A 72,089-nucleotide genomic window follows, 5' to 3' on the forward strand; every position below is an offset into this window, starting at 1 on the left:
ATAGACCCAAAATCATTAACGGTATATATAAAACTGATTTGCTATATATTGTAAGTTCATTTATGTAAAAAAAACAAATGTATTTAAATATTATGACGAGTTCCCCATCACATGAATTTTATGTAGAAATTTCACTGGTTAATGCAAACATGTAAAATGTTAATACGAATATAATTCTTCTATCTGGTCCCCTCACTTCAAAATCCACTCTGACTCCATTGAAAAAATTCAGCATAAATTTCTAAGATTCATTAACTATAAACTCGGTCTACCAATTGAAACAATAAACTACAATCACTTGATGAAAGAACTAAACTTATTAAAACTCTCAGATAGAAGACTTGTTTCCGACTTGATTTTTATTTATAAAATTGTTAATGGTATTATAGACAGCCCTGATTTATTAAGTCTAATTACCTTTCATATACCTACAAGAGCTAGTCGATCTAAAATTCTTTTTAGTTTCAACAAAATAATCAGGACTGAGTCATTTAGATACTCACTTGTACCTAGATTACATGCAGTTGGCAATGTTTTCTCTGAAGTAGTAGATGTGTTCAACTGCACGGAATGTAGTTACAAGAAGGCTATAATAACATACCTCATAAATAAATATTAATGTTAGCTTTTGTTATATTAGTGCTAAATTATTATAATTATATCACATGTTTGTAAAAGCCACTATATAAAATCGTTGACAGCCCTGTTTTATTAAAGCCAAATTGCGATACTTGCCCAGCTATCCCAAGAAGAATTAATTTTGAAGGCAACAATAAACTCACTACTAATTACTCTATAATAATATTTTGCTAGATTTTACATGTGAAACAGTCACTTTTTTAAACAAATTAATATTCTGTTCAAATAAAATATTCTCTGATAGTATAACATTCTAGACCTTAATAGAATTTACTTTATATTAATTACTATTCATTATCATAAACACCTCATACCTCGATTTACGTCAGGTCTTATACAAACCTAGTATTCATTCAACTATTACTACACTAGTAGATATTTCTTTTAATTATGTATTGTTTAACTGCACTTCTATTAACAACTGCATCACTTGCAACAATGTTTTTGTGTACACATTACTTGTTCTGTAATCACTCCATTGTATCACTCTATTGTAAAAGCCATTTTATGGCGTTTAAATAAATAAATAAATAAAATTGTAAAACTGTTTCCTCAATGAACCAAAATTATAAATATATTAAAGCCAAATACCCAGTTTATTAATAACTTTAAAAAATAACACATAAATGTCGTAGCGTTTCACTGTCTAATAACTAATTAATATGAAAACATTAAATTTTGTACGGAGGTTCTTTGCCTTTGTGACTTTTCAAATGATATACTCGTATAGATCGTTTTGTCTGTGATGATCTCATGGCAGAGACAGCAGATTATTATGAGGATATAAAGCCAACGTATTAAAGATTGGGGAGACTAGCAATTATATTGAGTAGATATCATAACAGCTTATCTATGTATGTCACATGTCATCATAATTAAGCAGTTTTTGCTCATTCAACACAAGCGTAGCTTATAAAGAACGGCAACACTAACGATATTCGCAAACAAGAAATGAATTGGTTCAACCCTGTGTGATTACAGGTTGAACGATGCAGGGGATGGGGGGCGGTTAGGTTAAGGGTGCGCAGCGTCTCTCACCATGGTAACAGCGGCCTGTGTTCACGTGGATAACAATCTGGGATTATATCTGGGCTAATGATACCAAACTCTCCGTATAGTAGATGTCTGGAATGGGGAGGGGGTGTGGAAAGGAGGGAGGGAGGGAGGGGGAGAGGGTAGTGACAGCCTTATTCGTGATATGTTGTTCGATTCAAATCAAATTGTTTTATATATGAGCACCGAATCGAATGAGAGGTTTCTGTCATAGCAAATATATTAGTTTTACCTTATTATGCAATTCAATTCCATTGAAATAGCAAACTTTGTTAAAAGCAATTCATAATGGGACATTGATAAAGGTTGTTATGGCGTGGCACGGATATATGAATGGGCATGATAGTATTTGTGGCGTTCTCAGCCGGAAGCGGCATAATCAGAAGGGCCCGTGAACTTTATTACGAAAATCGTAATGCGCCAAAATTCTAAAAAAGGACCTAGAATTATGTTCATAGGCGCTTCTTGTATGCCACCCTCTGAAGGTAGGAGCGTGATTTTCTATTCGGGGCTTATGAGCACTGTTAAATTGCAATCCTTGATACAAGATGGTATGCTGAGTTCTAATAGTAAATAAATCAAACCAGCATATTGCTTTTAGTAGCCAAACAAACATGTATTTAGTATGACAGGGTACAAATTAAATATTACAAAAATAGTCAACAGTTCAAGACTCATCCCATTGTGACCGACCTAGGAGATAACTACACTAATGGGTGGCTGAACTGGCATATAACGCACCACGGATCGGGGCGATTGGTGACTGCAGCCGATGTACTGCCTGATGCTGACCCGGTGACGATGTTCGGCCCAAGGGATATTCGTACAATTAGAAATCGTTGTAGAACGATGCAGGAACAGCCTGCAGATGATGTCCGGCCCAAGGGGCATTCGTGGAAATAGAATTCGTTTAGGAATGATGCAGGAACTGCCTGCAGACAATGTCCGGCCAAAGGGACATTCGTAGAAGTAGAATTCGTTGAGGAACAGCCTGCATACAAAGCTCGGCCCAAAAGCAATTCGTTTCCTTAGGAGATGTTATGATATGATGCACGCGGAGAGTGAAAATAAAGATCTTAGCCATCCGGCTACGTCGGCGGAAACAGATTGACTACGTTTTAATGGCATCCTAGCCCACGATCGACTTGATAACACACATTACTTTTTGGATCCACATGGCAGCCGAAAGCAGCGCCAACATTCTTTTTCAACCCGTAACTTAAATCAAACACGCGTTCATCCTGTCTCGAATGGACCGCGAGTCTAGCCCATCGCAACCATGGTTTAGATTGCAACAATAACATTTGGCTGTCATCAGTTGTTTTGTTTTGCTCTATCTAAAATTAATTTTTTACCATTCTTTTTTGTTTTCTGGCAAAAAAAAAGTGTAGTGTGTTGTGCCTTGAGGTTTCTTCTCCCTCCTGATCTTCCAGGAGTCACTTTTCACTGCTGATTTCCAGATATTTATAAACTTTTTTACTTCTGTCATTTTTCATACTATTATTGTAGTTGTTTACTGTTGTGAATAATGGAGGAAGATTTCCCTCCTGGACCCCCTACAAAGCCCCCAGATCCCTCTCCAGACCCCCCAGACGGGGAAAATGTAGAAATTTCTGACATTGATTCTGTCATCTTGACTTCTAAAAAAAGTAAATTTACTCCTTCTTCCCCAATAAAACTTGACTTGCCTTCGACTTCACTGTCCCCACCAGCACTTTCTCAACTTCCTCCAACAAACTTTTATTCTCCTCATTCCCGTGGCCCATTCATAGCATACGCCCAAAAAACTGAGCAAGGAAAAACCATCCACCCTCTTGAATTTGGCAAATTCCTATCAAATAGCAAGAATCTTTCAATCAAACCTGGAGGTGTAAAAGCCGAGGGTCGCTTCCGAATCTCCGTCGAATTCCTCTCAGGGCCAGCGGCCAACAGTTTCATCAAAAATATCTTCATTTCATCTAATTTAAAGTTCAAGGCATATATCCCTACTTTTAATGTCACTCGCATGGGCCTGGTCAGAGGTATCTCGACCGATCTGTCCATCGAAGAAATTCTGTCTTCACTTTCAACCCCCCAACATATTGGCAATCCCATAAAAGCCAGGAGGCTAAATTACAAGGACTCCTCTGAGGGTATAATTACCTGGAAGCCCTCCCAATCTGTTGTTATCACCTTTGAAGGTCAATCTCTTCCCTCCCATATATATTTATTCTTCAACTCATTACCAGTTGAAATGTATACATATTCCACCACTCAATGTTTCAATTGCTGCCGTTTTGGTCATACCAAAGCTGCATGCAGATCTCAACCCAGATGTTTTAAATGTGGAGAAAACCACGCAGCTGACCAATGTCCTTCTTCCTCCTCACCTAAATGTTTTAACTGCTCAGGCTCACATACAGCTATCAACACATCTTGCCCAGAACAATCTCGCCAAAAAAATATTAAAATTTCAATGGCCTCTCAGAACTTGTCTTTTCTGCAGGCTTCTAAATTATTCCCGCCTGTCAAAAAATCATTTGCTGAGGCTTTATCCAGCAACTCCTCATCCAACCCTCTTCCCTCCACTACAACAACTTCTTCTCGTTCAACTAAATTCACATACAAAAACGCTATCTCTAAACCGGCTCCTGGATACGATCAGCAACAACACAACTCACTGCTCTTAAATCCCAATGGTTCACCTCTTTCAAATGCCACAAATGGGTGTGCAAATAATTATAATCCGTCCTCAATGAACTCTCTTAAACTTTCTGAAAAACTCTCCCAAGACAATTCTTCATTTATCCAAACTCTTATTATGCTTCTAATTGACCTTATTTCTTCTCAAACTAATCTACCGTCCAACGCTGCTACTATTATTTCCACATTAAAATCATTTATTCAAAATGGCTCTTCAGGATGTCAGAATACTTCAGTGGAATAGCCGAAGTGCTATTTCTAACAAATCTGATCTCCTTAACCTATTAAATTCCAACTTTATTTCTTTGGCTGCTATCTCGGAGACTTGGTTTACTCCATCCACCCACTTTAATGTGGGAGGGTATTCCTGTCTCCGCGACGATCGCCCGGAAGGTTCGGGCGGCGGTGCTGCCCTTTTTATTAAAAAATCCATATAATTTTCCCCAATAAATAATATCAAACCCCCCAATGCTGACTTCTAAATGGTTTCAGCTAAAATAAAGGACACATCCTTTATTTCAGTCTATCTTCCCCCAACAGCCCACTTCAATAAACAAACTTGGTTGCAAATTGTAAGTCAACTAAGCCCTCCTTTTTTTATATTAGGCGATTTTAATGCCCATTCCCCCGTCTGGGGTTCTGCTTTCTCCGACCGAGATGGTCGAAGTGTGATGGATTTCCTAGATCAATCCAACCTTTTCCTTTTGAATGACGGATCTCCTACTAGGATCTCACGCCCCAGCACAAACCCCAGTGCAGTGGATCTCTCGATATGTTCTACTAGTCTGGCTTCTCTCTCCTCGTGGGTGGTGTCCCCCGACCCTTGCTCCAGTGATCATTTCCCGATCATCATTACTTATCAAACTTCTTTCCAATCGGACAAGTCTCATATTTCGACAAAGATTAAAACGAAACACACCAAATGGGATGAATTTAACTCTCATATGGACAAGTTCCTACTAAATTCACCCGCCACCGATATATTTTCCGTCAAAGATGATTATAATAACTTCAAATCAATGCTCATAACTGCAATAAATAAATCAAATCCTCCCCCTAAAACTAAATCTCTCAAAAAACTCCCTCCAACTCCCTGGTGGGATGAGGAATGTTCCAAAGTAGTAAGAATTCGGAAAGCTAAATCTCTTTCCTATCGTTACAATATGACTATGGAGAACTATCTTATATACAAAAACGCTGAATCCAATGCCAAAAGGGTATTGAGGTCAAAAAAAAGATCCGGGTGGTACAACTTTTGCAGTTCAGTATCTCCGAACACTCCAATTTCGGAAGTTTGGTCTATGATCCGAAGATTTCGATCCTCCTTCAGTTCACCATCTCCTCGAGCGTCCCATTCTAAATGGATAGATGAATTCTTGGACAAAATTGCCCCCCCTTCTGTTCCTAACTTAGATGAAATAACGCCCATCTATAATACTCCTATGTCTAATCATTGGCTAGACTCTCCGTTTACCTTAATTGAGCTAAAAAATTGTTTATCAACAGTCAAGGACTCATCTCCAGGCAGAGATGGTATACCTTACAGCATAATCAAAAATAGTAATGATAATGTTCTAAACCACTTCTTAAGCATCTTAAATAAAATCTTCCAGACTGGTATAATGCCTGATGAATGGAGTTCTCAAATAATCATCCCTATTTTAAAAACAAACAAATCTCCAAATTTTAGATCCAACTACAGGCCAATCGCTCTTTCATCCACCCTCAGTAAACTTTATGAAAAATTAATTAAAAACCGATTAGAATTTTTTGTCGAGAGTAAACAGCTTCTCTCTCCATCTCAATTTGGATTTAGGAAAACAAATCCACTCAGGATAACCTTGCCATCATCAGCACTGATATTAATTTATCAATTTCTAAACAGGAAGTTTGTCTTGCCGTCTTTATAGATATAGAAGGCGCCTTTGACAATGTTTCCATCCCAATCCTGAAAAAAAAACTTCTAGGCCTTGGCCTTCCCCCCATGTTTGTCCAATCAATTATTAATCTATTTCTAGATAGAAAAATTTTCATTGAACTTCCAGATATTTCTCCTCAAAGTAGGTCTATTTGGAAGGGTTTACCACAAGGCGATGTATTGTCCCCCTTACTGTATAATATATACACATATGATATGCATGTCACTATTCCCCCACAAATAAAAATTATCGAGTTCGCAGATGACATAGCTTTCTTCTTATCATCCAAAATCATCCCTCTTGCCGTCAAATATCTTAACGAAGCCATGAATGCCCTTTGCACATGGCTCACGTTACATGGTCTTGAACTTTCAATCCAAAAGACTCAGTATGTCACCTTCTCAAACCGCCATAAAAACCCCCCCGTTCAAATTTTATTTAAAAATTCTCCAATCTCCAACGCTTCTGAAGTAAAATTTTTGGGAGTAACATTTGATAGGAAACTTAAATGGTCTTCCCATATTAATAATTTAGTTACTTAATGCGAAAAAAATTTAAATATCATCAGATCATTATCTGGCGTTTGGTGGGGAGCTCACCCTACTTGCATTAAGTTGCTTTACAATGCACTTATTCGAAGCCATCTTGACTATGCCTGCCCACTTTTTAGTACCGCCTCAAAAAATGTACTTAATAAATTAGACAAAATTCAATCTAAATCTTTGCGAATAATAACTGGAGCGATGCAATCGTCACCCATCAATTCCCTTCAAGTAGAATGTTCTGATCCTCCTCTTTATTTAAGGCGTCAACTATTTGCTGACAAATTTTTTCTGAAATGTTTAAATTCTAAATGTCATCAGGTTATCCCCAGCGTCTCGTTGTTCATTGACTCAAACCATTCATCTACAATCAGAGCTTCAACTAAACCTATTCCTGACATCTGTAAAAATTTTAAGTCTCTCTCAGAGCTCCACATCATCCAAAATGATCTACTTCCCTTATACAAACTAAAATATAGTCACGTCACCCTATCCCCAACAATATTAGAAGGGGTCGGAATCTTTAAAAGTCATTCCAATCTCCCGGCCCGAACTGTCAATAATATGTTCAATGACATTATTTCATCTAAATGGCCCAACTTTTCTCTTTTATTTACTGATGGATCCAAATCTCCCGACTCTCCTAACTGTGGTATAGGTATTAACGTTTACCACAATAATTCTAATGATAGAATATTTCATTCAATTTCAAATCAATTTTCAATATTTTCAGCTGAGTGCATTGCAATAATAGAATCTCTCAAATATGTAATCAAAAATAATTTTGAACATTCCCTCGTTCTCTCTGACTCTCTCAGTTCCCTCCAAAAACTTAAATCCAGTCCTCTTCTTCATCCTGATGATCATTTTGTATGCCTTATTCGAGAGATGATAGCATCCATTCAAAGCTCTGGTAAATCTGTAACTCTGATTTGGATTCCTGGACATGTTGGTATCATGGGTAATGATATTGCGGATGCCTTGGCAAAACAAGGAGCGTCCAACCCTGTTGTTACCCTCGTAAACCACATTCCCTTATCTGACATTTTTTCCATCATCAAAGAAAGATCCCGCAATGTTTGGTCAGAGTATTGGCACATTGCTAGTCAATCCAAGGGAGCCTGCTATGCCTCAATACAAAGTACTATACCATCAAAACCGTGGTTTCAGCAATTCCCTCATTTTTCCAAAAAAGAAATTTCTTCACTCATTCGAATGAGGATCGGTCATTGTTCCGTTCCTTCCCATCTTTTTAAAATTCACGTCCTTGACTCCCCAGATTGTACATTCTGTGGTCTAGAAGTGGGAACTTTAGATCACATATTTTTTGGTTGTCCCTCTCTAAACAAATATCCTCTCTTCTATCAAGCCTTAACTAAAATTGCCTCCCCTCCATTCAACATTTCATCTCTTTTAAGTCTGAACTCGACTCCAATTTTCATTATAATTTTGAAATTTGCCTATTTAAATAAAATTAATTTTTAAATTCAACTTTCAATACACCTTTCTCAATAATTTTAAATGATGGCCAAGAACACCCTTGAAGGGTGAAAGCCAGAAATAATGGAAAAAAAAACCATGGTTTACCGCCCAATCCGCGTTAAGTAAAATAATTCAACCAACTAGGTTTTCAAACTTCCACCATTATAAAAAGAATGCGACTGTTTTTAGGAAGCAGCCCGCTTCGCCGCTTTCTAGTGAGAGTGACCGGAATTTCCTCTCTCGGCGGGAGTGTTGCTTGCTCCAAAAAAACATAGACAATTACGCGGAATAGAAAAATAAATAAGTACTTGATTATCAGTGTATCAATCAAGCACTTTACGCAACTGCATCATAACAAGGTAATTTATAAAAAAAACTTTATCTTCAAAGACTGCATCTTTTCAGGGTCACAACAATTTTATTTCATTTTAAATAGAAAATTCACGCAAAAATTGATGTATTTTAAACACATGGAAAGGGGCAGATAGCATAAAAATTAAATTTTCGGCCACTATATAAAATCATTTGCTACCGAATTGTACATTTTAAAAAGGCCTACAGAAAAGTCCGCGATAGTATATGTCTATCTCCTAAGGATAACCCCCAGCAACGCCAGGGAACAAATCATCTAGTATTCAATAACTAGCTGATTTGTACCCGGAGTTTCTCGACTTTGCTCTGCTTTCAATAAATATAATGTCCATGTATTATATTTATTAACCTTCCGGGAGAAATTCGGAGTGAACAGTAAATAAATGTTTTATAGGAACTCATTTGTTATAAATATTTGTACGTCATAGACAGTGTATTAATTAATTTAGCTCAAAATACTGCCTCAATATAGGTTCGCTGAGTGAGGCAGGTTAGGTCCAACTGAAATATGCGTCTTTTTATAATTTTATTTATAAAATAGATGTTTTTTTTAATAGACATTTACAAGTCATTGATACATCGAATCACCATACTAGGCAACTGCCAGATTCATGGTGACTAATCACTTTATTACTCTATCTTTAAACATTTTTTCTATTACTGTTCTGTATGTATGTTTATATTCCTGTTTTGTTTTTAATGTTAAATAAATAAAACATAATAAACTGAACATGAAAGATATACATACAATATATCATATAGCTACAACTCAAGTAGGTATATAGTTTCATTATAATAGAAAGTTGTAAAATCAGTTCAATAAGTGTGTATAATAAAGAGGGTACACAAGAGTTCTATAAGTGTAAATAATAACGAGGGTACAAAATAGTTCAATGAGTGTGCATAATAACGAGGGTACAAAAAAGTTTTATAAGTGTGTATAATAACGAGGGTACAAAAGAGTTCTATGAGTGTAAATAATAACGAGGGTACAAAATAGTTCAATGAGTGTGCATAATAACGAGGGTACAAAAAAGTTTTATAAGTGTGTATAATAACGAGGTTACAAATGAGTTCAATAAGTGTGAATAATAACGAGGGAATAAAAGAGTTCAATAAGTTTGTATAATAACGAGGGTACAAAAGAGTTCAATAAGTGTGAATAATAACGAGGGAATAAAAGAGTTCAATAAGTGTGTATAATAACGAGTTTACAAAAAGAGTTCTATAAGTGTGTATAATAACGAGGGTACAAAAGAGTTCAATAAGTGTGTATAATAACGAGTTTACAAAAAGAGTTCTATAAGTGTGTATAATAACGAGGTTACAAAGGAGTTCAATAAGTGTGAATAATAACGAGGGAATAAAAGAGTTCAATAAGTGTGTATAATAACGAGGGTACAAAAGAGTTCAATAAGTGTGTATAATAACGAGGTTACAAAGGAGTTCAATAAGTGTGAATAATAACGAGGGAATAAAAGAGTTCAATAAGTGTGTATAATAACGAGTTTACAAAAAGAGTTCTATAAGTGTGTATAATAACGAGGGTACAAAAGAGTTCAATAAGTGTGTATAATAACGAGGTTACAAAGGAGTTCAATAAGTGTGAATAATAACGAGGGAATAAAAGAGTTCAATAAGTGTGTATAATAACGAGTTTACAAAAAGAGTTCTATAAGTGTGTATAATAACGAGGTTACAAAGGAGTTCAATAAGTGTGAATAATAACGAGGGAATAAAAGAGTTCAATAAGTGTGTATAATAACGAGGGTACAAAAGAGTTCAATAAGTGTGTATAATAACGAGGTTACAAAGGAGTTCAATAAGTGTGAATAATAACGAGGGAATAAAAGAGTTCAATAAGTGTGTATAATAACGAGTTTACAAAAAGAGTTCTATAAGTGTGTATAATAACGAGGGTACAAAAGAGTTCAATAAGTGTGTATAATAACGAGTTTACAAAAAGAGTTCTATAAGTGTGTATAATAACGAGGTTACAAAGGAGTTCAATAAGTGTGAATAATAACGAGGGAATAAAAGAGTTCAATAAGTGTGTATAATAACGAGGGTACAAAAGAGTTCAATAAGTGTGTATAATAACGAGGTTACAAAGGAGTTCAATAAGTGTGAATAATAACGAGGGAATAAAAGAGTTCAATAAGTGTGTATAATAACGAGTTTACAAAAAGAGTTCTATAAGTGTGTATAATAACGAGGGTACAAAAGAAGCAAATATGTTCTAAGAAATTAGTTACAGAACAATGTGTAGAAAGCTTGTCGTTATTATTATAAAAAATAAACATGAACAGTTTGTTGTAAAGCTTGTTTGTATTTTTATTGGTATATATATATTTTTATTTTAAATATTGAAGACAATATTAGTGATTTTTAAACGAAAATCTGAAACAGAAAAATCAGAAAAGGAAACGGTCACATCTGGGACTCGAACCCAGGACCCTTGTCTTTCCGGGACAATGCTCTACCAACTGCGCTAATGGGACCCTATCCTACTCGGTCACTTTTAACTGTATCATACTTCGAATAAGAACTACCAACATTGTCTTCATTTTTTCACCGCACATTTTTATTGGCAACTATCTTTATGTATGATCGCAAGATTCAACCCGAACTAAATGCAATCCAGACAGCGTCTTTTTAGATAAACCTATCTTATTTTTTATTTTTAATGTGCGACATCTGTTGACTTTTCTGCAAGTCTAGAATGAATATTAAGTTTTTCGGAATAACTTTATTGAGTAAAACCACAAATTGTAATATTTAAATATTGAAGACAATATTAGTGATTTTTAAACGAAAATCTGAAACAGAAAAACCAGAAAAGGAAACGGTCACATCGGGGACTCGAACCCAGGACCCTTGTCTTTCCGGGACAATGCTCTACCAACTGCGCTAATGGGACCCTATCCTACTCGGTCACTTTTAACTGTATCATACTTCGAATAAGAACTACCAACATTGTCTTCATTTTTTCACCGCACATTTTTATTGGCAACTATCTTTATGTATGATCGCAAGATTCAACCCGAACTAAATGCAATCCAGACAGCGTCTTTTTAGATAAACCTATCTTATTTTTTATTTTTAATGTGCGACATCTGTTGACTTTTCTGCAAGTCTAGAATGAATATTAAGTTTTTCGGAATAACTTTATTGAGTAAAACCACAAATTGTAATATTTAAATATTGAAGACAATATTAGTGATTTTTAAACGAAAATCTGAAACAGAAAAACCAGAAAAGGAAACGGTCACATCGGGGACTCGAACCCAGGACCCTTGTCTTTCCGGGACAATGCTCTACCAACTGCGCTAATGGGACCCTATCCTACTCGGTCACTTTTAACTGTATCATACTTCGAATAAGAACTACCAACATTGTCTTCATTTTTTCACCGCACATTTTTATTGGCAACTATCTTTATGTATGATCGCAAGATTCAACCCGAACTAAATGCAATCCAGACAGCGTCTTTTTAGATAAACCTATCTTATTTTTTATTTTTAATGTGCGACATCTGTTGACTTTTCTGCAAGTCTAGAATGAATATTAAGTTTTTCGGAATAACTTTATTGAGTAAAACCACAAATTGTAATATTTAAATATTGAAGACAATATTAGTGATTTTTAAACGAAAATCTGAAACAGAAAAACCAGAAAAGGAAACGGTCACATCGGGGACTCGAACCCAGGACCCTTGTCTTTCCGGGACAATGCTCTACCAACTGCGCTAATGGGACCCTATCCTACTCGGTCACTTTTAACTGTATCATACTTCGAATAAGAACTACCAACATTGTCTTCATTTTTTCACCGCACATTTTTATTGGCAACTATCTTTATGTATGATCGCAAGATTCAACCCGAACTAAATGCAATCCAGACAGCGTCTTTTTAGATAAACCTATCTTATTTTTTATTTTTAATGTGCGACATCTGTTGACTTTTCTGCAAGTCTAGAATGAATATTAAGTTTTTCGGAATAACTTTATTGAGTAAAACCACAAATTGTAATATTTAAATATTGAAGACAATATTAGTGATTTTTAAACGAAAATCTGAAACAGAAAAACCAGAAAAGGAAACGGTCACATCGGGGACTCGAACCCAGGACCCTTGTCTTTCCGGGACAATGCTCTACCAACTGCGCTAATAGGACCCTATCCTACTCGGTCACTTTTAACTGTATCATACTTCGAATAAGAACTACCAACATTGTCTTCATTCCTGGGTTCGAGTCCCAGATGTGACCGTTTCCTTTTCTGATTTTTCTGTTTCAGATTTTCGTTTAAAAATCACTAATATTGTCTTCAATATTTAAATATTACAATTTGAGGTTTTACTCAATAAAGTTATTCCGAAAAACTTAATATTCATTCTAGACTTGCAGAAAAGTCAACAGATGTCGCACATTAAAAATAAAAAATAAGATAGGTTTATCTAAAAAGACGCTGTCTGGATTGCATTTAGTTCGGGTTGAATCTTGCGATCATACATAAAGATAGTTGCCAATAAAAATGTGCGGTGAAAAAATGAAGACAATGTTGGTAGTTCTTATTCGAAGTATGATACAGTTAAAAGTGACCGAGTAGGATAGGGTCCCATTAGCGCAGTTGGTAGAGCATTGTCCCGGAAAGACAAGGGTCCTGGGTTCGAGTCCCAGATGTGACCGTTTCCTTTTCTGATTTTTCTGTTTCAGATTTTCGTTTAAAAATCACTAATATTGTCTTCAATATTTAAATATTACAATTTGAGGTTTTACTCAATAAAGTTATTCCGAAAAACTTAATATTCATTCTAGACTTGCAGAAAAGTCAACAGATGTCGCACATTAAAAATAAAAAATAAGATAGGTTTAACTAAAAAGACGCTGTCTGGATTGCATTTAGTTCGGGTTGAATCTTGCGATCATACATAAAGATAGTTGCCAATAAAAATGTGCGGTGAAAAAATGAAGACAATGTTGGTAGTTCTTATTCGAAGTATGATACAGTTAAAAGTGACCGAGTAGGATAGGGTCCCATTAGCGCAGTTGGTAGAGCATTGTCCCGGAAAGACAAGGGTCCTGGGTTCGAGTCCCCGATGTGACCGTTTCCTTTTCTGGTTTTTCTGTTTCAGATTTTCGTTTAAAAATCACTAATATTGTCTTCAATATTTAAATATTACAATTTGAGGTTTTACTCAATAAAGTTATTCCGAAAAACTTAATATTCATTCTAGACTTGCAGAAAAGTCAACAGATGTCGCACATTAAAAATAAAAAATAAGATAGGTTTATCTAAAAAGACGCTGTCTGGATTGCATTTAGTTCGGGTTGAATCTTGCGATCATACATAAAGATAGTTGCCAATAAAAATGTGCGGTGAAAAAATGAAGACAATGTTGGTAGTTCTTATTCGAAGTATGATACAGTTAAAAGTGACCGAGTATGATAGGGTCCCATTAGCGCAGTTGGTAGAGCATTGTCCCGGAAAGACAAGGGTCCTGGGTTCGAGTCCCAGATGTGACCGTTTCCTTTTCTGATTTTTCTGTTTCAGATTTTCGTTTAAAAATCACTAATATTGTCTTCAATATTTAAATATTACAATTTGAGGTTTTACTCAATAAAGTTATTCCGAAAAACTTAATATTTTTATTTTATTTTTATTATATATATATGTTTTTTCATTAGCTCCACACACTCACTATTGAAAAAAAATTCTCTCAGGGATTATTTAAGCGTTGGTGACGCCGTGTGAATGCCTTGTGAATGAACATGAATTAGAGGAGTTTGTGTGAAAGAAAAGGGTGTGAAGGGTGGTTAGGAATCTAGGGGGCAGTCTGTCATGTGAATCCTTCTCAGATGCATCCACCGCCAAGACCTGGACAAACCTCACCCAAAGGACCCAGGCATCCCTTCTACCAAATATAGCTTGCCATTTGTGGTGATCTATGGCAGAAATATTGGTTGTCCAATGTGTGGTTCACGGGGCGCTGATACCCGTACACGCATTCCAAAATGATTATTTAATAGTTGTTTTAAAAACAAGGCTGCACCAAGACAGGGCTACCAGCTGAATCTCTCTTAGTCTGAAACCTCGTCTTGGGGCTATCTGGTCAGAAAACATTCCCGAGAGATAAAATGGACGAGAGAATAGATGAAGCCCAAAGAGTCATCGGATTTCGAAAGCCCCCTCACCGCGACAAGGTGGAGATTCGCGAAGGGGAAAATGATACGAACCAAAACAAATAAATGAAATAAGTTAAAAATCGTTAAAAGGAAAAAAAAACCTTCTTGATTATCGATTCGAAACCTTGTTGATTATGCGAAATTATTTGATGAATAACCAGTTAAGCATGGACTAAAAATTATTGTAGTGGTGGTTCCTGTCGAAATGCCTTTTGTAATGTCGCCACTATATTTAGATAATACACACCTTCGATCATTGTCTCCCAGAACAATGCGCAAATCAATATTGCCAACCACGGTTGTTTTCATTTGATAATCATCGCACTGACCAAAGTTTGCTGCCCATAAATGTAAAGTTCATTAATGAATTCGATTAGATATTTTGATCGTTGGTCCTATGCACTTCTATTTTGAGATTTTCGCAATCGTGCTTACTCTATCCTCATCATTTGTCCACGTATTTGAAATGTTCGTTCCTCGTTTTTAGGATGAAGAAACGAACACCCTTTAGATGAGATTTACGATTAAAATAATCTCAGATTTATAATCTAGTTCGAAAATATCAACACTTTCACCACTTAAAAATAATAATAGTCAATTTATCAATATTCTCTTATAATTTGGGCACGTAATACTACAGAGACACCATCTAGGTGGGAAATATATACTGGTAAGAATTTTGCAATCATTCCAAAGATTGCAGCCGAAAAAATAATTGATTTTGTAAGTTGAAATACGAGATCGATAAAAAATGAACGAATTTAGGTCTCAGTAGTTCAAAAAAGAACTTAAGTGAAACATATAATGGCTTAAAACATATATTCGTATAGATCAATAAATGACGATTCGGAATAAATAAGTTTTATTTTATATAATTATTCGTATAACTAATAAATAGTCATTAAAACCAAAACACAAACTTATGACATAAACGCCCTGTGATAGGTTGGCGAGTTCTTTTTGGGACAATTTTGTGCTAAGTTGCACTGCGTAGACTCGCACACAGGGTACCATTGTGGTAAACAAAATTATTTTAAAAGAATTTATACTTTTTGGAAATCTTGTTAAATATTTAAATTGACAATTTTTGATTTCATACCCTTATATGACTTTACTAACCGACAAAAGCAAGGTACGTATGACGTCACCCCGTCAGATTTCGATCGTTTTAGCGGGCTTTGAAAAATACAAAGTTCGAAAATTATTTTAACTATTAAATCGACATTTGTAAAAAAAAACATACTGGTATTTAAGTGAGGAGGTGAACTTTAAAAAATCCTTATTGGTAGAGTGTTGGTCCCGGTCAATCTATCGTTATTCCGTATTTGTTGGTTCTTTTTGTCTCTTCCTTAATTCATCCTCTTCGTTGCTATTTTGGTAAATTTCTGTCATGTTTGTATCTACAACGTCATTCATTTCCTTTTTTCGTGGTGCTCTAAGTTGATAAGATATTTTCACAATTTCACTGAGAATTGTTAATATTATTTTCAATGATTAAATATATAATTTAATTAGGTTTAAACTTCAATAAGTTAATCCTAATAATATCATAATAAATAATCTTCTTGCGTTTAAGCTTCCTCGACGGTATTCCACTTGATTTTTGTCCTATCAAATCCTTTCTCTTGCCTTCCCAAGACGGGCATCATGTAAACCACAAAGCTTTCTCTTAGACTCCTTAATGTAATGGTACCAGATAGCTTGATTTTCATCACTACGCTATGTTTTGTATTGTTCCACTTGACATGTACAACTCTTGCCTTCCCAAGTTGGCTATAATGTAAACCATGAATCACTCTGTTTGACTTCTTAATAGTATGGTACCAGATGGCTTTATTTCCATCACTACGCTATAGTTGTATTGTTCCACATGACATGTACAATAAGGTGGAGCGGTCTAGTATGGAGAATTTTTTTTTCGTAATATAGAATTCGGCATACGCGGGATTGGTGCTTCGTTATGTACTTATCTTAAATAAAAAATATAAAAAAATATTTATTTATAAATACGATATCGCCACTACTTTGAATTTTTGATAAAAACACTGAAAACACCAATAATGTTCTCCCGATTCTTAGAAATGCTTATAACTATGTAAAAAAATGAGTGTTTATTTATTACCTATGATATAATTACATTATTATTTTATAATATAATTATTAAGTAGGACTGTAGGAACAGTTAAACTATTCCCACACAGCAACGAATCCTTCTACCCAAAACGCGTATCAAACAGAGTGAAATGTATCGCGTATCATCTTGGCCAAGTTTCCGATCCGCTAGAAAAAACCCCGTTTCTTTTTTATATGGCGACATGCAGATGCACATCTTTTGACTTATGTTCGTGTAAAAAGAAGCTAAAAATTCATATCAAAGAACAAAAAATCCTACTGGATCAGCGAATGGATCGAAAAATGATGATAGGAGGTCTTGACCGAGATGCTACAAAATAAACATGAATTTATTGACAAGGAAACGTCACCATGATGACGCTATTCATTCTTGTAGTTTAAACTTTAGACTCTCAAAAAAATGTGCTTCGTCTTCAATTCCTCAAGAAATAATGCAAAATGAAGCACAACCAAATAATTCTCACCATGACGTGAAAGACTTCCCTGTTGTGGCCAAAACATTACACAGATATTGTATTTCAGATCGAGCAGGAGTTGCAATTGTTTCCGCTATATTACAAGATGTTGGCTTAATTTCACAGAACGATACATCTCGCGTTGTGGATAGGAGTAAAATTCGACGAGCTCAAATGAAGAAAAGAACTGCCCTTACTAGTAAGCCGTTAGTAATCGATTCCAATCAATTTGGTTTATACTTCGACGAGCGGAAGGACAAAACTTTAAGCATGGAGGTCAACCGGCGAAAAATAATAACTGAAGAACACGTTAGTTTAGTAAAAGAACCAGGTGGCAAGTATATGGGACACATTTAATTAAAAACCGGAAAATCTGAAGCAATAAGTAATGGAATTATTTCATTACTGTCTTCGAAAGATATTGATTTGGAAAAAATTGTTGCAATTGGATGCGACGGAGCTGCAGTTAATACGGGGTGCAAAGGAGGTGTTATTCGGCGCCTTGAATCACATCTCAAACGGCCTTTACAGTGGACTGTCAATTACATGCAAACGAATTCATTTTGCGACCGCAAAGTTTCACTGAAATTATAGGTAAATCTTTAGAACAACTACCTGTCGTGAAATTTAAAATCATTCAATGTTTATTACCAAGTATGACAAATACACAGGATTTAAGTACAGATTAGCTGTATCTATTGAAAATGTGTAAAACTATTGACTTCGGATTCTGCAATGAAAATTTATCAAAAACAAATCCCGGTAAAATTGTACAATCCAGGTGGCTCACTACAGCGAATCGGATTCTTCGGCTTTACATTTCTACCCTAAAACCATAAAAAATATGGTAACTTTAACGAAATTTGTATTAACAGTTTACGCACCTATGTTGTTCAACATTAAGACCAAACCATTATGTATTTCCGGTGCCAGGCATTTACACGAAACAATAGTGCTTTCACGATATTTGCCCAGTGTTTTAAAAAATATTATTGATCCAGTAATCCAGCGTAATGGCTTTTTTGGGCATCACGAAAATATATTGTTAGCCATGTTAAACGATAACCGAAAATACGTAAGAGAGTTGGCGTTGAGAAGAATATTGAAAGCTCGGCAAATGAAAATGAAATCAGACTTTATTTGTACCTTCAAAGTGCCTGTTTTTGATTTTTCAGCAGATGATTATATTGATGTTATAAAGTGGGAAAATATAACCGAGCCACCACTAACCAAATTTGTAAGTGACGAGACAATTTTACAAGCCATTACCGATCACACGATAATTGACGATGTCATACTACCAATGATAAAAAATTTTCCTTGCCACACTCAAGCTACAGAGAGATGTGTGAAAATTGTAACAGAAGCCTCAGCCGTTGTATGTGGACCCTTGAGGCGAGATGGATTAATAAAAACAAGGCTAGAGTCACGTCACCTAATGCCGATTTTTAACACCAAAATGCAGTACCGTTTATACTAACTTTTGTAATGTTCAAGTTTTTCAATGCGGTAAATAATATATTTACATTTTTTATTTCCACTATTTGTTCCATTCTAACAATCTACGAATGTATTATCTGTAAAATAAATGGTAAAATACAAATTTTTTGTGTGTTTTATTTCGCGTATATGAGTTATAAATACTTAGGTAAAATCGTGAAAATGATAAAATTTAAAGTTTTGGCGATGTCCAGCTATTGTGAGTTGTGAATAATAATATCGGAAGACACACGTTGTCTTTGCTCCGTGTTAAATTTGTACTAAACCCGGTAAAAAGTCCGCTTAAAGCATATATTTAAATCGAAAGTAGTCCCTTGAGGGACAACTAATAAACAAGATTAATAGTTGGTTAAAACCGAACAATATTTAAATATTTTAAAGTGAAATTAAAATCTTCAGTGACAGTGACAGAACAAGTGATAATAACATTTCATTTTGGACGCATACAATCACAGTTCACAGTACCTACCTCGCATGTATCGGTGTAACGGTGCGCACAACATGATGCAAATATACTACCGCATCAAATAAATTACATTGTGTACTCAAACAGGGCTGTCACACACAACAACATGAATACTAACGACAACGCCCTCATATCTATTAATGAAGCAAAAGAACTCATTGACGGCATCCATAATGCCATTACGGATCCATCTCTCAAAATTACTAAAGACCAAATGGCTAAACTTTTGACAAAATTATCTACTCTTTCAAGCAAAATGATTGACGTTGGTACCAAGGTTGGAATAATTGAGGGTAAATTAATGACATATGAAAAAATTGTCTCTCAACCCCCGCAACAATCAACGGCGGACGACAAAAAAACGTACGCTAGCGTAATTGAAAAAGGAAAATCAAACTTGCCAAAAGAAGAGCTGCATACAATTAAGATAATTTCGAATAATAATGAAAACACTGACCAAATAAAAATAAACATACAAAAACAAATTAGAGTCGGGAAATTGGGAGTTGAAGTTTCTGGAATAAAAAAAACAATTAATAACAATGTTATCATCACTTGCCCCAAAAAAGAAGACGCTGATAAAATTATGAAAGAAATAAACAAAAAAGAAAATAACAGCATATCTGCATCAGAAATAAAAAAAACGTAAACCGAACGTTATCATCAAAGGAATACATAAAGACTACAACATTCAAGATTTTAACGAAGATTTTATAGAACAAAATGAAGACATTTATCAACTTACCAAAGAAGACAGCAAACATATGCCCAAAATAATGGCAAAAATAAAAAACAAAAGAAGCGATCAACTATCCAACTACATCCTAGAAACAACCGGTCAAATGAGAAAACTATTAATCGAAAAAGGAAGAATAAACCTGGGATTTATGCGGGTTCACGTAGAGGACTCCAACCCATTGTCCCAATGCTACCACTGCCTGTGGTTCGAACATACTGCCAACAAGTGCCGAAAGAAAACAGAAAAACCCAAATGTCTCCACTGCGCAGAAGAACACATTCTAGCGAACTGCCCAAATAAAAATCAAACACCAAAGTGCTACAATTGTCTAGCCTTTAATAAAAAAAGAAATGGGAAAATAAATTCTAACCATCGAGCGAATGACAGCAAGTGCCACTACGTCAAGAAAATGACAGAATCTGCTTACCAGAAAATTGACTATAATTAAAATGCTATATTCATTAAAAAAAACAAGTAAGAAATTAATATCTCAACTATACTTTGTTTACAGCATATCAATGTCGACACCCTGTTTAATAGCGCCTGTTCAAATTTGCAGTATCTACTTAAGTACTAACAACTCACAGTCGAGTTACATTATTATTTATAAGTATATGATTATTATTGTTCCGCCCAATTATGACGTTATTAATAGAAACGAGTTCTTAATTACTAACAAAATATACTTCCGAACATATTTATTTGCACACTCATTCATCTGTAACACAATATTTCATGATGATTTCAGATGATTTCATAAATAATGAATTAGAAAAAAATATTAAAATTCAAGAATATGAATGCATATCCACTGATTCATGTAACAAAATTATTTCTAAAAACAACAGTGATATAATTATTATGCACCTAAATATTCGTAGTGTTCAAAAAAATTTTGAAGAGCTAACTCTAAAAATAAATAATTTAATAAAAAAACCGGACTTCATAGTATTATCCGAAACATTTACAAATGCTGAGTCACCTTCTTATTGCTTACCCGAATACAATTATATTTCTACCAAAATAGATATCAATAAAAATAGTGGAATAGTAATATTTGCAAGTAATAAATTTAGTATAATTAAAATAATTGAACACCCAATACATTTAGTTAACTGCATCGAAATACATTTTAAACTCGGCAAATCAATGTACCATCTAATAGCTATCTATAGAACGCACGGCTCGAATATAATTACGTTTATTAATGACCTTAAATGCATATTATCGAAATTTAAAAATAAGCTTTGTTTCATTGTAGGTGATTTTAACTTAAACATTAATGACAAAATTGAAAATGGTTGCAAAAATGAATACATTAACTGTATGACTGAACAAAACTTCATATCTTGCATAAATAAAAACACAAGAGAAATAAAAGAACATACTCCATCCTGCTTAGATCATATCTGGACAAACGTAAATATTAAAAATCTTCACAAATTAAAATCAATTGTTTGGAAAACTAACATAACTGACCATCATTCATGCTTACTTCTATATAATAACAATATTAAACAAAAAAAACATAATATAATAACTAAAAAATCCACCATTAATATGACCATTCTCACTGAAAAGCTAAAAAAAGAGGATTGGAACAATGTTTTAAACAGTAATGACACTGAAACATGTTCGACTAACTTTGAAAATACCCTGTCGCAACACATTAAAAATTCAACAAATGAAACAACAACACACATAAAATCTAAATTAAGATGTTTAAAGCCTTGGATTACACAAGGACTTATAATATCTATTAGAAACAAAGAAAAACTTTACAAGACAACTTTAAAAAATCCCCAAAATGAAAATGCATATATTTTATATAAAAAATATAAAAATAAATTAACAGCCTATATTAAAAAAAGTAAAGAAGATTTTTTTTAAAATAAAATATTATCCTCAGAAAATAACCAAAAACAAATGTGGAAAACAGTTAATTTGGCTATTGACAATACAAAAAAAACACAAAACGTAAAATATATTGAGCATGATAACAAAATTATAAATGCCAATATGCAACCTAAACAATGTGCAAACATATTTAACTCTTTTTTTGCTAATGTCGGAAAAAATCTTGCGAAAAATATCCAAAAATCTTTTATCCCGGAAAATCATAATAATGAAAACTTACAGGAACGTAATATACTCTCAACGTTTGAAACGACAACAGAATGTGAAATCATAAAAATAATAGATAATATGAAAGTAGGTTCGTCTCCCGGTTTTGATTCTATTACGGCACATATGTTAAAATCTATGAAACCTTATTTAATAAAACCAATCACTCATTTAATAAACCTAAGTTTAACAAAAGGAATATTTCCAACGAACTACAAAAATACAATAATCTCACCTATTTACAAATCTGGAGATCCACATCAAGTAACAAATTATCGACCAATCTGTTTAATTTCAAATACAGGAAAAATCTTTGAAAAAATAGTAAAAAAACAATTAGTCAATTTCCTAGATAATAATAAAATACTACACAAAAACCAGTTTGGATTTATAAAATCTCTCAGCACACAAGATGCTATTGCTAACGTAACTTCATACATTTACGAATCTTTAGATAAAAGTAAAAAATGTGCAGGTATATTTATTGATCTAAGGAAAGCCTTTGATAGCATATCGCATAAGATTCTACTAAAAAAAATGAATAATATAGGCATAAAAGACAATGCGATTAAATGGATTTCAAACTACCTAAAAAATCGACCACAAGTCGTAAAAATAAATAATGTCAATAGCGATAAAGAACATTCTGACTTTGGAATCCCGCAAGGTACAGTGCTTGGACCAATTCTTTTCACCATATATGTTAACGACATTTTCTTTCAACCACTACATGGCCAAATTACTTCGTATGCCGACGACACAGTTCTAATAATAAGCGAAAAAACTTGGGAAAACGTAATACTTAAAGCCACTGAAGACATAAATACTCTTAAGAATTTCTTCGACATTAATTTGTTATCACTAAATAGCGATAAAACATATGTAATTCCATTTGCAATACACACAAAAGACATCCCTAAAAATTTTAACATTATCATTCATGACAATTCCAAAATACATAATAAAAATTACTGTCTCCAAAACTGCACAATACTAAAAAACACAAACACAATCAAATATCTAGGAGTAATTATCGATAAAAATTTGAATTGGAAGGAACAAATATGTCAAATTGTAAAAAAAATCAGAAAACTGATATATGTATTTTTAAGAATCAGAAATTTTTTGTCTTTAAAAAACCTATATTTAATATATTATGCCTTGGTCCAATCAACGCTACAATATGGTATCATTAGTTGGGGATCCACATACAAAACTAACCTTACTCCAATAGAAGTGGTACAAAGGTTAATAATTAAAATAATATTACGAAAACCTTCCGATTACCCAACGGATCGATTATTCGAAGAATTTCAAGTGCCTTCATTTAAAGATCTTTATATTAAAAATGCACTAATTCAAATCATAAAAGAAAAAGACAAGTATCAATTTCTAACTGAAAACCGTACTAGACTTAAATATATTTTTCCATGCCCAAAATTAAACACTTCCTTTGCACAAAATTATTACACTTACGGGGCAAGAATTTTTTTCAATCGACTACCTGAAGAAATTAGAAACATTAATGATAACATCAAAATAATAAACACTGTAAAAAAATATTTTAAAGACAAACTCACAAAAAATAAAAATGTTTCCAATTGAATTAATCTTTAGAATAACTCAATTCATGAAAAATAACTCACTTCATTTAAATAAGTTTAAAATCATTTAATTTTTAATTACTTACTTATTGCAATAAAACAATGTACACTCCTCTTCCAGCCACAAGCTAATGCTTCTATGGAAGAGGGGTCCTGAAATATTTTATCTTATATTGTAACAAACAAACAAAAATGTACTTATATAATAAATGTAATAAATAAAAAAAAAAAATATAAAAAAAAAAAATATATATATATTTTTTACTATTTTTGTTGTAATTGTTAATATATGGAGCATTTTTCCCAACTATGCCGATTTCGAAATTCTCAAAAAAAAAATTTCACTCCACCTTAATGTACAACTCTTGCCTTCCCAAGTCGGCCATCATGTAAACCTTGAATCACTCTGTTTGACTTCTTAATGGTATGGTACAAGATGACTTTATTTCCATCACTACGCTATAGTTGTATTGTTCCACATGACATATACAATTATTGCCTTCCCAAGTCGGCCATCATGTAAACCATGAATCACTCTGTTTGACTTCTTAATGGTATGGTACCAGATGACTTTATTTCCATCACTACGCTATAGTTGTATTGTTCCACATGACATATACAACTCTTGCCTTCCCAAGTCGGCCATCATGTAAACCATGAAGCACTCTGTTTGACTTCTTAATGGTATGGTACCAGATGACTTGACTTCCATCACTACGCTATGTTTGTATTGCTTGTAATGATATGCCCTTTCTACTTCAAACTTTTCCTTCTCTTCTTTCTACGATAAATTTTCTTTAAGTCCCATAGGTGACTTTTCCATAAGGCTTTGGTTATGTATATATCCGGGGTAGGAATGTCCTCCCTGCTGTCTCTCAAGCCTTTGACCCTCTCTTTAATACACACCCCTTCAAGTGTGTACATCCTAGTTTGTCTACGTGACGTACGACCTTGAACGTACTCATTTCACGTGACGGTTCAGCATAAAAAGGCTTCACCGAACGTTGTGTTGGTTTTTTTTGTTTCTCGGTATAGAAACCTAGTTATCTATGTATGTGTGGTATCCCTCGGTCCTTTTGAGATAGAGTGAGTTGAATCCATTACCGCTGTGTTTTAAAGCTATTTCATAAACCTTATCTTCTAAGTCGCCTGCTCCCCAACTAGCTACGCGATTCTATCTATCGTAGGGTAATGTGAATATGATAAAATGTTAGATTCTATATATGTGATATACATACGATAAATTTATGGTGTTAGTTGTCGGCGCCATCCCTGTATATATTTTGGGAGGGGAAGGAGAGGAAAGGAAATGAATTTTTTTCAAGCTAAGATTGGCTCCTCCTCTTTACCAAACAAAACCGATGGATGATAATTTGAACAAGGCGATTGATATCTGCGTGTCTGGATATCACAACCGGCCGGGTCTCCCCTTGTTCCAAATCGGCAACCGTCACGCCAGAATAAAGAAAACCAGGTCTCATCACCAATTTCAGAATTGCCCCAACCTCATGCACCTCCAGGAAAATCTACTTTACTGAGTGTAGAAGGGGAAAACCATGACATCCCTTGTCACGAATCTAGTCGCGAAAATGTGACACGTAAGGTCCTAAGTTACGTGCCACCTCTAGAAAACGTTGTAACTCCCTCGTCGTCGGGGATTTACATCCCTTTCTAGGTCAATAACATAGATAAAACACGACGATCTTGTCGACATTTAGCCTGCTTTTAGCGATAGGTTGTGTGCCTACCCATTCAGCCAATTATCATGTGAGATATATGTAAGGTCTACTCGAAATGCCAAATTTAGGATGAGGACTGTCTGTATTTTAATATTTGGTTCCAGTATTTATTTTATGAGGTTACTAGCACCCTCGTGTATTAGGTATGGGTAACTTCTATTGAATACCTATCCTCTCAGGTAGGTATAAACGGATAATTGGTTTGATTTTTGCATTTAATTCAAAGAGGCTGCCTACCTCTCGAAAGGTACCTGTTGAGAAAAGTTGTTCGGTTGGTAGTTTTATTTCGGAGATTACCATCTCCCTCTTTTGACTCTAGATTTGTTTTGTGCATCCCAATTCGTAGCTTAGAAAGTCAAACAATAGATGAAAAGTATTAAATTAGAAAGTCAAATAACAGAAGAAAAGTATTCATTTTTGTTCTGTCTGGTTGCATCCGATCGCTTTCTATTCGGGCGGTCATACGCTAGCAAAACTTCCCCTTTGACTGACTGTACCTGCGTCTCGTCCTATATATGAAAAGGTCATTGGCCCGTCTCTTGCTCACAGCTGTTTGACAGTTCGACTAGCACAATCCTTTCAATGACAACATTATTTGGGCGGCAGGTGTCGTAAACTTAGTTCCTGTACCTCGGTTGTATCCGTCTTTTAAAAGGGTCCTCTGGAATTTAATAAATAATATTAATAAAACTCACCCAGTTAGTCATCTCTCGTTCTCAGCGTGAAGCTTACCTGGTTACACTATATAGCTAAATCAGTTTAATTTTCGATCTCCTCCCTATCGGCTTCTTTCCTCCTTTTAGCGAAATCCTTGCAATTTGTTCAAATTTTGGTCCCCTCCCTACGCCTATAAAAGGGTAATTAAGTAATTCTGTAAATACAATTGTACTTCCCTAATCTCTGTCAGGATTCGAACCCGAGTTTATGATTTGTTTGATTCTCTGGTTTTCGGTCTCCGTGGATAGATCTCGCCAAATCAATTCCTCCCTAGCCCGATTAAAAAAACTTCCTGACTTTATATGCGTTCACTCTGTTTTAAAACGCAATCATTATTATTATTATTTTCATCTTTTTAAGAGAAGTAATTCAGTTTGAACTACACATTTACGAAATCACGTTTAATTTAACACATTTTATATTATAATCGCGATCGCCCAACCTTTAGCGCCCCTGGGGTGATTTTTCACAAAACGGCGCTCTACAAATTATCCAATTATTATTATTGTCATTATTATTAATTGTATTCTCACTGAGTCCAACCACTTTCACTTCACACAAAAAATAACACTTGAAATATTATTGAACCGGTGTCAATAATATTTCACTTTAATTCAAAAACCAACAAAGCTTTCTAACACCATCTGAATTCTCTAATTAACTGTAATCTCACACATCACTTCTGATTTGTATCGATTTCTCGGAGCTGTCAACGTACCCAAGTTCAAGACTCGACTGCCCGTATTTTATCCCTTCCTGTGGGAATGTGTTTACTTAAAGCCTGTAATCTATCCCATGTTGCTAGTCTAGACAAAAATTTTTGGAGCACGTTCGTTTATTATTTATCGTTTATTTATGTGGGTATTCAAAACATCACATGCTCCACGTGACATGTAAAACTCTTGCCTTCCCAAGTCGGTCATCATGTAAACCATGAAGCACTCTGTTTGACTTCTTAATGGTATGGTACCAGATGACTTGACTTCACCATCACTAGGCTATGTTTGTATAGCTCCACGTGACATGTACAACTCACACATCCGTCGGTGAGAAGTGGCTTTTTTTGTTCAATTTTTAATAAAAAAATTTACGTTTTAAAACTTTAAATGGTTTGTTGGCCCCAGGATTACTGAGTCAAGAGATTTAAGAAATGATTAAGCTGAAGGAAACTTACAGAATTTGAAACGAAATGAATATTAAAGATCGCTAAACCCTCAAACACGTGTTAGTGATTTTACTGAATCATAGAAATCATATTTATAATATACGTAATCTTTAAAATCACTTATCAACTACATGACCATATGTTTTTTCCACTTTGCAATGACTTTTTGTATTATTACGCACTTTTTAGACACAAGGGTGGATTCCTAAATCTAGATTATTGTTAACTGTTCATATTTTATATGGATCCACAGTATGAAAAATGCTTTCTGGAGACAAAATTCAGTGCTGAAGTTGAATTAATTCATACGAAATCATCGGCTCTCTTTTAATGCCCAAGGTTCCCCAGAATGTATGAGTCGAGGATTGGCCTCGAAAGGGCCAAAGACAACGATTATGACTTGAAAACACTTTAGTTTTCTGATGTGTCTTTAGCTGCATCCTTCGTCAGGCGTGAGGACGAGCGTTTTCTTCCTTGTCTTCGTGGAACATTGCCCATGAGCACCATTTTCTTAGGGTCCTCCTCGTCGTGCGATGTGCCAGAAAAAACGGAGAATCACAGAACCCAATCACCACTGCACTGGTGACAGTAATGATTAGTCCAAAGGGATTTTGAAGATTCCTGATTGAATTTATTAAAAAATATTCTTTAACAGAGATGATAGAAAGCCGCACACATTTTTCTTTACGTATACTCCTCAAACGCTGGTGTGAGTTTTTGCGCATTACCATTAGCAAGATATAATGCCAGCTTAAACACACAGATAGCATTTAGGAGGGTGTTTCGTCAGCACTATTTCACTACTTTCGTCAGTGTTGATGACCAGTATAGATCGGTGTTTATGATTTGTTATTTTATTTTTTTATTGATACCTACATTGGAAGGATTTTTTATCAAATATAATTTTAGTCTCACTGGGTGCTTTACACGTGCTGAGGCACCCATTTTACAATTTTATGTGACAAATTATGTATGTAAATGAAATAGACAATTTTATTTATGTTTATTAAACAAATTTAAATGTAATATGAGGATATCAAATAATAAGACAGTTATAAAAACTAAGAAATATGTATGTAATTATTTGTCCGGTTAATAAGTGTACCACGTTGGTATATTTTTTATTCTTAAGAATAAATTTATTTTACGATAAAGCCTTTTTTGTTTTTTAATTCACGTTATGATTTTGTTGTGTAATGTTTTTTGTTTCCCTCATATTGTGTGTCGAGTGTAAGATTGTTGAATGCTTTTGTGCTTTTATTTGTAGTGTCTTTGTCCAAAGTTTGTGTTTATCGACGGTCTAACTGATCAATTTATTTATTATATTATCTGCACTAATAACACATTTTAACGCCACTTATTTTAATGAGGTCACTACATAACTGGTTAATGTTATTGCTTCTTTCCTTACTGTTATTTTATTTGTTATGTTTTAACTTAATTTAAATATTTAATTTTTCTCATCAAAATGTGTAAAAAAATAAAAACTTTTGTATGTAAATGGCACTTGTGTCGTAAATTCTAAATAGATAAATATTTGTTTCACTGAAATGCTTCCAATTAATAATAATAATTACGTTTTGTTCATTTCCAAATTCCTAAACGGCAGCGTAATATATTTTACGGTCACCCTAGTGAAAAACTACCGTTACCGTGATTTTAAACGTGGCTTGCAATGACTAACTTTGTTATGCAAATTATTTTTAATCGCTTCCCGTTTCCTGTCACTGCACAAAATTTCCACATATTGAAATAGGTTGCAAATTGTTCTTCTGGCACCTGACATTTGAAACTCTAAACTTATTTATCAAGTCACTGTCAAAACATTAAAATAATAATTCATTTGGGAAGCGGGCATTTCTTGGATAACCAACACCTCTGTCAAGTCACCCCAAGTGGTTCACTACTTATGGCAGGGGTGCCGGGATGCGTCTGCCCACCAACTGTATGGTGTGCCAGATCGGGAGAGGCTTGTTTGGATTGACCCTTTGACATCTTTATGTTCAAAATTGTAAATGGTAGTATAGACAGTCCTGATTTAATTAACCTCATTGAATTTCATATACCCACGAGAGCTACTCGTTCTAAAATTTTGTTTAAATGCAATAATATCAGGACTGAGTATTCCAAACACTCGCTTGTACCTAGGTTGCATGAAGTTAGTAATAGATACGCAGATGTGGCAGATCTATTTAACTGCACGCAAGGTAGGTACAAGAGGGCTATGCTATCAAATCTTTTCAATCAATATTAATTTAATCTAATTCTGCCTTATTTGCACTATAGAAACTTATGTACTGGTATCTCTTGTTTACTTACTTACTTACTCTCTAATGTCATTTCACAATGAAATGCCACATATATTTGTAATTCTTTTTTTAAAATATTTCTACGATTTTAACTGTGACTTGTTATCATTGTTTATGGTATATTTATACCGTTGATATTAAATAAATAAATAAATCTTTAACTGGTCTTGTATCGCCTTGTACCGCAGTGAGAGGGATATATTCATATGTCCGTCACTCCTGGACACACTGATCCCTAGATTCCTACCCAACCTCACATAAGTAAGAAATTTCCAACAGAACGCACGTCAAAAAACTGCTCTTCAAAAATCACCCGAATTCAGATACCACAATACATAATAATTAATCAATTTATCGGTAAATGATTTCCTGCAGAACAGTAATGGTTAGTACACACGCAAAGCTCACATCAAAAGTTAATGTACAGCGCATCATCTTTTCTACCGACACACGACGCTATCAAATATTTGTACCTATGGTAGGAGAGGGGGTCAGTTGAATTCGAGAGCGGCCGAGGAACATAATTTCATCTGTCAAAGTGACAACTTTACTAAGGGAACACGGAACTTAGTTGGTAGCTCCGTAATTAAAATGACCCCCTCTCCTTTTTGCGGCGGAGAGGGGGACGCATAACTTTTCAAATATCGCGTCGGGAGCGGTTACGTAAAATAAATTCGGTTAGCGAAGTTCAGAACCACACTTATAGCGCGTTATCTTTTTACGTGTGTCGGGTCTGTATGGGATTGTATGGCGAGCGCTATTGTGCTTTATATTATCTGTTGATGTGAGCTTTGCGTGTGTACTAACCATAAAGCGAACAAGCTACGTTAGCTAAGTCTAAACGGTCGCACTTATTCTTATTTGAAGTGATTAGTTCAAGTTCTGTGAAGTGACAGTTTAGTGTTGTCACCGAAATAAACATTCACTTAACAAAAATAAAAACATACCTGTGCTAAGTCGATTAATATACAAATATTTCACAGAATCTCACAGTCGGAGTTTGGCCCAGTGGTTAGAGCGCCCGCTAAATCCGCACCGAGATTGGAAGAACATCAGTTCGAATCCCACACAGATTTCAAAAAATAACTTTTTTTTTTTTTTTCTCTACGCCATTCTAAATAATCCTAGTGCTAACGCTATTATTACTAAAATATTTCACCTCAATACAAATTGAGCTCGCCATTTCTTTGTTGAGTTTCAGAGAACCTCAGTTCGAATCCTACTGGCATTAAAAAAAAATATATTTTTTTTTATTTTTTTATTTGCACATTTTGGCTTTAGAAAAACATTAACTAACCAAAATGTCTAAATCTCGCAGCAAGGTTTGCAGTTTGAAGAAAACACCATCATCACCTCTATTGACTGAATCTGGCCCCATGGACTCACCGTCGGCAACGCACCAGTCAATAATAAACATTGACACAGACTCCCTTATCAACTTCTTTGAGTCGAAACTCGAAACGATGCGTACTGAAAGTAAACTCGCAGTTGAGGCCATTCATCAAAAATTGGACGCGCTGTCAAATGAGTGGAAGGACCAGTACACCAAAATTATGGGATGTGTAACTGTTCTCCAGGAAGAAAATGCCAGCCTAAGACAGGAAATGGAATCAATCAGAGACGCTCAGGATGAAATGGAGCAGCGTAGCAGAGTGTGTAACCTAGACATTCACGGCATTCCCGAGGCAAAAGGTGAAAATCTTTTAACATTACTGGAGAGAATGGGGTCCATTATTAACGTCCCGCTTCCAAGTGGCGCTGTGGTGGCGGTGCACCGCGTCGCTCGCGGTCACTCGTCGCCTTCCAACCGTCCACGCAACATAGTCGTCCAGCTTACGACAAAGCGTCTCCGTGATGACGTCATCGCTGCGGTAAGGACTCGCCGCGGCCTCACAACAGACCTACTAGGACTTGGCGCTCCCACCACTAACTTTTATGTTAACGAGCACCTGACAATAAAAAATAAAATACTTTTTGGAAAAACACGTGCCGCCGGAAAAGAAAATGGCTACAAATACGTATGGGTGCGGAATGGCAGTATCCTGGCAAAAAGGAATGATCTCTCTCGAGTGATCACCATTCGTCGTGAGGGAGACCTTAACAGAATTAGGACTCATGATCAACAGAATATGTGACTTCTACAACACACTCGTTACTGCTGCTATCGATGCCAACTCTCTCTCACTATCCTGTACCCTTGTTCACTCGTTTGTTTCATAGAAATTTACTTAATATTTTTGTTTACAGCGCAATACCTCCATTATTATATAGCACTATCATGTCTCTTTTATATTCATTCACATTTTACAATTTTAACATATTTTACACTAAGTAATCTTTGTTTCATAAATAATTTTGATGTTTCATATGTCCTACTCAATGTACCGCTCTCGCGAATGTGGAATAAGTCGAAGGGCACACTTACACTAATAAAATGACCTCATCATCTTTATCTGTTTATTACCAGAACTGCGGTGGTATTAAGACCAAAACTCAGGAGCTACTTATTAACATTTCATCGAATAACTATGATGTTATAGTTCTAGTTGAAACGTGGCTAGTAGCAAGTGTTAATACGGCCGAATTCATAGATTCACGGTACACGGTGTTCCGACGAGATAGGGACCGTATACTTACTGGTAAGATGGACGGAGGCGGTGTGCTAGTAGCAGTGCGCAAGGAGCTCTCAGCTTCCCGTCTCGATGACTGGGAAAAAAATCAAATTGAACAAATCTTCGTATCTATTCCGGTAAGGTCTCTCAATCTCATCATATGTGCTGTATACATACCTCCTGTCTCGCCAACAACGTTTTATGATATTTTCTCCAAAAACCTAGAATCCGTTTTTTCATCAGAACCAAATAATATGTTTTGTGTTCTAGGAGATCTGAATCTACCTACTCTAACATGGTCATTTTCTGAAGGCTACAACCATGGTCTTGCCTCCTCGAACACGGCTACATCGCATACCTTGCTTCAAACAATGGCATTGATGAGCTTACTACAATATAATAGTATACCAAACCACAACGATAAATTTTTAGATCTTATATTTTATAGTTGCGAAACAAAAGTTACACATAGCGACGACCCTCTCCTTTCAGAGGATAGACACCATCCAGCCCTGAAATTCGAAATATCCTCCGCGATTCAATCAAAAATTAAAAACAACAAAGAGCGTAGGCGAAATTTCAGGAAAGCTGATTACACGCAAATTAATAATGACATTGACTGTATTGATTGGAAGTCTGGAATCGAAAATTTATCAGCAGAAGAAGCAGTAGACCAATTCTATGTAATAATAAACAATGTAATTGATAAGTTTATTCCATTACTGGCACAACGAAATGAAAAATTTCCCATATGGTTTACCCCCGAACGAATTAGGCTATCACGGAAAAAGGACAAATTCTGGCTCAAATGGAAGACATACAAAGGTCTTTCTGACTATCGTGAATTTTCCTTCTTACGTGCAACATACAAGAAGTTGTCTAATGAATCTCGAAAGATATTTTTCGACAACGTCGAAAGTTCATTGCAAAACAATCAAAAGTTTTTGGTCATACATATCCTCATTAAAGTCGTCCGACGGATATCCTGCTGCTATGTCCTTTAACGGACGTGAATCTAATAATGCCCAGGAAATCTGTAATATGTTCTCTGAATTCTTCAAGTCAACATTTGAACCTTCCTCCGTCAATGACACAATAGACATTGATCAACTTGAATCAGTTCACGACTCACGACTTGCACATATTCACACGATTAAACTAACGAAACAAGAAGTGAAATCAAGTTTAAAGTCGCTAGACATAAACAAAGGTGCGGGTCACGATGGAATTCCGGCGTTTTTCCTTAGATCTGCTGCGTCGTCACTGTGTGTGCCGCTTACCATAATATTCAATAAATGTCTGAGTGATGGGGTTTTCCCTGGCAGGTGGAAGCTGGCCTACATCATACCGGTCCACAAAGGTGATTCGCGTCAACGAGTGGAAAACTACAGGCCAATATCCATTCTCTCAGCGATCCCTAAACTGTTGGAAAGACTTGTCCATACTAATATATATCCTCAGCTTGCTGCCAAAATTACAGACCAACAACACGGGTTTGTCAAAGGCAAATCTACCGTGAGTAATCTACTTATTTACTCTAATTTTTTGTTTACTAGCATGGATCGAGGCCATCAGGTAGATGCAATTTACTGCGATTTCAAAAAGGCTTTTGACAAGGTTGATCACCTTATTCTTATCAAAAAAATTATGTATAACGGAATTAGGGGAAACTTATTACGTTGGTTCATCTCATATTTAACAAAAAGACAGCAAGCTGTATCGTTACGAGGACATACCTCCGTATGGGAACCAGTTACTTCTGGCGTACCACAGGGATCAATCCTAGGACCGCTTTTATTTATACTTTTTATTAATACAGTTTCTGAATGTTTCATGCATTGTTTATTTCTCTTGTACGCCGATGACATATAAATATTTGCTATTGTTAGAAATTTAAATGATTGTCTGCTCATCCAACGAGACTTAGTAAGGTTCGAAGCGTTTTGCAATGAAAACAAAATTTACCTAAGTTACAATAAATGTAAACAAATAAGCTTCACTAAAAATCATAACGCTATTATACACAATTATTATATAGGCAACTATTCACTAGATCGTGTATACTGTATAAGGGATCTTGGCGTACTTTTTGATTCCAAACTTCATTTCGATGCGCACATTAAAAACATTGTGAATAAAGCTTACTGCATGCTAGGCTTTGTTATCAGAAACAGCCGCGTATTTCGAAAGCCTGAAACCTACCTTCTGCTTTACTATACGCTGGTCCGTTCTCAACTTGAATATTGCACCTCCATATGGACTCCACTTTACGATATCTATAAAGAAAATATTGAAAGTATCCAGAAGAAATTTCTGCGTTACCTCAACCACAGAATGAGCGCACCTAAACGGGGATACACAAATATGCTCTCGAAATATAACGTCTCCACTCTTACTAACCGGCGAACTTACCTTGACCTAATGACCTTGTTCAAAATCTGTAATAACTTTATCGACTGTCCTGGCTTACTCAATCTAATAAACTTTAAAATACCACTCAGAACGACGAGGCTTAACGACTTATTCCATATTAGCCGGACGCGCACAAATGCTGGTGTCAGAGATCCAATCAGAAGAATGTGCGAATTGTATAATAAAAACCAAAACCTGAAGGATTCCGACATATTTTTTGATACATATAGTACTTTTGGCAGGAAATTGAAGTCTGTTTTACTATAAAAAAAAGAAAATGTGTACTTACTTCATTCACTATACTCTTTAAGTACTTTTTATGATCTATCTCTAAACTTGTTTACAAAATATGTGTACACCTTTATTTGATACTGAGCATTATCTATATACAAAATTTTTACCTTATTTACATGTAAAAAAATATTTAAAATTGTTATCTACCAGTCAATCAGTGAGAAATAGTTAGGATGCAGGCGAATTCTCAAGTTATTGTTTTAGAAAATTATCTTTTAATTACTGTCTGTATCTGTGTTTTCTCCTTAAATAAAAAAAAAATAAATAAATAAAAACCTTCACACCCTTTACTTTCCTAGAACTTTCTCTCCTTACTTTCCTTTAAAAAAGTCCCTCTACACAGCATCCCAAAATATGACATAGGCCCTGAGAGAAATTGTTTTTCTCAGGACATCCTGTATGGGGTTAATGTAATAAAAAAGTTTTACTGCAGTTCAAAAGTGTTAAAATTTTGTTTGAATGCTCGCTTGAAACTTTTTCATAACCTTCCTAAGTGTAATACTAATTTTGTCTATTCTCGATAGCTCCAATACAAACAGGCATCTGCCGAAGGCACCGCACTTTACAACAAAACTTTGTAGTTGTTACCACAATTTTGCAAAAGAGAACATTGCTTAAATCGTCATTATACTCGTAATATCGTAAAGGACAACCCAGAAGAGCTTCGTAACGCAGTATAATTTTAGCCAACCGCGCTCAGTATGAAAAAAAAATTCTCAATATTTTCAAAGGAAGCTCTCTTACCTTGACCAACTGCTGTGGTTTGTCATTTGAATTTTTTTGTCTGAATTTTGATTAAGTTGAACTGTTAACAGCTTCTTTAGAAAAATAAAATATTTTGAGCATACTTCGGTTCTAAAACAATTTTAATCTTTTATATATATATTTATTTATTTTTAAATTTTTAACCTTTACCAGTTTCAGCCAATCACGGCCGTCAAGACTGGTACAATTTTTCCATAAACTATCCTATATTGGGTGTGAAAAATATTTTTATTTAAATGTATACCTGCTAGAAGGTAGAACTACTAGAAGTTTTGATATAAGAGTTAAATAACATAAGAGAGCAGTGCTTGCATCATTGAGAAGTGCTGTTATAATGTACCTTTGGTATACTATACGGTTAAAAATACTTGATACAGGATTTTTTTTTTTTTTATAGTGAATACCTCACAAGAGTCCCACAACTGCTCCCGTCTGGAGCCAGTGAGACTTTGGCATCCCCAATCGGGGGATGTTGTGAGGCTGAAGGTAAGTGGGGAAAGGAAAGAGGAAGGTGGGGAAGTACCTGGCTATTCAGATCTAGTCACTAAACACGGCTAAAGCTATTTGGAGCAACGTTTCAATTCTGAATGGTGGTCTTACACCAGGGCGATACTAGTAGTATCTTCCACTCTGGAATGTGCCGCAAATATACTTTATATTATTTTAATTTATTAATTGTGAAATAACACAAATCAATCAAATAAAATTTATTTGCGCACGCCGGGTTCGAACCCGCGACCTTCGGAATGGCAGTCCAATGCGTTACCACTGGACTATGCCGGCCGTCAACTGTTATGCTAGGAATGGCAGATTAGTCATTTTGCAAATCTTAGAAGTACGAAAAAATGTTGTTCTCAATGCAGATATAGTTAATAAGCACAAAAATATTTTATTCGACTTTTAAATATTTTTCCACTTCACCGGTCTTTTCCTTCTAATGACATTGTAATTCCAGATTCTAATAAAATTTCCACATTCTTACCCCCCATCCTCCTCCCGCCCTCTTCCAACCAAAGGTGTACATTTACTCCTGATGAAGCGAACATTGTTCGCGAAACATGAAAATTATGAATAGAAACATAAGCTGATTTAAACTAATCTTATTTTTTTAGTTTATTTTTTTTATACATATATTTTTTTAAATATATTTTTTTTATATCCTCCCCTCCCTCCACCCCAAATCACCCCTTCCACTATCCTCACTTCATAGAATCTTTCTGTACTTGTAAAATGTTTTAGTTAATTTTAAGATTGCTAGTTAATGACACGGTTATGTCGAAACCGGTAACAAAATAAATAAAAAAATTGAGTAAAAATACAACTCTATAAAACATTATTTATTTGTCTTTTTAATAAAATAAATAATTTCATCACAACGTGTTAGATGGTTAGAAGAACAGTACAGCGAAAAATTGATGATAAATAGTTTCTCAAATATTCCACGTAAGTCTTCCGAGTGTTTTTAGTCGCTCAGGGAAATCATGAGATTTATAAGGAACCTTTTTAATTTTCAAGTGTGTTTTCTGTTTTACTTGACGGTGCTGGGGGAGGAGGGGGATCATCGTCAGGTTCTATGATTTCCTGTAGATCCGCAATGACGTAGAACAGGTAAACATGCTTGTCTCAAACCCTTCGACATCATTGCCCAGATCTTCAACTTCCGACTCATCATCATCAATTTTAGAGCATCACTCTATAAGTGATGCTGATAAGTAGGATCTTTATCCTTATTTACGGATAGTCACGAAATCAACCAAAATATGGATTATAGGGCTGATAAAAATTTTAAACATTAGTATATTTTTTAACTTTTAGAATAACTTGATCAGTAAAACCTATTTTTTTTTTAAGTATTTAAATACTCGTATAAGTAGATATGACACCTCAGCAAGTGACCGTCTTCCTGCATGTTACGATCGTGCAGTTAGAGATTCAAAGAATATCCCTGAATGTTATTATCGTGCTGTTAGAGATTCAAAGAATATCCCTGAATGTTACGATCGTGCTGTTAGAGATTCAAAGGATATGTGGCGATAGGAGAACATCCAGAATTGTCTCATTAATAATAAGCAGATCGACCTACTTACAAATTGCCACCAAGAATTGATCGTAAACAACACGGCCTACCTACGACAATACGTCGCAGTCGGTCTGGCACATTACGACAACTCGCCAGGAGGTTCGAGCCTTTTGCCTATGCATAATTGCCACGCCGCCGAAAGTTCCCGAAAGACCCAGACTGAGCGAGTGTCTCCAATTTAGTTGCAATTCCACCAACCTACTGTTGCCGCCGGCCGTACAGTATAAATAAGCCCGACGCAGCGAGCAGTCAGTCAGTCATCTATCTGCCGCCAAGTTTACAAGTCTCACGAAGTGATAATCCGCGCACCTTTGCGCGAAGGACAATACTCCCGGCTTCGTTCGTACACATCATGGACTCCATCGGGACATCATCTTAGCGCCTTGGCCCCCGTCCCTGGCCAGCGCTACACGGATTACAGCGCCCTGGTTCCAGCGCCTCTGACCAGCACTTCATCCACGCACCATGACCACCACAAGGACACGCAGCATCCTCACTGGTCTACGCAGCTCCCGCTCAACCGCCCACAAGGTCCACCGCACCTTCGGCCTTCTCGTCAGCACTAGAGTGCCTGAAGACCCACGTTCTTCGCCAGTGCCTGACCGTCATCGAGTCCCGGTCACCAGCGCCCGGCGTCGACTCACTGACCCGCGCTTGACCAACCATCACAGCCAGCATCCAGAGAGTACAAAATCTGTTCTACGTACACTCTCATCACGGCAAAACTGACTCAATAAACACTGTGACCTTCACGACCGTCTTTTCATTTCGTGCCTCTCACCAGATCCCCAAAGATATTACTGAATGTTACTATCATGCTGTTGTGCTGTTAAAAAGGAGAATAAGTATTAAATTATAATAAGTAGGTATATAAAATTACAAAAAATGCTTTTATACTGTTGCTCAGTTCACTATGTTGGGCTCTAAAATAATACAAAATATTGCAAATGTATCAACAAAATATATTTTTTTTACGTATCTGTCAGCAGCTAGGTGAAAAGGGTCGACAATTTTTCTGGGTGTTTTTCCAGCGACTGACTAGTTCAAACGCGTCTATGTATATTGCATGTTCACCCTGTTAGGGCAGTCCCCCTGTTCGATCGACACCGGGTCCATTCCCAAAACAAATTCAATTTTCGTCGAACTCAAGCTTTCAACCTCACCCTCGTATGAATCCGGGGTTAAATAGGGGTATTGTTATATCATGAATCAATATTTTCTAGGATTTATGATATTTTGAGTTTATTAAAATTATAATAACTTTATAAATATAAATATATATTTTCAAAATTATGAAAGATGGGTTTTGATACAGCATTGGAATAGTTTCTAACCTAACCTAACCTAACCACAGTAGATTTAAAATGTGCATCTCTCTGAAACTAAAGTATCCAACCGCAATTTGAGAAAAAATATGAAACTTCGTCAATTTTTAATTAATTATTTTTACATGAAAAGAGAAAAAAGTGAGGTTACAGTAATGTTTATAATACATTTGTCTAATAAAATGCGAGTGTTTTTTATCTTTTTTTAGTTTTCAGAAAGTTTAGTTAGAACAAAGGTGTAAGTCATGTTGAAAACTTTTTCTGTTTGGATTCCAAATTTTAAAATTTGGAAAGTTATATGTTTATTAAGGTAACGCAGTTGCTTGCGTCCCTCACGGCTCAGAAGAAAGGAAATGGTTCATTTCTCTGCCGAATGAAAACACCTGTCCAACACTAAACACTGAGTATCGCACGATATGCGTCGCATAGATATTATGTTAATACAACTATTACCTAGTATGTACATATAAACTTAACATTTTTATAAACAATTTTCGTCTTTATACCTTAGAAGTAGGCATATTCTTATTTTCTTACAACAGGCTTATACCTACAACCTATCATGTTTACATTTTGCTTTTTGCTTGGTTTTATGTCAAATGGTGAAGGTTATATTATTGCTTTACTATTCTTTATTTATAATCTTCACAATATTTTTTAAATAAACTATGTAAAATATGTATGTAAAATGGCAGACCGAACGCCCTCGATTTAACAGGCCACGACAACCAGTCAAACGCTCTATATTTGTTAACAATACTGCCAATAATTATTTCGTTAACTTTCTAACTCAAAGGCCTCATACACTATATTATGTCGTATGGTATCATGTTACTGCTGCCACATATAATTTTTTACATTTCTTTTTAACTTAAGTCTGTGTAACTTAGGAGTTGGCATATTCTTATTCTTATTTTTGTACAACAGGTTTATACCTACAAATAATTATTGTATGCATTTAATATTTACTTGCTGTTATAATATGTCAAATGGATATGGTTTAATGTATTTTTACTGTTACTATTGTGAACTCACAATCTTCAGAATATTATTTTTTTATGAATTATGTATGTAAAAGCCCAATGGTCGTATAAATAAAAAAAATAAAAAATATATATATACATATTGTATTGACTAGCATCTATGGTAATCTTGATTGGTTGATTTTAATGGGGACCGCACTGAAATTTGAAGATAGATTTTGATAACAAGGCACATTACAAATACTAATCACGGAAATACGTACACACTGTGATTGACACTTGCGATATTTATATTTTCCATGGCGTTCCAGCAATCAATATATACATATTGAATGACTACATCTGGCTAGATTAGGAAGTATTTGAAGACTTACGCAGGTGGCGATTCAAACAATAATAGTGCGGATTCAAAATTAATGTTTTAATCCTAGCTCTGCGATTGGCGAGAACAGAAAAAAACCCACCGGAACCAATGGCATGACGAAATATTCCGCCCACAAAAAAACAGTAAAGTGTATTTAAATAACTTTATACCTTAACCAAAGTATGCAATGCTATGAAACATATGAATGAGGAAAAATTAAAATAACTAAACTAGATAATATATTAACCGAGCTCAAGAAATCGCTACAAAAATCATCCGTAGTTATGCCTGTCGATCCAATATTGTTAAGTTATCGATATCACTGTGCTAGACCCCCGGTGGTAAAAAGATCAGGCAATGCAAGTAACACGATCTACAACAAAGCATTACAATCTCGTATTTAATTCAATTATCAACTTGTTATCGAACTCGAACCAATAAAGGCGTAAGCCCGTCAGTATCTACCGTAGACATACATATTAACAATTAGTGTCTGGAACAAAGCGCTTGCACTTGTGTATTCCTAAAATTCTTTAGTTGGCTTAATTGTAAAGTGGAGCCCCTTATTGGCAAACTCGCCCTTACTGGAAAATAGGAAGTTCAATTATTATTATAGAGTTACCTATATGAATTCTATATTTACAAAGCGCTTTGCAAGTTACGGGAAGTTTCGCTTTTAAACTTGCCTCGTGTGTGGAGGGGTATTTTCCGCCCGTCCCGACAATCAAATTAGGTAGGAAATTTATGGAATTCACCTTTTTGAGTCTCTCCTCTGCTTTATTATTTCCCTTCAAGCAAGCAACTTCAGTGCGAGTGAATATTGCAAATTTTCTGTGAAATAAGCGATACTAATAATAGTTTCCTAGTATGACGATAATTATACCAAATACCCTTTCAATATTAAATACGTATCTCTCAAATTCCTTCCTCGTGATAATAAACACTTTATGAATACTTCGTTACACACAAATAAATCATCACACTTTATGACAGTCAACAACAACAAAGAGAGGTAGAATCTACAATCTACCTCGCTTGCTTTGGTTACAAATATAAGTTTCAACAATAATCTGTGTATCTATATCTATTTTACCCAAGGTTTGTAAAAACAAATACGTTTTCTATGAACTTTGTATTTGACCTATATAAAAATAAATGTTCCTTTATTTATCCCGTACGCTTTCCTATACCATTTATCGGATTGCGATGAAAATTTAGGAAGATATGGCACGTGCAAGTGAAACGTATACTTATAAAAGGTATTTTCTGGATTGTTGTCGTTCTTATACACGGTGTCCGGAAACTCGTAGTACAAGCGGGAAACTGGAGAATCTACACCACATGGGGAACCTAAAAAAACATAAAGTTTTTTGATTTGAGCATTTAAAAAAAAAAAAAAAAACCAAAAAAAAATATTTTTCGGCTATTTTAGGGTTAAAGTTTTTTCTGGTGTTTAGGGTTGAATAACAGATGTTTTAACCCTGCAGAGCAGAAATATTTTATGATTACACCGGGTTAAATGAAGGGTGATTTCAAAATAATGCTTCAAATCCGAGTTTCTTCATTTGTTTTACTTTCAAATAGTTTTAATTAGTTGGGTACTTTGATCTTCAGTAATAATTTATAAGAATTTGATTAAAAAAAAAAAAAAAAAAAAAAAAAAAATCAACTTCAAACTCGATTTACTCGATAACGAAAGCTCAAATAAAAAAAAATATACTACAAAATCGACTCCAAATGTGATGTAGATTCACCAGTTTCCCGCTTGTACTACGAGTTTCCGGACACCCTGTATAATTTTGAAGTGATCTCATGTTCTATCCCGTCTTATTTTAATGAAATGATATCTTGTCTTAACATGACATTACCAATTACCAGCTACATTAAATTAACGTTTTTCTTACTTGTCGTGAGCGACTTTTTATTTTATATAATTCTCTTGTAAAAATTAATTTTTTCGTATTTTTTTACATTAATCCCACACAGGAGGCCCCCAGAATAATAATTTCGCTCAGGCAATTTCTTGCGGGATGCTAAAGGTTTTTTTAAGGAAAGGAAGGAGGGAAAGTCCTGGGAAGGTAAAGGGTATGAGGGTTGGGTAGGAATCTACAGGTTGGTGTGTCCAGGAGTAACAGAAATATGAATATATCCCCCCCACAGCGACGCAAGACGATGGGTCGAAATGAATTTCCACCAATGTGGCCATGATTCCTTTAATTGAAATTTTTCGATATCACAGGACTTAGCACGTATAATGAAGTGCATAACATGAACGTCACCGGCTAATAATCTAATTTAATATAAGCTAAAAGTAATAAACCAAAGTCTAAATGATAGGGCATAGGTAAAATGTATAAATACAAATCAACATTTAAGTCAGTAGTTATATGTTGCCAGTTGTAAGTCACCAGCTATTAATCTTAGTTATAAGCTACTTGTAATAAATCGAAACTGTAAGTCTAACTCGAATAGGTTAAATGTATAAAATAAGGTTTTAAGCGCCAGGGCCGGCCATAGACCATACCGTTGCTTCCACCGCAAAATTACCTAACTGCAAAAATGTACTTTTAAAGGAAAGCGAAAAAACCTTCCCATTTTATAATTAGACTGATTTTTTTAGTTTAATAAAAGACGTATCTAATGAATATTTTTTTTTAAACAGTGTAGTGGCAGTGTTAGATAGGTATTTTTGCATTGAAAAATTTTTTCACTTATGGAATTTTGCACGTAAAATTTACTACCTAGTAGTACTTCCAGAACAGAATATTTACATAATCATTGTTTTATAACACTAAAGTGACGAAAATAAAATAAATCAACAACAAGATGAACAAAAAATTAAGAAATTAGACGTCTTCGGTCTATCAAATAATAATGATTTTTGATAAAAATAATATAAAAATTAACACTGTTCTAAGACACTTAAAATAATATTTAATGAAAAAGTTTATCATAAAACTCCCAACAGAATTTCTGAAGGACACTTTTCAAATCCTGGAGGTGGTTGAATTTTTCAATTTTGTTTAATTTTTATCTGTCTCTTATACAGCTGTGCTGGTTGAGCGTAGTCGTTTGAGGTTGAAACTGGTGGCTTTAATAATGGCTTCCACGAATCATTATAATTAAGTTTAAAGTTAAGTCTACCAGCCAAATATTGCAAGCATCTTAAATCTGCTACTGTTGGGTCAACTCGTCTTTGTCCTGGACGAATTGAACTATAGACATTAACATCGTCATAATTCAAAAAATATTCGTAACTTAAATACTGAAGTGGGTTGAAAAATTCTAGCTTCTCTGCATACTCCCAGATAATCGGTTGGGAAGTAGATTTAGTTATTTTTAAGTTTTCGTTTAATTAAACTATGGCAGCTATGTACTTCCATTTGGGTATGACACTTTTCTAAATAGTTATGCTCTATTTCTATATTAATGTGAGTTAAACTTAATCTAAGTAGTGCGTTTGAAAGAGTTGTGTTGTTGTTTTGATAACCACAACCATCTGTGTACCAAACTATATTTTTGTTTGGGTGTTTGCTGCTATGTATGATTCTAAACTTTCACGAGTATTGTAGAAAATATATTGGCAATCAAACCCCCTTCACACTCATCCCATAGGTAGCAATAGCAATCCTTTGTTACCATGTTATAAATCGTATAATTGTGGACACAAAGTTTTGTTTTATAATAAAATGCACTTGCTTTCAAAGCAGGGGGCAAGTTTTACAGCTTGCATATCAATAGTGAACGTATGACCTGCAATAATGTGACGGAAGCTTCGGTAGATTCTTTTAAAAAAATTATCATTACATTTCGCCCTTCTTCCATAATTGTGTTATTATTGCGTCTGCGTAGTGGGACTTTCGAATTGGATTTGTGTGTGTGCATACCACTTTTGAAGGCTGTAATCCAATTTGTGACAGTAGCTGAATCTAAATCAAAAATACTGTCAAATGTTTTCTTACAAACTTGCTTTTTTTCTTCACCATTTTTCAAGTAGTAAACGTGAGAATATTGCCTTCTTGACTCTCACAGGCAGAAGGCCGCTTTGTAGGAATACTATCTGTTAAAGAGCTGATATATATTTTTTTCATATCCCGGTTCATATTTTACCAAAAATAAATAAACATTTGTTGTCTCTGAATATCATTAAATTCATGACAATGTTTGTTTTTAGAAGTCAGGCAGAAGTCAGAAAGAACAAATAGGTGCCTGGGATTCACTCAACAAGTATTTTCCATCATTTTGTTTTTTAAACCCATATAATCCTTTCCCTGCATTCTCCTTCTTTTGTTAGTTTCTCTTGTAGATATTGTTACTATGTTAGTATCATTTTCCAAACTAACATCTTCAATATTGTCAACACTCGCACTCGGAGGAAATTGTTTTCCTTGGGACATCGCCATCAGAATTTGAATCATCTGAGCTACTGCATTCTAATGCAGCCTTGTTATCAGAATCCAGGTTAACAGATATATCTTTCTCTATTATTTTCAGAATTATATGAAATATTGCATTCTTGTACAGCTTCGTTATCCGGCACTTTTTCCTCAGTGATAATCATTTCATTAGTATTTAATTCATTCCCAGCATCATCGTAAGGAAATGAAATAATATCATCCATCAGCAGAAGTTGCTCAATATCAACGTCAGACAAGTTATTCTCATTCATTATGTATGATGCAAAATTTGATAACTGCTAAAAAAATGGCGGTAGCAAAAATATTCTAACTTGCAAAAATCTATAACAGACAAGATCATTAAATTGTTTTATTTAAACATAACTGAATAGTTATAAGTGTATTTCATGTATAAAATGGATTTATAAATATCTTATATATTTGTCACAGTTCACTTTGCATTGTAAATTCTATTTAAAATTACAATTTTGGAGTTTGAATGGGGCGCAACACAATGCGTGAAATCTTTCATGTTAAAATGGCAGTTAGATAATTTTGCAGGCACAAATGAGAAGCTGTCAGATAGGTAATTTAGTATTTGAATTTTGTTTTAAAAACCATGTTTTTGTTTATTGTATAATTTTGTACGGACGTAAGGGTCATAATTGCAGACAAATTTACAAAAAGTGAAAATTGTCAGTTAGGTAATTTTGCGGTGGAAGCAACGATACGTCGCCCGGAGCGAGTTAAATTAATTAAGTGGTTCCTAACTAAGAACTGAGATGTGAAATCGATATCAACAATAAATAAAGTAGATCGATATCTTCAGGTTTTTTGTATGAAACAAATTGATCCTAAAAATATAGATATGCCAATACATAGACAGTACAATTCTCATTTGGAGCCCACTTATTACATAATACACCAATGAAAAACTCTGAAAGTTTATTCCATAGACTTTCAGAGTTTTTCATTGGTGGATATAGTTTTTATTTTTTTAATTTTAATTTTTTTTTATTTAAGTTTTAATCCAGCAGGACTGGGAGGATAGTGCAATCCCAGTCTGCCATATTACATGAAATAAAACAGGGAAACAATAAAATAAAGTTAAAAAAATATATAAATATGCAAATAAGATAAAACAAAGAGAAAAAAAAATATTAGGCAGGTACCTAAATATAAAATTAAAATATAAATCCATTATGACGTCACAATATTTCGGTTCCAATTTTCGTTCGGAATTATACCCCCTGATATCAACCTAAAACCTGGACTTTTATACAACTGTATTCTACCTGTCTCACTCTACACTGACAGAGTCCCACACAAAGCCATATTATACAGATACATTTACTTCTTTAAATTACAATAAATGTTTAGTATTTACGTTGTTTCTAGTCTTCTAAATAATGCAATTACTGCAATGGTTTCATTAAAGCTCCGAGAATCACATTTGTACTGTCGGCAAATGAATTAATTCAAATCACGTGGCACATTGCGCTGGTTTTGCGAGAAGAGAAGCACTTTTATTAATCATATTGAACCTGGAATCGTTATTAATACGACCACAGGTAAATTATGTGTAAATGATGAATTTTTGAAGAGCTATATCCGCAATAGGAAGAAATTTAGTTCAAGCTCTGATTGTAGCACATAGACGTGTTGAATATTTGAGAAACTGATCTCTGAGGATGACCCTGATGACATTTAGAATTTAAAGTAGGATCAGAACATTCTACTTGAAAGGATTGCATCGCCCCACATTTGCACAGATTTACATTGAGTGTTCTGAGTACATTTTTGATGCAGTAATGAAAAGTGGGCAGGCATAATTGAGATGGCTTCGAATAAGTGCAAGTAGATCAAACTCCAGTTAATGATCCGCGCTTAGTTACTATATTATTAGTAAAGGAAAACCATTTGGAGAAGCAGTCAATTTAAAATTTAAAATTTAATTTAAAATTAGTGTGAATTAATTTTTAAAATACATATATGAACTAATTCATTTTTAATATATATAATGGACAAAAGAGACATCTCTGGTCATTTTTGGATGGATTTTGCTCTGCAGGTGAATGATAACCGATTACCTACACCTTTTGCATTGATCAGTTGGATTCATCCGGTTTGTATCATTTGTCAAAAGAGGTCTATTTAAGACGAAAATGATTTAAATACTTTTTTATCACAATAATGTGCAGTGCTTATTATTACAATGTGCTGATTCATCTTCATTAATAATTCTACTCTTTTGAGTTGGTGACACATTATAATCTCCTATTGCGAACTCAAATATATTTTGTGCTGATTGAAGATCAAGGAGCAAAACTCAATTGCAAGTGCTATTTTCTGGTGAGTCTTTCTGTTCATATGTATTTTGGTGGCTGGGTTATAAGTTTGTCTTCTCTTGCAGAGTGAATTCATTGATCAATCAATTTTTTTCATAGGGATTTAAAATATTCCTGATGGTCTGTGCTATTTACACGCCAGATTATCACCACAATTTAAGTTTCCTATCAAATGTTACTCCCAAAAATTTAACTTTGGAGTTGTTGGTGATTGTAGAGTTTTCAAATAAATCTTAAAAGGGTGGATTTTGTGACAGTTTGAGAAAGTAACACATTGACTCTTCTTGACTGAAAGTTCAAGACCATGGCATCATTAAGAGATTTGACAGCGGTGGGGATGTTTTTGAATGTTTAAAAGAAAGCTGTGTCATCTACGAACTCAATAACATTTACTTTAGGGAATAGTGACATACATATCGTACCTACATAGTATGGGGGGACAATACGTCGCCTTGGGGTACTTTAAGGAGTAATGGCTGGTAACTAAGTGAAACTTTAAATGCATTAATAATAAATTGGAAACAAGAGGGGTAGGCCAAGGCCCTTAAGTTTTATTTTTATGATTAGGATGGACACATTGTAGAGGGCGCCTTCTATTTATTTCGATTAAGACAGCAAGACATACTTCCAAGTTTGAAATTGCTAAATTGATATCAGTGCTAATGATGGCAAGGTCTTAAACAGATTTTTTTAAATCTAAATCCTAATTAAGATGGATTGAGAATCTGTTTACTCTCGACAAAAAAACTTAATAGGGTTTTAAAATTATTTTTCATTCTTTCAATATATTTTCTTCAAGTTTTATTAATTATTCTAGATTTAAAAAAATAAGCAAATTAACCACACATCTTTCTCGTTAAAATAACTTGACTGCTGAATGTCATATTGCTTTTGATTACATTGTTAAAAGACTTTATTAACAACATGTAGAATAATAAACTTCCCCTATAGATAACGCCATTGCATTATGCGTCTTAACTAAACAAGCCCATCCAACAATGGGGGGCTTAGAAAATCCAGTCCATTATTCTGTTAATTCTACTGTTCTCCTCCTCTCCTGCTTGTTATTCTCAAATTACATCACATCCACAAAACAGAACTTCAGCAAACGATCTCAACCCTATATCAAACCCTTCAATTAATCTCATTTCTAACCCGCCGAAGCTGTTTGCAAGTAAAATTTAGGTTAAATAAAAATAAAACTCTTTGTTTAAAAACCATTAATTATTGTAAATTTTATTAAGACCGACCGGTTTCTCTTCGTAGAAACATCTTCAGGATTCAATTTTTTTTTTTCAAATTTTTTAAAAAGTGATTTATTTTTATTTAATTATATGTCAAACTACTGCTTTTTAGGATTTAGGTATTTCCTATTTTTGGTTGAAAGTAATTTTATCAATGAATTTTCATTATCCGTATTATAAATTGCCGCCTAAACGATTTATTCGTGTGACGACATGTCGGCTAACATTTCTGGATAGTCACGGGTTACAAATTCAATAGGGAAGTATAACAGTTGATTATATGCTTGGCTTGATTACAATGTCGAGCTTAGCGCGGCTTCGAATACAATCCGTATATCAGTCGTAAGCTAAGATATCACTAATATTACAGGTATTATCTATGCTTTTCATAGAGGAATATGCTTCTTTTTTCTTTGTAAAACCAAACTGCCGTCTACCTATTTTAGTAAGGTTTTTTAGAAAACTTTGTTTTTCTTACTGAGAAAATTCAAGGCATCTAAGTCTATAAAAGTCAGGCAACATTTAAAACACCCAAATGAGGTAAAAATTGTGAGGCGCATATGACGCCGTTCTATTTGTACAAAGTACATTAACGTATAATTCAGTAAATTTAAATGATTCCCCACTTCACGGAAAATAAAAAACTAGAAAATGAAAAAATGTGGTTATCGGACGAGCCTCTGTGGAGAGGTTTCAAAATGTCAACCACGCCGACGACGCCGACGGAAGCATTTTTATAAAATTCCCCATTTCAAAGAGCACGGTGCTGCAGGCGAGGATACTAATTTTAAAAAGCATTTTTTCTGCTGGACTCTTTGTGAAAGTATGAACTAACGTTGAAAACTGACAGTCCTGATGTTGAAAGGTTGGTTCCAGCTTGAAATATGGAATAGTTTTAGACCCGATAAGTGGCGCCGCTGTAGTCGACATCTATAAAAAATAAAATTATTCAACGAATTTATTAAATTATTTTTCAGATTTCTCATCCAAAAATACATACAACTACAAATTTTTCCCTACATAGAAGGCGGTCTGTGGCAGGGCGGCGTTTATTATAAAATACGTAGCTAAACTTTTATTCAAAACTTTCCACAGGGAAATGTGTCAATTACTGAAATATAACGATATCACTAGCGTGTCATCTGGGTATCGGAACCAAGTTTTTAAACAAGGTAACGGGATGGTTAATGTCTCGACTATGATAAGTTAGTGGAGATAGAGGAGATTCAGAATTCTGTCTCTGTTACAAAACATCACCCACCATTGAACTAGAAAACGTCTTTTCAGTATTGAATTTAAATTCTACCCATCATAAATTTTCTATAACAATTTAAAATGTGCATTTTCAATTTGCCGCCAAAATGGCTTGTTTCGTTTTTATTCAAACATGGCGGCGTTGACGTTGGAAACGTTTCGGAATGTACAGTTTTAGATTCTTTTTAAAATCAATAATTTTGAATGAAGTTATTTAAAATTACACATTATTAATAAAATTATCAGAATCGAAAAATAAACTTTAATTTTTCCACACATTTTTAACGGTATTCATAGTTGGGGAGAATACCCCATTGCAGAAAATGCTCACTGGAGTATACGGTTAAAAAAAACATTTTGTAACAAGATCTGGTATTCAGAATACACATTATGAATCTCTCTGGAATTCCACGAAATTTAAAATGAGATCGCATTCAACAATATCCATGACAATAACCATCCGAGGCTGCTTTTCCTATTCAGAGCTTGCATTGAACATGTAAACCTGAAATACGTTATTGGAAAATGCAACGTTGAGGCTTTCCTGTGGAATATTATTACGAGATTGCAATCGACGGGACGGGTGAATTAAAAATTAAATTATTTTGTGGCTCAGTTTGTCTGTGCAGATTTAGAAACAATAGCGCGAGTTGCCTTTACGTCCAACAGATGGCACTGTTTTAAAATAGCATGTTTTTATCTGTCACGGGTAACATCAAAACAATAAAGGTTTATAAAAAGAATACGCGTATTTGAATGCAAAGTTGTGTCAAAGTTTCAAAGCAATCGGTAAAGAACATTTGGAGGTTTATAATTTTGAACATTAACGTTATTATTTATATAGATATCGTTGTTTTTATGACATTCTTGTTCTAACTAACCATCTCGCCGTTTTTCCTCAGTGGTAGGTAAATAGGATGGACTGCCAAAAAACTCCGTCTTGGCATACATATTCACTTTGGCTTCCAATTCCATAATTTAATAATTTGAGCCCGTGAGAGCCAATTCATAAAATGCAATTTTTTTTGCCACACGAGCTTTTGACCATAATTTTACATGAAACTGTTAGGTATGTCTTCGCACTTCATTCTACTTGTACTTGTATGTTATTTTCAGGATCGCATTGGAGTAAACCACTATTCCCAGTCAAATAATTGCTTGAAATAGCTTTGACTGTAAAGCAATCGAATTGTTATGTTAACTTTCCCACACTTCTACAAGTCTTCTCTCTTACTTACATTAAAAATTAGTTAAACAGTTATTAAAGCTAAAAATATATATTTTTTAATGATGTTAACTAAAAAAAGTAATGTTACATCAGTTACATAAAATATTTTACAATAGTAATCATTTCACGTGATGTTATATACAAGATGTACAATCATAATAAAGCCCAGCTTGTATGTGTGTGTAGAGGGGGATGTGTTGATGTGTTATTATGTTCGTTATTTCTTTATTTATATTTCAAAGTATTTAGTTTATATTTTCAGTGTTTTTGAAAAAATGAAGTTTAAAATATTTATTGTTTTTCATATTTCTGATACTTTCTGATAATGTTTAAAAAACTTTGCTGCAAGATATTTAAAGTTGAATTGCCCATTTTTTTAACATTTTGGTGTTGGGAGAATTGATGTTGATGTTGAATTTTCTAATATTTTTAAATACAGTTTGATTTAGTTTATTATCTTAAATAATAAATTTGTAGAGATGCATGTTAGATGTATAGTGCATTATTTTTCTTACTTTAAATTCTTTAAACAGAAGTTCAGCGCCCTTAAGGTTATTTTTCACGAAAACGGTGCTATATAATTAGCGAAATATTATGATAATTATATGTATATGATTAAATAGAATTGTTTTTAGTATTATTTTTTGTGCTATGTAAAGCAGTTGTGTGTGTTTTTCCACCCTCCACCCCATCCTATAATGCCATATTTTGTTATTGATTGGCAGAAGGCAAAGTACAACATCCCGAGTAAACCTTAATTTAGGATAAATCTTGGTAATCTAAAGATGTATGTTAGTTTCTTACTCTGTCTTTTAGTATGTTTATGTGTGTGGACGATTTTAGACATTGGTGTACTGTAATGCCAAGTTATTTCATTTTGGTTTTGCTTTCTATCATAATTAATTTATTTAAAACTTATACAGCCACCTAGTATGTTTTGTGTCATTGAGGCTTATTGTGATATTTGGTACACAACCTGCAATATTATACAGGGTGTCGGAGGTAGAGTACGCTAACTTCGGGAGGTGATTCTAGATGATAGTAGAGGTAAAAAAGAAGAATAACTTTTTTCGACATCCCTTACAAAAATATTTTTCCATAGAATAATTTTTCCCATTTAAACAATTAAACTTTATAACCTAAAAACTACCTCAAAAAACGTTTGAATTTCGAAAAAAGTTTTTTCATCTTTATTATTTTTACACATTTTTACATTTTTATCACGTAGAATCACCCCCGGCAAGTTAACGCACTTTACCCCCGGACACCGTGTATAAAACAAACTGCAGATATTTTAAATACATTTTAGTAAATTTACTGAAGTATAATTCTTCTAGAAAATGAAATATATTCTCCTCTTCAAATTACAATTGGCATTGCAAGTCTTCGAGAAGTTCTCGACGTGTAAACGAATATAATTCTCAATTGATTAATTAATTTTGGTTTTCGCATTTAAAATATGATTTTATTTTATGGGATTAAATGTTACGACGAAAACATTATGTGTTGCTCGTAAAAATGAATTAATTTTAAGGGATTATGTTGCGAGGAGGTTGTGTATCCTTTGTCATGTCGATCGTGAGTCAAAAATTTATTTTTAAGCAAGAAAACTTTTTAGATTTCGAAATTTATGTCATCGATTTTTATTTCCGTGATTTAGGTATTTGTTATTACTGAAAATATTTTTGTTGATCTAGAAACACGAATATTCTGCAGAAATATCATATTGCTAATATTATGTTTCGTTCGAGGTGCGGTATAAACAAACTGCATCATAGAACCATTAATTAATATTATCAAATAAAGCAAACACTTTGTGGCTTGACATTTTATAAATGAACAAAAAAATAACATTATTTTGTTACTAAAAATAACATTATTTTTATTCTAACATACAAAACTAACTTATTAAATTTCCTAGCATGACATATTTCAAAAATATTTTCACATCATTTTTCAAAACTCCTATTTATTAACAGTCAATTACAATTCGTGAGCTTATTATAATTCTTGTTTTCAATTCATTTATTATTTTTATTATTATCCACACACTTCCTTCCTTTTATAACAATCTCAGGCGAAATTACGTAATGATATTTTATGGACATACGTAATAGGTACTACAACAATGTAACAACGAAAAATATCTAATTGTATCTAATTGTACTGTGTATGTCTTAACAAATAAATAAATAAAATAAAAAATAAATAAAAAATTACTCCCACCATACACAAATCCAGTTCACACTAGAGATAGACATAAATTCCAGCTAAAATTTTCTTGATATTTTTTATCTATCATTAACAACAAAATTAAATTCAACATTTTTGGAAAACCCACATTTACTGACACCATAATCCATAATACCTCAACCACCCTATCTCATATAAAAATCCTTCTCTCCACAGCATGATTCACTGCCTAGTCACCATCCTTTAATCTGTTATTAATGATCTTCTTACAATAAAACAAATAGCTTTCAACAACGGTTATGACTCTGATACAAATGATAAAATTCTTTAAAAAAAAAACTTCACCGAATCGCAACAAATAAATTTCTATATAATGCCCTACCAACTATCAAATATAATAATATATACCCAACGGCGTAGAATTTTATAAATTTTAAATTCTCTTCCCTAAAGTCCTTCCTTAAAGTTCCTTCAGAAATGAGGCCGGACAACTAATAATAACTTAAACAAACTATGAATTAATTGTAAAGACAAAGAAGATACACTAAGCCATAAGGAATAATCATTGACAAAAACCTAAAATGGAAAGATCACATCTGCCATAAAATAGAGAAAATTAGGAAATTAGTTTATATATTCTTACGAATCAGAAATTTTTTATCAATGAAAAATCTATACCCAATATAATATGCATTAGTACAGTCTGTTCTTCGATATGCCATTATCAGTTGGGGAGCAGCTTACAAAACTAGCCTGACCCCCATAGAAATTGTTCAAAAAGTTATAATAAAAATAATACTAAAACAACCTCCAGACTTCACCACTGAACGCGTATTCTAAGAATTCAAAGTTCCTACATTTAGGACGGGTTGTTTCGGAGAATTTGAACAATTCATCAAATTTCAACATCCACTTCCAAGTTCTGTGAAAGATTTTTTCAAGTTCTGTTTTTATTTAAGTTTTGTCAAGCAACTGTCTAGTAATGATATAATAACAGAACTTGAATAGGACTTTCACAGATCTTGAAAATGAACGTTGAAATTTAATGAATTTTTCAAATTCTTCGAAACAACTCGTCCTAAAACACTTATAGACTATATGAAAAAATCAATTTTTCAAATTATAAAAAAAAAGATAAATACTCATTCATTACTGAAAATCGAACCAGACTTAAATATATATTTGCATGCCCTAAACTACACACTTATTTTGCCCAGCACCATTATACACCCACCAAGGAAAATATTTCTTTGATAAATTACCAGAAGAAATTAGAAGCATTAATGATAAAAAAACCAAATATTGAATTTATAAAAAAATATATTAGTAAAATCGTTAACAAAAAAACTGATTCCCCTAGTTTCACTTGAAAATCTTAAAAGTTATCCTACTATAGATACCCTATTTATCCTCCATAATATTTTTTTTCTTCCTACCAAATACAATAATTTGAATGGATTTTAATTTAGTAATTTTTTTTTCTTTGTAATAACCTAGTTATATTATTTTTTCGCAAATGTACACTCCTCTTCCATCCACAAGCAAATGCTTTAAATGGAAGTGTAGTATAAATTAAAACAGTGTGACTTGTAAACATTGTATATTTATTGTAAAAAACACAAATAATAAACAAATACAAAAAAAAGAAAAAAAGTACGGGAGAACAAATAATTCATAAAAATAAGATAGGAATACGTCTTAATAATTTAGAAGAATTAAAGATATTAAAATCGAATATAAATAAAAATAATTGCCCACTTTTAAATAAATACTTAGAATTATCCGATAGTACAATTTTAAGTTTTTTCCCTTTGTTCCTATGTAACCCCCACCTTTCCCCACCATTCTCTTTACCATTTGTTTACCTTGTAATTGTCCTTTGTCTTTAATTTAGTTTACATTTCCATTGTCCTGAAGAAGGTTGAGAACGGTTGCGACCGAAACCAGTCGACTGTATAACTCAATAAAGCGGTTTAAAACAAAGTAAAAAAATAATTTATTAATTTATAAATTAGATATTACAAATAAGAATTATTTTGTGAATTTGATAAATATATTTAAAATTCCTTTGATGATAAAAGCGTACGAATCTCTGTTAACCGCTTTACGTTAATTTTGATTGACTTGCTTCAAGAACAGTGATTCCAGGATTTCTTGTAAAATGGAATTCTATGGAAAATGGAAGATGAAATTTTCTATAATACCCTAGTCACTGCCTCTCCATAAATGCCAATGGAAATAAATTGGTATTAATATCTATAATAATCATAATCTTATTGTTTTTTAAATTTCTGATCACATCCTTCAAATTAATATTTGCACTTTTCTTCGGGAGTTCCAAAATTTGGGAGGGCTTTGATATTTGTGGTCTGCTTGATCCAACCGAAAACCATCAGCTTCCCACAGAACATAATATTTCATAAAGATATATTGAATGAAAACATTTGCTTAATTAAAACTTCATTTGAAACTGGTCATTATTTTGTCATATTTGAGAATTTGGGTTTGAAATATTCAGCGTGTGCATACGCAATGTCTCAGCTAATGGTAGCTTCCTCATCATGTAAAACATTATTGAAATAAATTTAGTTCAGTTGATATTCACCAACATTTGCTTTATAATCCGCAATTGAATTTTTATGTTTATTTTTACCATTAACTTTACTTTTTTTGTTTGTTTTTACCTTTAAATATTTCTTTTGTTGATTTTTGTTACTTATTGCAGAGTGTAGGATATTTTATTTTTATTTAATTTATCATATTATATAGATTCTTGTTCTTCTTTAATTGATTTTGTTCCACTCATATTTTTACACACTTAATTAAAACTCTAAAGTAATTAACACTTTTTAACATGTTTTATTAAGGTAACAATTTCAATGAAGTCCCTTTACACTGCAAAACAGCAGTTTGTCAGCGGATTCTTAATAACAAGCTACATTTTTTTTTAAATTCGTATCTGTATTCATTGTGGTACTATGTATTACCATAAATAATTTTAAATATTATTTATTTATTTATTGGACAATTTTTATAGCGCCTCTTTTGTGAGATATCATCTCAGGGGCGCTTTACAGTTGATGGAGGTATTACAAAAAATATAAATATTACAAAAATAAAGTGAAGTTAAGTTAAGTAAAATGAAGTACAGGAACAGGTGACACGAAGATAGAAGATGGAGACTCTGCAGCAATAATCTTAGGTGTTGAAGAAACTGGACCAGCTGCTGCGGCGAGAGAGTCCACCGCGTCCACCAACAGTGCCAGCACGAGGTTCGTCATCCATCCAGGTATGTGTCTGCTGCCGATAAAGCGCTGACACCTCACATAGACGTTCGGCGAGTCCATCCTGGTGATTATTGAAGCAGTGCATTCTGCCCGCAATAAAAGGCGACGGTCGGGATAATAAATTACACTGGGTTTAGCTTGCTAACAATTGCTAGGCTAGGTTTCAGAGAATTCCTTGGAAAATATCTGGGGTGCATTTATCGATCGACGTTCGTTTCGAATGTCTAATATTTTGATCAAAATATCAGAATATTCACTTTTAACACACTGAACTCAAATCACATTTTGTAATGTTCTAATAAATGGTTGATAAATTTATTTAAAATATTGATTGATTGATTTTTAAATAATTTCAAATGGATGTTGCCTCATTTCCCTTGAAAATACAAAAAAAAACACACAAAGCGGTTGACGCTTAGGACGCGTTAGAACACGTCCAGCTGCCACAAAGGGCGCTACACTACTCAATATATGTATATTTAAAAGATAGGCATAAGATTTTTATGGTACAATTTTATTTTGGAAACTGGCTTACGTGCATCCAGCGTTGCTCGACTTTTATCTAGTTTGTATAAATATAATATGCCGGTATTATACATATAAACCTTCAGAAAGAAATTTTCTAAATGCTAGTGAAAACTCTATCAAAACCTGTTCCGTGGTTTATAAGAATTAAGTGCAAAATATAGCGATAATGGGATAGCGGATAGCGGCTTTATTTTAGTATAATGGAGATAAGTTGTTTTGGATCCACTAATATTTCCACGATTAATTTAATTTAAATAGTGTGTAGCGGCCATTAGTATAAATAAAATCCCGGATAGTAAATACATTACAAACTATCACGCCGTTTCTCTGCAGGTGTAGGCAGAGTGGACTGACCGCCAAACAACTAGGTCTTGGCACACACTCCTTGCCTAATTCACATTTCTACATCGTATCATACATACTTTTCTGTGATTCTGAATCTTGACATGGCCCGACTTAAGTATCTGATTCACTTGATCGTGCCATGTCTTCCTCGGTCGTTCCCGACTTCTTCTATCATATTCGCCTTACACATCTTTCTTCATTCTTTCGCTCTGCATTCTCAAACCATCAGCGTCACTTATTAATATAAGTCATAACATTATGTTTACATCAGAATTGCATTCTTTGCGAATTCACATTTCTCGCATTACGTGAAATGATACGTAAAATCAGAACTTCATTATTACTAACTACATCGGTCACTTTACTGAGTTATTTTACTACACATCGTACAAACCACAGACATAGGAATTAATAGACGAGAAGATAATGGCGAGGGGTAAAATCAACTGTTGAAGAACGAAGGGCGTAAGGCTGACTGTGATTCGTCAATAAATCAATCTGACAGTAAATAGGCATCTCGCATTATAATATCACCATTTACTTCTTAAAAGTAAAATCTGCTTTTGAATGAATAGACATTTTTACATGGGAGCGCAAATTACTCGCCACGTTATGAACAAATTTGCGAAGTCCAAATTCGGCAAAAAAATTCGGTTGTATTTTCAGAGTCGAATATTTCGTTTAAGTATTTAGTTAAGACACTTTTATAAATATTCATAATTTACTTCCCAGCAACCAACCAGCTTTGTGTTTCGCGTCCAGACGTTTCTCGATGTGATAGTATAATATGTTTTTAAAACTGATCTATATTATACGATGTGAATATGCTTAAAATAAAGTAAAATAATGCTTATAGGTATATGGAATGTAATACGACAATTGGGTTTATTCTCTTTTTCACATCTATTTTTACAAGTTTTCATAGTACAAGTCAACATTTTGCCGTGTTATTTCGTAAAATGAACCGATGATGCCTCGACCATAGTTCGCACAAGAATGATGACGTCACGTTTTCAAATTTCACTTGAGGCCATACGCGAGCACAGCCGGCTCCAATGGAACCGGTATGGGGAGTGGGGATAATACGCTTTTAATCACTTAGGGCAGGTCTACTAATATTCATATGTCTATGGTACAAACTGTTTCTGTGCAACCCTTTACAAATCCACACTTGTAAGCTATTACCTAAAAAAAATCAGGACGATACTGAGAGTATTACATCTTACACTCTAGAACATGCTGCAAATATAAAAAAATATTATTTTAAATAAGTATTTTGTGAAATAACACAAAATAATCAACTATAAATTTACTAGTTTGATAGTCGAAAGCCTTACAAAGTTGTCTCGATGTCTTCTTCCTTGTTTTATGTAATCATTTGACATGGTCCGCTGTAACCCTGAAAATTAATCTTTAATTTAATTTTATACATATTATACATACAGGATGTACGAATTTATAAAACTGTTACTGGCCTCAATGTAGATCGAACTGTTACAACCTTACAATTGTTCTAATTATGATCCGCTTTAGCCCTGAAAATTCCTTTGATTTAATAACGAAAATATATAATATTATAAATGAATTTCAAAGTATTTTTTTTTTACCATTACTGTCTTCTTATTTATGGGATCAATTTTGATCCAGAAAACTATTTTTAATGCAATCCCTGGGGAATATCTTATGTTCTGGTCGAGTTCTACGAATTAAGTACAAAAAATAATCCAACACTTCCCACATCCATATTTTTCGTGTAAACTTTTGACATGGTCTGCTGTACCCCTGAAAAGATATTTTTTTTTAATGACAAAACTAATTTTCCTAGAATTGATATCAATATTATTTTTTAGTACTTACATTAGAAATAATAATGTCGGCTGAGATCCCAGGTACTTTATTGTGAAAAACAGTGAATCCAAATAAATTTCATAAAATTTACAGCATGCATACATTATTTATATCAGTTGAGACGTAGCTTTGGGTTGAAAAAAATATTTATTGCAATCTTAAAGTCACTGATGTTCAATTAAAAAATGTCTTTCTCAGGTGATTTAACCACTCCAACGATTTTGGCAAATATCGTTTGCCATAATGTGCGAAATTTATAGAACCTAAAATATGGAATAAACGGTCAAATGTAAGTGGATTAATTGGCTTTAAACCGCAATAAACAATTGCATATGTTTCCATATTAATATTTTGAGGAATGGTTCAAATAATATGGTAAATGCATACAATGACACCAATCGGTCGAGTGGTTAAGAGTACAGTCATTTTCCCCAAAGGCATGATCATTTGTAGGTTGGTCCTGCGTCCTAGTTCTGGTGAATTTATCGGGGATAAAAAGCATAAACAATATGATTACAAATTTTGCCACTGAGCACCTTATGTGCTACTAAAACACCATTGCAATTTTTCTCCTAACGTCTAGACCAGAGGTTCCCAAACTTTTTTGCCCCGCAAACATTTTTTTTCGTAGACCCCCTCCCTGCCTACCCAATATTGAATTTTCCTAAAACTATTAAAGTCCCATGTGATAATCATTTATTTTTTTCGTAAAAAGATTCCCTTTCCTTTGCCTGTCCAACAACCGGGTGGCGGTATAGTTCCTCTGTTTTTACACTGTGCCGACAAGTGCGCCCTTGTGAGTTATTACAACAAATGAAAATGAAGCAGGATAAACAACGGGAATTTTGTTCTGTAGCTGGCCTTACAGAACTGCCCTTTAAGTTCTTTGTCAGTGCTTATTCTTGTCACATGATATCCGATTCTTCAACGTTCCATTTCCATAGTCAAAATTTCCTCAAACTTAGTTTTGAAGTTTGTGTGAAGTGCATTTAAATGTTGAACGTCATTATTACCCTGGACGTTTTTCAAAAACAAGTTGGGGAACTCGTAAAATTCGCGGACAAACAACTTTGCGAAATATAAAAATACAAATATCAAATAAGTAATTTCTCAGTCTATTATATTTGTGGTAGGTCTATTGTGTCATTTACGGAACTCCTAAATGTTGACTTGAGGTAAATTAGGGTCCGCTCGTATGTAACCCCATTTGAATATCGTGGACCTCCAAATTTTTTTCTCGCTGACATAGACCCCCAGCAAGACGATATCTACCCCTGGGGGTCCATTGGTCCATATATACCATATTGGGAACCTCTGGTCTAGATTATCTTTTTTTATTGATACATTAGAAGTATTTTTTTTATTAAAATATTATTTGGTAATGTAAGCCTCACTGGGCTTTCCGTATTGTGGCCCCCATTTTACAATGTCATGTGACAAATCGAAAGGAAAAAAAATGTTTGTATTAAGTTAAAATTAAACGAGTTTTTTATGAAATAAAATAAAATTTAAGAAACTGAACTAAATAAATAAAGTAAAAGAAATAGAAAGGTACTTTAGCAATAGCAATATGTGTGAAATTATTAGTCCGGTTGTGTATGATATGTGTACTATGTAGACAATATTTTTATTTTTTTAAGATTTTTTTTTAATTCATCCTTTGATTTAATACAATTCTGTATTTTGTTTGTGAAACATTTTTTGCTTTCCTTGTTTTAGTTCTAGCATTCCAGTGAGAAATACTGGGGGATACAGCAGAGGATACTATTCAAACTTCCACATAATTTTTTTTGCACCTTGCTACATCAAATTTATAAAAATAATACAGAGTAAAATAGGTTCGCAAGACAGCGCGAGATTGGTGGTCCACTTCACCCCAAGTGGCTTACTTCACCCCAGTTAACGGTATGACTTATACATAATGGAAGACTAGGTGTACCTCTTAATTGTTAGAAAAATATGTTTAATTTGACAGAACTGGCAAGTGTATTCAATAAATATTATAATATCCAGCGCGTATTAGTAGGGCATTATAGAAGGGTTTGGTTTAGTTTATTTATTCAGTTTTTCTAAATATAATATAACAAAAAATAACAATACTATTTATAATATATTATTCCCAGTGAGTTTAAAAAAAACTCATTTCAGGAAAGACAATATTAATAAAATAAAAGAAACTTATTTTACATAAGAAAACGAATTTAAAAGGGAGTTCTATGAACAGTCTACATAGATTTTAAAACAGATCAGACATACTTAATAGAGTTACATGGAAAATATTTCATAAATAAACAATATAATCATTTTGTTGTTAAATTTAGTTAAGTTTAATTTCACGTCAATCTCTTACCATGATGTACCGGTATCTTCTTCTGCTTGTAGCTGCTTCCTTTATCATGTTTCCAATATTCCTCCCCTGGGTTGTAATTTAGATAAATTTTGTCAATAGCATAGACATATGAATATTAGTAGACCTGCCCTAAGTGATTAAAAGCGTATTATCCCCACTCCCCATACCGGTTCCATTGGAGCCGGCTGTGCTCGCGTATGGCCTCAAGTGAAATTTGAAAACATGACGTCATCATTCTTGTGCGAACTATGGTCGAGGCATCATCGGTTCATTTTACGAAATAACACGGCAAAATGTTGACTTGTACTATGAAAACTTGTAAAAATAGATGTGAAAAAGAGAATAAACCCAATTTTCGTATTACATTCCATATATAAGCATTATTTTACTTTATTTTAAGCATATTCACATCGTATAATATGAATCAGTTGTTACTATCACATCGAGAAACGTCTGGACGCGAAACACAAAGCTGGTTGGTTGCTGGGAAGTAAATTATGAACATTTATAAAAGTGTCTTAACTAAATACTTAAACGAAATATTCGACTCTGAAAATACAACCGAATTTTTTTGCCGAATTTGGACTTCGCAAATTTGTTCATAACGTGGCGAGTAATTTGCGCTCCCATGTAAAAATGTCTATTCATTCAAAAGCAGATTTTACTTTTAAGAAGTAAATGGTGATATTATAATGCGAGATGCCTATTTACTGTCAGATTGATTTATTGACGAATCACAGTCAGTCTTACGCCCTTCGTTCTTCAACAGTTGATTTTACCCCTCGCCATTATCTTCTCGTCTATTAATTCCTATGTCTGTGGTCAATAGGTATTTTAAATTCAACACATTTGGGCGAGTCCATTTTTATTTAGGTCATATCTTAACAGTGTTGATTTAAAAAGGGTTGCTCAGAAGCAGTTTGTATGATGCGTGGGAAAATACTCAATAAAGTGAAGTAATAATGAAGTTCTTATTTTACTTATAATTTCTTGCAATGTTTTAGCTCGACAAAGCATTTATTTTACTTTCTGAGGATGAGAAAAAGAACTTAACATCAACGATTTACTTGATTTTACTATAGAATATTCAAAGAGCGTGTTAATGCGGGTACTCATTAGCGAGCTGTAACGCTACGTATACATACACGAGCCGAACTGAACCTAAACTTATGGGAAAGGAACGAAGAAACCCCAAATGGCGCGAAACGCAGCTTGCAGTTGGTTCGTTTCTTTCCCGTAATTCGTGGCTCGGTTCGCGTTTCGGTTAGCAAATGTATACGTACCATTACTGTAATCGTTGTACACACAGTAACCAGGCGCTGCACGGAGAGAAACGTGTATTGCTTATTTATTAAAAATCTCTTCAAATTATTGGTTTTCCGGTTAGAAACAAGATTGCAGGCCGTTTTCTGATATTTTTTTAGTAAATGCCTAACATAGCGGAACACTTTTTCATGAATCTGCATTTGCCTTGATAATATACAATGACGAAATGTGAACATATTTAAATTTAGCAACAAACTATTCCACATCCGACACTATTCAAAAGGACATGCAAAAAATACGATAATATATTTTCAGATGACGATATTTTCCATTTGCCCTTAGTTCAGATTACTAAACGCATATTGGAGAAAATTAAATCAAATTGTTAATTACGTACCCTCTCCCCCTGCTGTGTGTAAGATATCTAAGATATCTCAGTTATTTTCATTAAGGCGTATAAGGTATCTAAGATATCTCAGTTATTTTCATTAAGGCGTATAAGGTATCTAAGATATCTCAGTTATTTTCATTAAGGCGTATAAGGTATCTAAGATATCTTAGTTATTTTCATTAAGGTGTGTAAGATATCTAAGATTTCTCAGTTATTTTCACTAAGCTCTCTTGAGGTGATTTTGCACAGAAACGGCACTATACAAATCATCCAAATATTATTATTATTATGGTGTAGGATATCTCAGTTATTTTCTCTAAGGCGTGAAAGATATCAAAGATATCTCAGTTATTTACATTAAAGAGTTTTTTTTATCTTGTTCTGTTTATTTATGTTTTTTTCTGTATGTAAGATGAATTTTATGCGGGAACCTAACTGGTTAATGCAAACATGTAAAAAGTAATTATTTATATAAAATTGTTAATCTGTTTGTTCCCAAGAAACTAAAATTAAACTAAAATAAGCACGTTTTCCGACACGGTGATAATACATTTGTATTTTAATCAAACTTTATAAGAAACCTAAATTAATTTGTTAAGGGCCTGCAATCTCGTTTTTAGAATAATTTAAATAGATTAGCAATATTTATATTTAATTAGTAACTTTTCTCCATGTACGTATCCATATTGTTCAATGTTCATACAACTGTAACCGTAACCGAACGGCACACAGTGGGCTGAAAATCGCCTTTCATAGACATAGAGACTTGAATTTTCAAGGGTATTTTTTTTGGCTAGAAATGGATTCTGCTGATCATTACTATGCTATAAAATGTCGTACGAAGCAATTGCGTGTACAAATGAATGAATTATAATTTTTTTAAGAAAAATTTGTATGGCGCTGACATTAAAAATGAGGCTATCTCTGGAATCATAAGTTTGGCCGTTCTATACGACACACAGATAATACTTCTATTTATTTTTATTTTTTTGACATACTTCATATTGTGGCGCAAGGTGCGATTTTTTTTTTTAAATCCAAAAGTATGTCAAAAAATACAAATAAATAGTAGTATATTTGTGTGTAAGGATATAATGGTCAACCTTATGATTCCAGAGATAACCTCATTTTTAATGTCAGCGCCATACAATTTTTTCTTTAAAAAATTATGACTCCTTCATTTGTACACGCAATTGCTTCGTACGATATTTTATAGCATAGTAATGATCAGCAGAATCCATTTCTAGCCAAAAAAAATACCCTTGAAAATTCAAGTCTCTATGTCTACGAAAGGCAATTTTCAGCCCACTGTGCGGCAAGCCGGCGGCGCACACTGGGCTGAAAATCGGCTTTCATAGACATAGAGACATGAATTTTCATGGGTATTTTTTTGGCTAGAAATGGATTCTGCTGATCATTACTATACTATAAAATTTCGTATGAAGCAATTGCGTGTACACATGTAGGATAGGGTGTCCCAAAAAAATTAAAGTTGTTATTTTTGAACGCATACCCTCTAATTTTGTTTTAATAATAACAAAACACTTATAAAAAAAATTTCGTTTACTTTGGACAACTGCAACCCGTGCCGACTTGCATCGAAAGATGTCAGTACTTGTACATTAAGACGCCAGCGAGCAAACGTGTTGATGAGCTTGTAGTAACTTGCTATTTTGTTAGTAAACGAAAATCACTCGTTCAGGCAAGATTTTGTTAGATTTACGCACTTCTAAAAAGAGTATATTTTTAATAGGAGTCGTAAAATACCAAATATCGGGTTCTAAACTGCCATCTAATGGACAAGTTCTTGAAGTTTTGTTCTACAATATCCGGAAAGTGAATTTAACTGTCAATATATACCAAATATAGCCATAGTTGGTACTTGGAGATGACTATTGAGAGTTTTTTAGATCTCTGTGTGATACTTTTAGGAGGAGATACAGCGAGAAAATTTAAGATTCGGCCTCCAGGTGCTCGATGGATGGCAAAGGCGCTTTATTCCTTGAAAATATCATTAATTTGTGCGCAATTTAAAATTACCGGTAAGGATAAGGCGGCACTTTTAGACGTTTGCCTGTTCATAGTAACATCCTATGTCAAGCCATGGTTACAATGTATTATAGCAGTTAAAGCACCTTACCAGGACTTGTGCTTTTTGAAATCGATGAAGGCTTAGGAAAAAAATTGATGAAAACATCTCAATGGCAGCTTTATTTCTGTTCAGTAAGCAGTTATGGTATTTGACCGATGAAGGATCTATTTTATCGCTGTTTGACGACGCTGTGGATCAAACAACTAAAATAAAAATGCTCGAAATATCAAAAAAAATAATTTATCAACCCATGACAAACGTTACATCCCATCGAAGGAAGATCTTGATGGTAAATTGTATGGTAAGTTTATTAAGTAGTTTAAATTATGTTTTGTATTGAGGTTTTTGTTCATATCATAATTTAGTGACTTTTGTTTCAGAGAAAAATATTTACGACTTTATTTCAGTCAAGAGCAAGTATTAGTTTGATCGTCTGAAAACAGATGCCAGTTTTCTTAACGAATTCCCTACGATGTGGTCAAATAATGCTTCGCTTCAAGAAATCAGAAAGAAGGTGTCGCCGCTGAGGGTAGTAAAAGATACAGCTGAAAGAACTTTTAAGTTAATGCAAGATTTTCATGGCTTAATCTCACGGTCGAAGAGGAACAAAAATAATTTTTGTTACGATGCGTTCGGCATGCACGGGTTGCCGGTGTTTAATCAAAATAATATTTATCATATGAGTTATTGGGATCAAATGGAATAAAATAAGAGGGTATGCATATTTAAATTCATGAAAAAAAAATTCTTTCTTATGTCCTGGGACACCCTAATGTAGGAGTTATCATTTTTTTAAGAAAAAATTGTATGGCACTGACATTAAAAATGAGGCTATCTCTGAAATCATAAGGTTGGCCATTATATCTTTACATACAGATATACTACTATTTATTTGTATTCTTTTGATATACTTTGTATTGTGGCGCAACTTCAACGGTCGATTTTGTTAACATTAACTCTTTTTTAAACATTATGAAGTGAAATGGTTTCCAGAAAATGTATTTAAGTGACCATGAAGTAGTTTAATATTTTGTCTAATTGAACATTATGCACGAGCATTTTAAAAATTATATGTTTCGGTGTCAACCTGAAAACTCAGTATTGAATGGGTTTTATGAAACTTTAGTGCTTTAGTGATCATTGTATATCACCTCACTTGCATCATATCTCTGACATCATTGCCAAAAATTGAATTGCACGGAGAAAAAATTAATATTGCAAATTTATTATGAATCTCTTCAAATTATTGACAATTAAGATTAGAAACGGAATTGCAAGTTGAATTAATTGAATTCCCGGAAAAAACTGTTAATTAATTATGATGTATTTAACTATCGTGATGTTAGAACACGTGTTCATGAAAATCAGAATATTTTGGGGCAAATCGATAAAATATTCTTAAATTGAAAATAACCACCCCCATCCCATTTTCGCACTTCCTTAAGCAGAATAAAGCACGGGCAACGCTGGGTGCTTCAGCTAGTTCTCAAATATAGGTCACGTGATTAGAGTTACCAAAACAACATTCACTTATTTTGTGTGTATTAGTGAATATACTTACATACGTATGTGCATTTACACTTCCGACAGTGATGTCCTTGCAAAATGTCACTGAGAAACAGCATATTATGTTATATAAGAGTACCTATAATATTTGTAAATTCAAACAGTTTTTTTTAAGTTATTTATAAAATTTTAGGTACAGAATATTTTTTTTTAATTTTATTAAAAGTGAACTTTTTTCTTTAAAATTGGAATTTTATTTTTGAAAGTCAATTAACAAGATTTAAATATGATGCATGCAAGTAATGCATCTGTATGAGTACTGTGTTCGTTTCAACTCGGACTGCGATACCTTTACAATGATTTATTCGGATACGATTTATAATTTTCACGGCCAAATGTATTATAATTATTTATTTTTGGGGTTTTATGACGTGGTGCGCTACCTCATTATTTAGCCTAAAAGGGTACTGCGAACTTCTTATAGGCATATAGGTAAAAAATATGTTTATTAATATTTTATTGTTTAATTTTTTTTGGTTTGCAATTACGGTATAGGGCATTTAAATTAAGAACTTCACATTTTTTTAATTTAATAATTTTGCGACAGAAGCATCTGAGTGTATTTTCGTGTAGCGAGCTTTCCCTGCATTTTAAAAAGGTTTAAAACTGCCTGCATGAAATAAAATTTTGACAGAAAACAGAAAACATTTCTGACACCAAAAAGCCTAACTAAAAATCTGGTGAGCTTTGCAAAAAATCGCTAGCATATTAAATAGGATTACGCTTTCGCTGCTAACGTTCCATTGTTGATTGCATAATGCAATGATTCCCAAAGTGGGCAATATCAGAAATCAGATGGTGATTTAAGTCGTAGTTCCAATTTATACCGATTTCAAATTCAAATTCAAAATTCAAAAAAAAAAAATTATTGCACAAAAATACAGAGTACAAAGGGTATAGCAAAGGTTACATCCTATTTTTTCCAGCTAACCCAACAAATACACATTATATTACATAACCCAACATGTTAACAAATGTATTTAAAAAAAAATTAAAAAAAACAGAGGTATTTAATTTATGTAAGGTATTCATTTAAAGTGTAGTGACATTTGTTTTAAATAAATGTTTTTAGTGATGATTTAAATTTAAGTATGTCGGTTATTTGTTTGATGTTACGTGGAAGGTTGTTATATACTTAAATGGCCATGTAGTGTGGTCCTTTTTGAAATATAGTTTTGTTTGCTTTTGAGATTAATAAGTTTTCTGTGAAACTTGTAACGTGTTTATGTGTTGAGTTTATTTGTGGGAACTTTTCTGGGGATGATCGAACTAACAGGCATAACTCCATTATATATATGTCCGTCACTGTCAGAAGTTTGATATTTTTAAAAATTGGTCTACATGAATCCAGGTGATCAGAGTTTTTAATTTTTCGTAGGCACCTCTTTTGGATGATAAAAACTTCTTTGGCGTTTACTGATTTTCCCCAAAAAACTATTCCGTATTTTATCATTGAGTACCTATACGTATAGTTTGGGAAGGTTAGATATGATTGTTATTAAAGTTAACATTTATGTTTATAGGTGTAGCTTGTACTGGACAAAATTTAAAAAGTTCAGTCTTGTCTATATACCCTGGTAACACTGGAGGTATGGTCTATGATTTGACATTCCGAAACATCATACAGCTACGTAAATATATTAATAAATTTACAATTGAAATATTAATTCAAACATACATTAGCATTCCGCATTTATGTAAGTTGATTAGTTAATGAGGTAAAAATAACTTAGACACAAGTCTTTAGGCGAACAAAATTCATTTTTCGAAGACAAACGTAGCGTCATTGGCCCGAAAGGATTCAACTCGCAGCGTGCACGACTTCAATCGACAATTCTAAGAGCTTCTCTAGTTCAAATCCGTTCGTTACTAACGAACGACATTATTAAAAATTAAATGTGTATAACCAAAGTTTATTTGATACTATGGATGCCGCGATGAAATTATTCTATCCGCGAGTCGGAGCATTTCTTATAAATCCGCTGACCGTGCTCGCAAATATCTTTAACTGGCCGTAGATTATGAATTTTGTCAATATCATATTAAAATAGGGCTTTATCGATCGTCCGTTAAAGACAGGTGTTGAAGATTCTTTGGGGCAATTCTATATTGATTTTGAGCTATAGGCATTATTTGTGCACTTAGGGAACTTTGAAATGGTTTGTGGTAAAGTTTTGAGATGTGGGGCCTATTTAAGATATACAATTCCATAGTACATTATTGTGATGTACATTTTCTCATAAGGTTTAGCCAGCGGTAGCAATGTAGGTCCCTTAAATAATTTTTTATTACAAAATATCGATTTTTTTCTACTTTTCTATAAATATAATATGCATATATTATATACATAAGCCTTCCGAAAAAAAAATTCTAAATGATAGTGAAAATCTTATCAAAATCCGTTGCGTAGTTTAGAAGAACTAAGCGCACAAACAGACAGACGCAAATAACGACTTTATTTTATACTATTTAGAGATTCAGCCAGCAAAAGTAGTCGACCGATATCGATGAAAATGTTATTGTTTATTCTTAATAGTGACAGGAGTGTTTCGAAATAACCCTGCGTCTGCTAATGTTATTTATTTTGTTATTTTTTTATTTATGTAAAAAAATATTTCTCCTACAACACATTTTTAATTTTATTTTGCAATTATTTTTTTAATAAAATTATTATATTTCAGTAATAAAATAAGACGTATAAACACATTAAATGACCATCGTTAACATCTGTTGGTAACATACTCAACTCTGACCATTTTTTTAGGGTGATCTTTTTCAATGTGGCAACTTGTTGATTTGATATGTACATAACGTCCACCAATTTCTTCACTAACCAAAGTGGCTCTATCGTTTGGTGAATACACATATACACGCAAGTTAGACCACCTTGTTCTTTTGGTGTGTTTGTTGACATAGACAACGTTGCCAATTTTAAGGTTTTCCTTTTTGATGTGGCGTCTCGTTGATTCAATATGTACACAACTTCCACCAATTTTTAAGGAGACCCTTTCGTGTGGTGAATACATATATACACACACATACTTGACTGCCTTTATTGTGGTGTTTTTTGTTGACATGAACATCGTGGCCAATTTTTAAGGTTTTCCTTTCTAATCTGGCGTCTCATTGATTTAATATGTACACAACATCCACCAATTTTAAGGCAACCCTTTTGTGTGGTGAATACATATATACACACACAAACTCGACTGCCTTGTTATTGTGGTGTTTTATGTCGACATGAACAACGTTGCCAATTTTTAAGGTTATCCTTTCTAATGTGGCGTCTTGTTGATTTAATATGTACACAACTTACACCAATTTGTAAGGAGACCCTTTCGTGTGGTGAATACACATACATACACAAACTGGACTGCCTTTTTATTGTGGTGTTTTTTGTTGATATGAACAACGTTGATTTAATATGTACACAATTTCCACCAATTTTTAAGGAGACCCTTTCGTGTGGTATATACACAAAATTGACTGCCTTGTTATTGTGGTGTTTTTTGTTGATATGAAAAACGTTGATTTAATATGTACACAATTTTCACCAATTTTTAAGGAGACCCTTTAATGTGGTGAATACATATATAGCCACAAAATCGACTGACTTGTTATTGTGGTGTTTTTTGTTCACATAAACATTTATTATTACAATTGCTTTCATGTTCGCTATTATTATTGTTATTATTTTTTACGACTTTATGTCGAAGTTAAATCTTCCCCACAGGAAAAACTAAACCCTTCCACACACTTTTCCACAAATGATCATCTAGTCAATCCACATTATGCAAGTGCATTATATAAGCATAATAAATTAAATAAAACAATACGTTAACTCACCAGAGATCAAATAGGAAAATAATTCACCTACTCCAGATATTTTCATATCACTAGAAATTCTAATAGGACCTTTAAATTTTATTATTTTCACTACTATAATTATTATTATAATTATCATAATAATTTATTTTATTTTTTTAATTTCTTAAATTTCAAATGTTATCACCATTCAAAACTAGTTTTTTAATTTTCGAATACGTTATTTGGAATTCATTGCAAAGAGGAAATAATTTATTTTCTGTCAAAATATGGCTGAGCCCTGAAGAGTTAAAAGGTGGCTACTATTGCCCTCTATGTTGTAAATCTTAAAATATTGGGTTTGAAACTTGGCTGAATCCTGAAGTCTTACTTATGTTTCACTGATTATATGATAAAGCAGTTTCTCTATTGATAAGGTAGGATGCTACTTTAGGAGGTTCCTGTAAACACAGAATTCTGTCAATGCCTTTTTGTTGTGTTCGCTTGGTACAGTTTTATAAATTCAAGGAGCTTTCTTAAAAACCACTTCTATCAAATACCCTATTAATATTAATAATACGTGCAACTCCAGTAAAATATTGACATTACCAACAACTCTTGTCGCTAAAGGCGCTACTATAGCATATTGACGTTGACATTCCTTTCAATGGTGGCAAATTGAATATATTTTGTAATTATTGGCAGTGTTTTGCGCTCTCTAATTTGTATTTTGATCAATATTGATTTAAGAAATGTCTCAAAAATTATTTTCTGTTTTTGCAGTTTACGATGTAATATTTACAAAAAAACACTCTAAGTCGTTTTTCAGAATGCCAGAATAATAAATAATTAATTAAAATAATATCAAATACACTGTAATATTAGTGGGCCCTCATTAAAGCTTACATAAATATCATTAATTATAATAATTGTTATATTTATTAAAATTATATTTTATTACTTTTCTATACCGTCAAAGTTAGAGTTAATAGCGGTTTTAATATTTTTATGTATGAGCAAAACCAGCAGTAACGTCATATGTAGGTTACCTATTTTGTTTTAAAGTGCATAACTCATGCCGCTAGAAGGCGCTAGTGTAGCATGCTGCCATCAGAATGAATGGGAAATGTCAGAAGTTGGAAGTATTTTTAATATTGCAGGGTATTATATATATTAAAGCAGTTGTTTCAGAACTAGCAGGGTGGCCGAGCCGTCCTTTATCTGGCTGAAGATTAAAAAGTCCAAAGTCATCATTTAAATTGTTCTATTGGAAATAAACTTGGAAG

At 33.7% G+C, this 72,089-nt stretch overlaps 1 protein-coding gene across 1 annotated transcript; it reads left to right on the forward strand.

The window, feature by feature from the left end:
• The first annotated feature begins 31,128 nt into the window (after window positions 1-31,128).
• LOC149420655 (uncharacterized) lies at window positions 31,129-31,962 on the forward strand. Its single transcript, XM_089635980.1, has one exon. The coding sequence runs from the start codon at window positions 31,129-31,131 to the stop codon at window positions 31,960-31,962; it is 834 nt and encodes a 277-aa protein (XP_089492106.1).
• Window positions 31,963-72,089: the final 40,127 nt, after the last annotated feature.

Source organism: Hesperophylax consimilis, chromosome 10 (assembly GCF_061612785.1).
Source record: "Hesperophylax consimilis isolate HC1 chromosome 10, BYU_Hcon_1.0, whole genome shotgun sequence".
Taxonomy (NCBI): Eukaryota; Metazoa; Arthropoda; class Insecta; order Trichoptera; family Limnephilidae; genus Hesperophylax; species Hesperophylax consimilis.

Excerpts from the sequence above, each read along its gene's own strand:
- LOC149420655 (XM_089635980.1), top strand. The coding sequence starts at position 31,129 with ATGTCTAAATCTCGCAGCAAGGTTTGCAGTTTGAAGAAAACACCATCA.